A 72,089-nucleotide genomic window follows, 5' to 3' on the forward strand; every position below is an offset into this window, starting at 1 on the left:
GGATAAAACTTTAAATAAAATAAATTAAATAAATAAAATTTTCCTATTTTGATCAAAAATTTGTATTTTAATTGGGCTCTACCACCTTAATTAATTCATCGAAATTGATTTTCTTTCATTTTATCAACATTACTAGATAATATTGCCAGAGAATTCAACAAAACTTGAGACATAACAACTCGATTTTTTAACCAACTTTAACTTTGTAAAGGATCTTTTTTCTGAGCAGTTAGTGGACATTAGACAAACAAAAAATTTTTTAAATATTTGAATATTTAGAAATACAATTTCCAATTTTTTTCTCCTTGATGATTTCATAAACTTCCTGGTAATTAAAATTGTAATTTTCGATGGAGGCTTTCACGAACAAAAATAGATGTTTGACTTCTTCAAATAAATTGTCGATGTCTTCATTATACAATTTAACGATTTTGATAACTTTAGCTTTCAAATTTTTCTTGTTAACTTCAATGTCAATCAGGAAATCAAATTTAAGTGATAAAACTTTGTAAATTTTAGATATCTGCTCAAAATTTTCGAACACACTTTTTATTAAAGTTAATTATATTTTTTCTTTGAAATTCTCTCTAGGAGAAGATAAAAACTTTTTCTCTGGTCTTTTCTTAGTAACTTTGAAATCGACATCTGGAAGAATTTTTCGCTTCTTCCTCAATTTGATCAAACTAATCTCTAAAAATTTTAAAACAATTCATCAAAGATGTTAACTTAGAATTTTGTAAAGATTGAGAAACGCTGTTAATAATCCAAGATTTTGTCCCACATTACGGTTTGAAAAACGAATTTAAATTCCCCCATTTTTTCTAACATATTTTGAACCTCTGCCGTGTTCTCAGTATCAAAATTGAATTTTCGGCGATCTCTTCCAAAGACTCGAGAATTTGAGAAAAATTATTTGAAATCACCTTTACTGAGTTTGCATTAGCATTCCATTAAGTTTTAGACAGAGTTTTGAGTGATCTTTTGGTTAAGTATTCAAAGAAGTTATAAATTTTCTGGATGATTGCAAAAAAACTCACATATTCTACGGAGGAGTTCACACTTGCAGCTTCTATGGAGGAGTTCACACTTGCAGCTCCTACAAAATTCAAAGAATGCCCTGAGCATGGAAGGAGTTGAGCAAATTTATTTTTCTCTAAAATATTCGCCTGCATTCCTATGTATTTTCCTACCATGTTTGCCGCATTAAGATTGGCTTCTGATGCCTGAAAAATCGGTTCCACAGCCTGAAGTTAAAAAATTGTGTACAGTTTCACCTAGATAGTTACCACTGAGAGCTTCAGTTTCAAGAAATTTTAGTCTTTCCATTCGCTTTGTCTTGCCTGGTGGTAGATATCGTATAATTATACTCTTGATAAATTATAGAGTTGATAAGTATGGGACAAGTCTGGCGTTGAGTCTACAAAAAGACCAAAATATTTAGATTGCTTGACATCATCATTTATCGACAATAAAACCCATAAATTGTATGATTTCTTCATGAATTATTTTTGATAGATACGATGAACAACCAGATCCTTAATTCCCATACTTTTGAATGTGTTCTGAGAGAAAAGGGTCAAATTTAGCAATTAGGTCAAGTAGTCCCATAAAGTTCCCGTTGGTTTTTATTTTGCAAAAATCTCATTAGAACCTCTAAATGCTAAACTTCTTCCAGCCAATGTACAACTTACCACAACAACTCTTTCCAAAATTTTTCGCCACTAAGCTTGTTCTATCAAAATCTAATTATCCAAGTTAGATTTCAACGTATTTTTAGTTTTTCTAGTTAAGTATGATAAAAGAACATTTATGTGATCAACAAAATTTTCATGCCCTTTAATCAATGTTGAAGCATTTCTCCACTCTTTCAATCAAGATGTAGTGAGAGCAACGGTAGACAACTTTAAGAATTTGTATACAAAACAAAATAGTCTAGCAGTGAGCAGATAATACACTAACCAATCTCTCTACAGTAGGTTTCTCCATTGACCCTAATCCCATAAAAAGATTTTTGGTACAATAACAATCCTAATCTTCATACGATTACGTAGAGGCCTAAAAGTTCTCATTGATATGTTGATATTCTGCAGTTCCTGTGGCTATTAGTTTGGTTATGTGGCTGTGGCTATTAGCTTCATTTTTTAATTCTTCTTATGTCCCAACATCATTCCTATGATTATCGTGAGTTTCTTCAGACTGTTCCTAGTTCAGTTCCTCACTCTCAATCTCAGATTTTTTGTCAGTTTCTAATTCAAATATCTCTGGGCAATCTCCTTCACGTTCATTTCTTATTAATTGCTTTTCATCATTTTTCATGCTAAAAACATTTTCCTGTGCCACAATTTATGGACCAGAAATTTTGTTGTCCTGATCATTGGTAGAAGTTGAGAAATTTATTAACTTTTCAGACATTGTCTCCGACTTGAGAATTTTTTTAGCTAACTCATTTTTAAAAAACTTACTCTTGCGTTTGGCAGCTCCACTTTCATTATTTCTTTTCATTTTGATTTTTTCTGCAAAAACAATGTTATAAAAATGTTTAAGTTGTAAAAATGTTATTTGATTTTTTCTTACTTAGTTTTACTATTTTACTTCCTGATTTTGCTACTTTCCATCAAATTTATCAAGTTTATGAACGATTTTGCCAAATTTACTGCAATTTTACTCGAAATTTAAAAAAGGTTGATCAACGGAACAATTCAAATACACTCAAAAAACAATTGAGATGTCATTGCAAATGATTTACTAAACACCCTAAAAAACTTTTGTTTTAAAAGTCACCAGTACGGTTAAAGCAAAAGTATTTTATCTTAATTTTATAGTTAACTGCTACAATTGTGTTTATGTAAAAATAAAGTTTATCGTTTTGGATCAGAAATAGAATATTTTCTTATTAATGCAACGTTGGGGGCCCTAAATCAATGAAATCATAAAACATTTATTAGAATTTTTTCAAAAAAACCTTCATTTTTTTAATTGTAAGCCATAAAACTTGATCAAATTTGAGGATTTGGAGCCTAGGCTGCAGACTAGTTAACCTATGCCTAAATCCGGCACTGGTATTTGGCAAAAACGATCTTTTGGTAATGTGAAAATTTTCGGTAATTTATAATTCGTTCAAAACAGTAAATAATCGGTTTTAAAGTGGCTTTGTTATATTATTTCGGTTTCTAGCAAGAATTGCCCTTCAGAAAATGGCAACACTTGGTCTAAAACTTTTAGGGTTGAACAAAAGCATTTATTCAAAACTCTTAAAATCTGGATACTTGGTAATTAATTTTTTATCACTTTTTGACCTTCTAAAGAAATCTATTTTTGAATTCCTAAATAAATAAATAAAACTATTTGTCATAATTAGAAATTAATGTTAAGAATCTTATATGAAATATCAGTGAACAAAAAAACCACTTGTTTTTGCCAATCCTTAATAAGATATTGGCTAAAAGAAGTAGTTTTTTATTATTCATTATTGTACACAAGGTATTTTCAGCATCTAATTATTAATTTTCATCTTCCTTTGCTCACTTTGACCTAAGATGCTAAAAATGACCAAAATTTTTAAAAATGCTTTAGACTTCATATGAAATGATATTTGTTAGATGTATAATTGATTTAGTTTTGGAACAAAAGATCACTTTAGTAGCCTAATTGAGAATAAAATGAAGAAATTTTATTGTTTATCAAATAAAAAGAGCATTTCAATATTTTGTAGTATTTTTATATTACCTTTTTGTAATCTGATCAATGTAACTGTAATAAATTTTTCATTGTTTTAAATTTTTGAAACTAAGTGATATATCTGGTATGCTAGCAGATAAATAATTAAACAGAAACAATATGATTTATTAAAAAAAAAATAACACAAGTACTGGAAAATTAAGATGGATAACTTAAAATCTTATCAACTTAAGAACATAGCATAATATTAAAGATTAAATTCTATGAAACTTTTTAGCTAAGAAATATCTGCTTAAAAACATACTCTAATAGATTACAATCTATTAACATTCTTTTTTTGTGTATTTTTTCCTGCTTTAAGGGATATGAAATGTTTATATAAATATTCCAAAGTATCAAAAAGTGAAAGTTATAAATTTTGTTGTTTGTTGCAAATAATGGTCACAAAATTTTTAAATTTAAAACAGACTTTTATTTATGATATTTTTCATTGTATGTGTGACTGACATGTTTAATTTACATTCATATACATGTGGATTTAGGCTTTTTCTACAAATTCTACTAAATACACACGCATCTATGAATCACCTGTAGAAGCTGTTCATGATATACCAAGTGGTTCAAGGCTATTAGTTGGAGGTTAGTTTATAAGACCATCAGAGTTTCAGTTTACTCTAATTTTTTTGGTTTAATTATTACTATTGGGTTTAGTAAAATGTTTCAAAAAAGTTTTCAAAATAACTTTTAAAATTCAACAATTTAGATTTAATGAATTAAAATGTTTATAAAAGTTATGTTGTTTTATGATCAGATCATCTATTTAACCTCCCCCCCCCCCCAAGTACCTAAGTTTTATGATATTGCACATACCAGTGCACTTAAATCAACAAAAATTAAATGTTTTCATCATAAAGAAATTTTTCCTTAAATTTAAAAGGTTTCAAAATACAGAATCCAGAACATTCTGTAATGTTCTAAACAGATTTCCAAAATGCTCTGGAAGGCATTCAAAATACAATGGAACCCATTACTTCGCATAAGGTTTTAAAAAATTCATATTCAAGCCTTCCTGAGAAAAAAAAAATGTTGTCAAAAAAATAATATACCTAAATATTTTACTGTTTTTGTTTTCTTATTTTTAGGGCGTTTGTTATTTTTCATTACCAAAATTGATACAAGTTGAGGAAAAAAGCAGATAAGAATATAACAAAAATAAAAACATTTTTTGATATACAGTTTTTTTGCAAAAGTCAGTATATTAAGGAAATTAAGGAAACATTTATGCAGAAACAATTTTTTAATTTGTTTTTCAAATGTTTTTGCTAAACTTTACTGATTTTATCAATGCACAGGAAAGCAAGAAAAATAATTGCTTTTTAAATGTAAAAAAAAAAAAATTTTAACAAATATTTTATGTAAACAAATTAAAAGTCTTCAACACTTATATTTAAATATAAAATGTTTGGTTTTTTCACTACCCCCATTGAAATAGTCTTGAAAATGCACAATATGGATAATCTACTTTTGTTGGATTATCCAAATTGTGCATTTAAACCCAATAGTATATTTCCTGATGAACTAATGTTATTGATGATACTCCAAAAACTTGTGGGCATTGTTAATTTACTGAATTTTTTAAAAAAAGTTTTAAGAGTCTATTTAAAACTTTTTTAAGTTTTTAAATACATTTTTTCAAACAGCAATCGTTATGTTTATTATCTCTAGTAATTCGTATTAATGTAGGAAATTGGACAGTATAAAAGAAACAATTTCAAACATGCATCAAATGCAGTAAATGCATTTATAAAAGAAACCTTGTTGTTCTTTTATTTAATTTATTCCGTCATAACAAAATTTATTAATCAAATAATTTGTTTTTACAAATAAATAGCAATTTATTTTCTTTTTATATAAGTACCAAAAAAAATCATCAAATATAGCAAAAACATTTTTAAAAGCAAAAAGACGTCAAAACAAATAAACATAAGAAGAAAAAAACTAACAAAATTTCTCATAGTTCTAGTGTACATAGAAAATTAGTTTCTTATATAATTAAGAAACTAATTTTCTGATAAAAATGGTGAATAAATTACATATCAAAACTTTCAATTGTTGTTAAATTTTCATAAAAGATCATATGTTTTTTTTCATCAACTTGTATCGAATTCGGTAGCTAAAAACAACAACCAATCTAAAAAAATGAATACAAAAGTTGTATAAAAGTTTAAAAAAAAAAAAATTTTTTAATTATCAAATTTTTTAGTTTATTTAATTAAAACTTGATATTTCGTTACAATTTTGTTTCCTTTTTTTAAGATTATTTTTTTTTTCTCAGTAGATAAGTTTAGCTTTGGTACTGACATACTTTTTTAGACATACTGCGATGGTCAGTATGTCTAAAAAAATTACTTTAAACATGGATGAACAAGGTGTGCAACCACACACGCTTTCCGGGAAGACTTGCACTTTTTTTATACAAAGAAGTTCAAATTTGTGATAATTATAAAACATCCTGAAACCTACCAAAACATTCAGAGAGAAAAAATGGTTAAGTTCTATGACTTTTCCTAATTAAACAAATTAAATCTGCTGCCTCAAAGAACGAAGGTATTGACTTTTTACAATGTGCAAGAAAACTTATTTATGTCAATGTTAGAACCTATATATCTCCTCAGATTGAGAAGCTGTTTAACTAGTCCTCAAATTTTTTTGATGTAAAAACAGAGTCATTCATTTCAGAGAAAGAAGAGATAAGTTGCAGTATGGTATTAGCAAAAGATGCTACTGATATAATTTTTTGTATGATTAACAAAAGAGGTTTGAATTTTTATTGCACTTTGTTAGGATCTCAATTGATGGCAAACAGAGTTTTCTTAAATGGATTGTAAATGTTTTTGATCCATTATGCAATATATATGGGTCATTCCAGCTCAGTTCAATTTATGCTCGGCACCATGCCATTTCAGATTTTGATAATTTTCGCAATACAAGCTCATATTAATGAAAGCAAACTTCACTCCAAATTTTAGTGTCTGGCTCCTTACAGTTTCAGATATTTTGACATTAAGGCCCAATCTCTTTGTTAATTTTTTTTTCAGCGCCATTTATTTTTATGCTAATTACATAACACAATTAGCTTTAACTTATGAAGTACTTGATCAATAGTGTTGAAAATTTGTACCTAACTATTTTTTAGAGAGAAGAACTCAAAAATGATACCTAAAACACTAAAAAATTAAAGCTTCACTATGAAAATTCAATTTCAAAATGGTGTAACACTTTTTATAAGTTTTTTGATGTCCCGTACAAAAAAAAGTATATCTTGAGATGCCTAAAAGATATGGTTCTGAAATTTTTCCTATGGTTCTTTATATAACAGAACTCCTTATTACAAAAAAACTGCAGGGGTTTTCTTTTTTGAATCTGATTTATTTGCATTGAAGGTTTTATAAAAAAGATAAGAAAAATTGTTAATTAATAATGAAAAAAAAAATTATATGCATTAATTTTTGCATTTTTTCAAAAAGAATTTAGAATCTCAGGTACAGTTCTAATATATAAACCTGTTTGCATTTCACATTAACGATCTTCACTTTGCACAACCTTCATGTTTAATTAAGGATTTTCTATTTATGAATCTTCAAATAATTATTTAAAAAATATTTCTTACAAAACTAAAAAATAATATAAAAATATTAATGATAAAGAAAGTTGTTCAATTGGATTAATAAATAAAGAAAATTGCATAATAAAGAAAAGATATGTCCATAGTGTACAATTAAATTGATGTTATTTAAGAATGATGGACCAGGAGAACCAACTAGCAGCCAGATTTTTGAAGATGAAGATAATGAACTTCTTAAATCTCAATTCTTTTTTGACAGCTATGAACATAAGTTCTCTCAAAACGCGTGCTGTGAATAAGTCACTCAAAAGTTGCTCTCGGCAAAAAGAAATGTTCAAAAAACAGTAAAGTTAGGTATTGCAAGGACTTTAAATTAAGATTCTGATCAGTTAAGCCAAGAAGATTCCTTCAATAAACTATATGAGGAAGTTAAATGAAAAGCAAATGATATGGATATACTTTTAGGAAAAATTAAAGAAAAAATCTTAACTTTCAAATGGAATCAGAAAATTTAATTATTACTGGCTCCAATACCTTGGTCTAACAAATGTATAGAAAAAGAATTTAGTGTTACTAATTATATGGTGCAGATATCACGCAAACTGCTGCTGAAAAATGATGTTTTATCTTTCCTTGAAAAAAAAAAAGGAAAGGAAATGTCTCATTTGTACTTATGTGCATTTACTGTATGCTAAGTTTAAAATCAGTTATCCTGATATAAAAACTTGTTTTTCTCACTGTTGCTCAAATCATCCAAAATGGTGCATTACAGTGTGAGCATCTGGTTAATGATTAGCAGGGCTTGTGATGAAGAAAATCGTCAAGCGTGTTATATCGCGCTCGTAAAATTAGAATATGTTTTCATCGGGCGTGAGTATGTGCGCTCGAGATAATGTTGGTGAGCGCGATTATGAAAATTGCTAAAGGCGATTCTCATAAAAAGCTTTTTCTTTTTTATATCTTTTTTTATTTGTTACATAATTTTTTCTTCAAAAAATGTTTGAATTAGTATCACACTTATGAAACTACTTCAACGAAAGAGATTTTTATACTTCCAAACTTCTTGTATATTTTCAGATCGCGATTTTATTTTTAACTATTTATGTTATAAAAAAATAATATCAAACAAAAACGCAACTTCTTATTGATTTAGTATTGAAGTATAATTTAGTGACTTAGTTTTGCTTCGTTGTTTTGATATATGTATTTTAAAATGTTACTCTGTAAACTTAATTAACGGTTAATGGTTTTTATATTTCTTGATATTTTTTATTCAAATTAATTATTTAATTTTTTTCTAAAATTTATTTTTTAAATTACGTTTTTTATCTTAAAAATATAACACAAGAATAATTTGAAATAATAGTAAATAAGAATAATAACTTTCCATTTAATAAATATTGACATCATTACTTAGTTTTCTTTTCGAATGTCCTTAATTGCGAACATTCTAAACAACAGAATCGTTTTAAATTTGAGTTAAAATAAATAATAGTTAATAAAAAATCTATACTATGAACAAAAACTAATTTTAAAAATTACTCTATTATTAATATTTATTTTTATCATAAACGATGTGTGGAATATTACAAACAATAAATCAAATAAATTTTACTTGATATTTTCACAAGATTAAAAATACTCCGCAGTTTTAATTTTCTTACAATGGTTTTCTAATTTTCTATTCTTATTTTATTTGCGCATTTTTGTATTCACATTGTGTTTCGATGTGCACATTCCATTATTGAAATTAGTGATGATTAACAACTTTAAACTGCTCATTCATTCATTACGTTAGTGCAAAAGAGAACAACGTTGTGCTTTTTATATTTTATATCAGTTGTTTGATAACAGAATATCTTTAATAAAAAATCTTTTTTAAATATTTTATGAAAATAAAAAAATAATCTTGAACTATCGGACGAGCGTTATTTTATACGCTCGTTATAAGCTGACCAAGCGTTGTTTATCGCGTCTAGAACGTTTGAAAATACCATTTACGGGCGCGTTTTACGAGCGGAGCACGATCGCGCTCGCTTCATCACAAGCCCTGTTTAGTGCAGTTGAATTATCCGAGGTTTATCATGAACTTATTGATTTATTTCTAGTAGGGCTAACAAGAATTGCATGTTACATTGTTGCCCTTTGTGTCCAGAAGATTCTATATTAAGACATGAAAATAAAATCTACTCTTAAGAAGATATTGATGAATATCATGGTTATTGTATAGATTACAAACAATGGAAGACAACAGACCGATCTGTGCTAGTAAGTCTAACAGAAATCAAGTAGCTTAGTTAATACTTTAATAAATAAGTTACAAAAACTTATTGTTCATTCTTACATTACAAAACAATCATACATTGCTGATTTTTTATAGAAATTAAAAAATGAGTTAAGTAGTACTGAGGTCATTGCCCTTTGTGATTTTTCAGAAAATTATGAGTTAGTTGTACAAGATGAAGTACAAATTTTTCGCTGGAACAAAATTCAAGCAATATTGCATCCTATAGTAGTTTATTGTAAAGTAAATTATGTCCTTAAATATGATTCAATATGTTTTATCTCAAATGATTTACTGCATGATATATATATGGTATATCATGCGATGAAGTTATCAATGGAACATATTAAAAGCAATATTACTTTTCAGATGGGTGTGCTGACCAGTACAAAATTGCAAACATTAGAAATATAAAACTTTAAATGCAAATAGATCTGATTTAAAAAAGATTACCCTTGCAGTTTTTTTGTTTTATGGCATTTGTTATATATAGAACATTAGAAAAAAAATTTATAATCATGTCTTTCAGCCATCTCAAGATAAACATATTTTGTACGGGGCATCAAAAAACTTTACATTATTTTGAAACTGAATACAGAAGCTTTAATTTTGTGGTGTTTTAGCCATCGTTTTCTAGTTCCTCTTCTAATTTCTAAAATCTTTTTAAAACAATGCAAAAATTAATGTATATAATTTTTTTTCATTATTAAATAACAATTTTTTTAAATTTTTTTACAAAACTTTTAATGCAAATAAATCAGAATCAAAAAAGAAAACCCCTGCAGTTTTTTTGTAATAAGGAGTTTGTTATATCTAGAACCATAGGAAAAATTTCAGAATCATGTCTTTTAGGCATCTCAAGATATACTTTCTTTTGTACAGGACATCAAAAAACTTATAAAAAGTGTTGCACCATTTTAAAATTGAATTTTCATTGCGGAGCTTTAATTTTTTAGTGTTTTAGGTATCATTTTTGAGTTCTTCTCTCTAAAAAATAGTTAGGTACAAATTTTCAACACTATTGAGCAAGTACTTCATAAGTTAAAGCTAATTGTATTACGTAATTAGCTTAAAAAGAAAACAGCGCTGAAAAATATAATCAAAAAAGAGATTGGGACTGAGTATGGATATCTCTGAAACCGTAAGGAGTCAGACACTAAAATTTGGAGTGAAGTTTTCTTTCATTAATATGAGCTTGTATTGCAAAACTCATCAAAATCTGAAATAGCATAGTGCCAAAAAAATTTTTTGGAGGTTGATTTGACATGGAATGACCCATATTACAGTTATACAGTTTCAGAAACTTAATGGTTCTTGTATAAAAAGGTTATTGGTTTTTGGTTTTAGATGAAGATGTTTTAGCATATAATAGAAATCTTATTCACTATTGAAGCTACTTGCTCAGTATTCAATTCAAAGTATTCATTAGCATTTGACTGTATTATGTTTAGAGGTTAAACATAAACAATGACAGAGACTTTTATGCATATTATCTAATCTAGAAATGAGCCTTTTAAGTCCAGCATGTTTACTAGCAAATATTATATTTGGCAACCTGTAGTTAGCTGCCCAAGAAAGTTCACAATCATTCAAAAAAAAGTCTTTAATTTGGTGAAAAGGGAATCTGCCGTCGATTATGTTTTAGATTTTAAAAAAGCTTTTAAATCTGCAGCTTCATCTTCTTAAAAGGTTTAACTACCAATTAAATATTAACTAGAAAGTTTTCTTTAGTTTTGATGTTATCTTGTTCTTTTTCTTCAATTGAGCCAAATTGGGTTTGGTGTCAAGCAGGCTGAAGAAAGTACTCATCACTAACATGATCACTGTTTGAAACAGTGGTTATGCAAAACATCTTTAAAACTGTGTTTTAGAGAAAAATATTGGTTGCGGTAAAATTAAGTAGTCATTTTCTTATTATTATTATTATTTATTTGAAGTCAAGCTGTTATTTTAAAAATATTATTGTAAAGAATTACAATTTTTATTTTTAATGTTAAACTTTAGTTACATTTATCGCAATAACGCTATATTGTAAACACTGTAATTTTTCATGTCAAAAATTAAAATTTTTAATGCTTATTTTAAAAAAATTATAATTTTTGACATTAAAAATTCCAGAGTTTACAATATAACATATAACAGCGATACAATATAGCATATAACAATATAACAGCAATAAATGTAACAAAAGTTTACCATTAAAAAAAAAAATTGTAATTGGGATATTTATTGGCATAAATATCCTAAAAATGTTCAAAAAATAACTTTTTTTTCATACCATAAAAAAGTTTGGAACTTTAAAGAATAAGATGATATTTTACCAGGCGATCTTTAGTCTAGAGTGGAATGTTTTGATGACCTCCCCCTCCTCTTTTTTTTTTTTTTTTTTGTTTCCTAAAAATTAATTTCAAACTACCAAACCCAATAATAATATTTAAATAAAAAATTTTAGTTGACCAAGATTTACCATGGTGGTCTCAGGAGAATATAGTTGTAAAAATGAGGTTTTCCAAAGTGCATTCAAGCTTTTACTTTAGCAGTTTCTCTCAATCAGAAAAAAAAAAAAAAATGTAAATGCATGCTCGAACTCCCTTATTCTTAGTTCTCAATGGCATTATAGAAATCTGTCGAAATCATAGATATTAAACTTAAAAAACATTTATCTGCTTTTCATTCTTTAATTTTGTTGTTATCCTTTTATAATAATACTTTATTTTTGTTTTAAATAATGAAATGCTGTAAAAACATCATTTTAGTTAAATGAACTTATTTATGCCTTATATACCTAGTATTTTGGTTTGTTCAATTTACAAATATTTGGATAAATTAATTAATAAATACGTTTAATAGTTTACATTTCATTAGGTCCTTTTCAGTACTTTTCAGACCTGAACTTTATCAAAAGTCTTTTAAGACCTTTCAAAATTTCTATTAATTACTGAGGAAAGCTCATCTTTACTAATGATCAAATTCAAAAAATTATTTATTTAAACTTGATTCAAAATTTGATGCAATTAAATTGGTAATGCATTACCAATTTGAGTCTGCATCTCATTAATGAGGTTATGTTGAAATAAAAAATAAAAGATGGCTCTGGTGTTTAGGTGTTAGTTTGGGTCTGTTTTTGTTACAGTCTACAAGATTTATTTAGAAATATTTATTTTGCCTACAAGATTATTTAAACTTGTAAACAAAATAATAACTAAATTGTATCATATATAGTAGAATTAACTATAGTAAATCAGGCCTTGTTACGAGATTTCGCTGCGAAAACGCGTAACGCATTTTTAAGTAACTCAACTCAGCAAATATATTTTGCATCGTTAGAAGTTATATTGCGTCACTAGCGTCTTTACAAGTACCACATTGTAATTAAAGTTATTTTATCAACGCGTTAAAAATCATACAAACAGTTTTTTTTTTTCTCACTATAACAAAAGTTACAAATAAAATCTAAGTTCTTATTAAAAAAATCATTTTTATTATTTTTTTCAAATATAAACTAAATTTTATTTTGAGAAAAATATTTTTTCATGAAACTTAAAATATTTGTTTATTTTCTTATGATTTTACATTTGGTTTTTGGTTATTTTATTAACTGTTAATAAATTTTTTCTTATTTAATTTGTGAACTCTTTTTAATAATGTTTTTAAACAATAGAGTTTTTTTTTTTGTTATTTATCAGTTACCGATAACATATTCGTAATTTTTTTTCATAAATTAAACGAACGTCATTAAAACTTTACATTATTGAATTAACAATAAACAATATATCTTATTAATAAAATATTTACATCAAAATAAATCGTGCATTTTTTAAACTATTATGACTAAAAATAATTTTTATATTTAAAAGGAATTTATATATTTAATTCCTTAAGATTAAACTTAAAACACTTTATTTTTTTAATAACAAAAAAAAATTATGAAAAAACTGTTTCTTTAACAAAAAAATTTATTAGTTTACAATTGCGGTTAAATGCTTACGACTTTATTTCTTCTGAATAAACGTCACGTTAACGATAATCAAAAGATAATTTAAATATTCTAAAAGATATAAGTTTTTGCGTAGCGCAAAACTGCTGAATGCGTAGGCAAATCGCCTTTTCGCAAGCAAAATGCGAGCTGCGTAACGCTTCTTAACAAGGCCTGGTATATATATATATATGTATATATATATGCATTATTTAAATCAGGTTTTATCTGCAAATTCACCTACCATTCAAATAAAAAACAGATCCCATTCAAAAATAACAAGCAAAACATAATCTGGTACAACCCATCTTTCAGTACCAATGTTGCAACAAAAATAGGAAGTCGTTTTTTTAAACATGGTAGACCTGCACTTTCCGGTTGGTCACAAACTTCGTAAGATATTTAATCGAAATACCATTAAAATAAGCTACTCATGTATGCCAAACATCAAGTCCATCATTAATTTGCACAATCACAGGATATTATATAGCCATGGTAAAGATGAGGGAAAAATATGCAACTGTGTCAATAAATCCATCTGTCTCATGAACAATCAGTGCTTGTCGAAGAACATCGTTTATCAAGCGACCGTGTCGTCAAATGAACCTGACTACAAAGAAAAAGTATATTTTGGCTTATGTGAAACTCCATTTAAATTTCGGTATGCTAACCATCTAAAATCTTTTAACATTAATAAATATAAAAATGATACCGAATTGTCTAAAAAAATTTGGGACATAAAAGACAAAATGTTTACACCCTTAATTAAGTGGAAAATTGTAAAACGTTGCAATCCTTATAACACTTCGTCAAAAATTTGCAATCTTTGTTTATACGAAAAATTCCTTATTTTAACATATAAAGGTGATAACTTGTTAAATAAACGAAATGAGTTGATTTCAAAATGCAGACACAAAAATAAGTTCCTTTTATCTTTTTTTGACACTGGCTAATATTTTGTTTTTTCGTTGCCATCAAGTATGTCTTAGCTAATATTTTGTTATCATATACATAAATTATTAGCAGATTTTTTTATACAGCATGAATTTTTAACATGCCTTTCAATTGTACAGACTATGTACAATAACAGCTAAATAATGCAGTTATCTGCTAGTAAGAAAAATATTTTTTTTTTAGGATTTGGATTATGTGGCATTCCAGAAAATCTTATATCTGCACTTTTGAAGACTAAAGTCCATGGATTGACCGTCATTAGTAATAATGCTGGGTACGTAAGTTGATGTTAGATTAACTTGATAAATAAAGTAGTAGTAAAGTAAATTGATATTAAAATACAGTTGTGAGTGATTTTAGTTGTTTTAGTATCTAAAGAAGTTTTCGCATTCTTTTTTCTTTAGTGTTGATGATTTTGGGTTGGGTTTGTTACTTCATCAGGGACAGGTATGATTTTTTTTTCTAATTTGTTTGAAATATTTAAAATGGTTTTGATATTTAATCAAAAAGTAAAATTATTATATATATAGTCATTTTTTATATAACTATTTTTTATACAAATTTTTCTAATAATAATTATAATGTGTATATATATATATATATATATATATATTTACAATTATTGTTAAAAAAATAGTATAAAAAACAAATCATATCAAAAACTGTTTGAATTAAAACACTTATTTTGTTTTAGATTAAGCGAATGGTATCTTCTTATGTTGGTGAAAATAAAGAATTTGAACGTCAATATCTCTCTGGAAAGTTAGAAGTAGAATTAATACCACAGGTTGATGATTGTTAACACTCTTAAGATCTGTTGTTCAAAATAGCTTTTAGCAATTTAAAATATTCAAAATAGCTGCTATTTTGAACAATTAATTTTTATTAATAGTTAAAACTAAAATAAATATACATAAGCTGTTAAAGTTACATTAATTAATGTAAAATTAAATTAAAATAAAATTAAGAATTCAAGTTTTATGTTAAATGAACTTATGTGTTGTGTCCACTTGGGTTTTAAAAAAAAGCAAAATTGTATAAAAGTTTCAGTATTGCAATTGTTTTTTTAAAAAGTACCAAAAAAATCTCTGAAAAGTTGTAATTTTTTATTTTGCATAAAAAATGTATTAAGGATTTTATTTAAATTAGTTTTAAAAATTTGTTTATCTCCTGCGGTCACAAATGATGAACATTTGTGACCTGATTATATTATTATTAGAGCTAGTTCTAAAAAGAAGTTCCTGCACCAAGACACTTAATGACATGGTAGGTGTCATATTTTACTAAAACTGTTTCTCCCAAAGTATATCATGTTGGGCCTCAAAAGAAGTGAAATTTTATAGGAAAAATGTATATACATCTATTGCATAGGAAAAATTTACATACATCTAATGAGAGTGTGGTTTAGAGCTGGGTTAGGGTTAGGAATAAGGTTATATTTCTCATTAAATTTTTTTATATTTATGTTTGTATTAAATGTTAATTAAATGTATTAAATTCATTCCCAAGATAGCTGCAAGTTTAAGCGCCCTATAGCTAAAAAAATTTGCACAAGTTTTAACAAATTTAAGCATCCTAATCCATTTATTTAAATAATTGGCATATTCCATAAAAATTTCTTTGCAAAAAAAATGTTTTTTAAAACAACATAAATTAAATACATCGAATGCTTTTTTTAATAAGTTTTTTTTGTTGTTGCAGCCTTTGCATTCTGAAAATCTTTGAATAGTTCCATTAACATCTACATAGTTTATTATATCACATTCTATAGATAAATCAGTAGCTTAGCGACAAAAGATGGACTCCCCTGCAAATATTAATTTGGGATCCTAAATTACTTATTTAACTGCTCTTCCTCCCCTCCCACCTCTTTGACACAAAATTATTTAAAATAATTTCTAGAGTTTTGAATGGTTTTTCCTAACTCTCTGTTTTAAGTCTTGTGATGCAATTCTGTACTGTATTGTTTTATATATCGTTTAGTACATTTTATTCAATAACTCATACCCAACAACTAAAGCATTCACCGAATCTGCAGATCATTGAGTGTTGCTCAATGTTTTTAGGAGTTTTTATTTGTCGTTTAGATGGCTCTTTAATATTTGCTAATAGCAAGTTGTAGCTGCAAAGAAATTTTATACATTTTGAACAAAGCAGAATAGTTTCATGGCAACTTTCTGCAGCGCATTTACCAATCAAGTTCAAAGAATTTGCAGTGCATGGTTCATATGCAGTTGAATTATTTTTTGATTTTTTTGTTGCCTGAAGTCAACTATAAATTAATGACATATTTAATGGATTGCCATATGATTGACCTCTCCAATCTTGAAGATTAGTTTCGAAGTTACTCAACACTTCATATTTCTCCAATTCTTCTGCCTCATGTTTTACATTTCTCACAAAATATAAGAATCTCTCTACTGGAATCCCTGCAGTGTTAATATATCAAACTGCCACTATTACCTGATCACAATGTAAAATATAAGGTGTAAAATTATGATGGAATACATTGTAGTCTTCTATAATTCAGAAATTATAAAATTTCGACCATAGTTTCCTAAAATAAATTGGTCACAAACTCCACTTGACCAATATAAAACTGTTCTTTTGCATTTATTTGCATAATCATGCAGATATTGTTGTTTTGTTGGATTTTGCTAATAGTTCAATGCATCTTAAATAATTCCCATTGCTTTTATTCCCAATAATTTTATTATTGCCAAGCTAATCCTCTGCCAAAAACTTTACTACTTCAACAATTTGTAGCAAAATTTTTTTCCAAAAATCGTTATTTTTATTGTCTTTCTTAACAAGGCCTAATATAATATATATAATATAATATATTAGGAAAGGTGGCAAAAGCACATAAAAGAATAGTATGTGGATTCAAATTTGATTTCATGACAAATAAGTGAATTTATACACAAGTATATCCCCAGGCCAAGCATGTTACTATTGGAGTCTTTGCAAATCAATGGATTATAGCCATCAACTTTAAGATTTGAAGATGAATCAGCCAAATTTAATCGCAAAAAGATTAGTAGGTCTGGTTAATTTTGCGAAAGGTAAGATTCAACAAATGAAAAGGTCACAAATATTTGTAAAATACAGGTTGAAACAACTTAATTATGTTTTAATAGGTTTAATTATGCTTATTTTTTAATTAATGTTTTTAGCTACTTTATTCATATGAGTAGAGTCAAGAAAGTCCAGTAATCACTATCCTAGGCAGGGGATAATGTAACACAGTTTATGCCAGTTTAGAAGGAGATGTAACACAGTTGATGCCATTAGAAGGAGTGTGAGGCTGGTCAGCAGATTTTTTACTTATCCAATAAGTCTTTTTCTAGGATTAAAAAATAGTAGCCAGACACAGTAAACATTTTCCCAAATTAAGTATTTTTATTGAGACATCATCTCTAGTTTTTATTCAACCTCCATCCAACTTTATTTAATCTCCATTCAAGAGCTCAAATGCAAGGGGTATTTTAATTCACACAAGAATATGTCCCAAAGCCCACAACATTCTGCTATATGCATTGGCTTGACCATAAATAAAATGAAATGATACTTTAAACAATTATGGTTCATATATACTTCTCATATAGAGTCTCTCAGTCACACAAAATCTCAGCCTTCTAAGCTGAATTAAAGTTTCTTCGAGTTTGCAAAAAATGATTTCAAGTAATTTATTTATTTGTTTACTTAGACATTCTAGTGTCATTGAAGTGCTTAGGTATTGCTTTTATCAAGGTTTACGTGATCCAGTCAAAGTTATTCTAAGAGAACAGCTGTTTTGTTCAAAACAAATGTACAAAACAAACTTTGTTCATACTTGGTAATTATTTATTGCTTAGTTTTTTAGTACTAATTACTGATAACTAAATTTTATTATTAACATGAAATACTAACTTGTAAAGTTTTGAACTTTATGACAAGCCTCTTCTTGGTCACCTGTTATTAAAATTTTAGCCTGCAACCTTAAAACTAATTTTTACAAGTAAGCTCAAGGGGGTTTATTTAATGACATATAAAGGAAATTAAGTAGTTGATTTGACTATTTTTAGAATTTATCTCAGTATATTTGTTTTTTATATTTATTATTATTAATTATGTTATTCATTACTATGGCTATAAATATGTAGCTATATAATTAGTAATTAAAAAAATACAAGATAATAAAAAGAATTAAAATATTAAATTTTATGAGTAGTGAATTAAAAGTTTACATAAATAATTTATGGTAATAATATATTTATAATTAAATGATAATTATATATTTATTAAATTTAATAAAAATATAATTAAAATTTTATTTAGGGCACATTGGCAGAACGAATCAGAGCCGGTGGTGCTGGAATTCCAGCTTTTTTTACTCCAACAGGCTATGAAACTCTTATTCATAAAGGAGGAACACCTATTAAATATAACCCTGATGGAAGTATAGCCATTGCTAGTAAACCTCGGGAGGTAAACAAAACAATTTAATACACTTTTATACTTTTTTGCCATATATATTTTCAGATTTAATTTTACTATAGCATCGTGTGTTTAACGGTCAAAACTACATTATGGAGGAAGCCATCTTTGGTGATTATGCACTGATTAAGGCATGGAAGGCTGACACTTATGGAAATTTAATCTTTAGGTATGAGATTAGAATACCATGTTTACTTTTAAAATTTGTAAATATAAGTAATATAAAAACATTTAACTAAAGTAATCTATGATTTAATAATTTGTTTATTATTGTATATAATATAATTATATTGTATATAATTTTTATGCAAAAGAAGTAAATAAAACAATTTCTACTTTTTATAAATATTTTAAACTTTAGAAAAACTGCACGCAATTTTAATGCACCAATGGCAAGAGCTGCAAAAGTAACAATTGCTGAAGTAATTTTATTTAAGTTTTATATAAATTTGCATATATATATATATATATATATATATATATATATATACACACACACAGTACTGTGAATAAGTTTTAGATCACTTGTATAATTAGATGTATTTACAATTTTTTTCCTATGTAATTTTTTTAAAGCGTACTTAAGTTTAATAATATACTAGCAGAAAGCAACCCGTAATACGGGTTACGGTTGGTCTGTTACTTAATTTATAGTGGTTGTTTTCCACAATTTAAAGTTGTGAAACCTTAACTAATACCCTGTAAGAAAAACGCCTTCAAATTGAAAAAATTAAACCATCTGTAAAATTAAAATAAATTAATTTACCAATTATTTAACGTTATTTGAGTAATTTACAACTGACATAGGTCATGTCAGAACCATTTTCCTAGACATTACTAAGTTCAACACAATACGTTTTTAGTTACTGACACAGAATAATAACACTTCATCATGCCTTAAATTGACGAAAAATTAAAGCTAAATTCTTGTTATATTTTTTATAACATGAACCTAAATTAATAAGATTAATATGAAGTGAACGTAAATTATTTATGAGTTATTAATTTTTTGGTATCCCCTTGATACATGTTTCTTTAGAAAAGGAAATTGTCTTTAAAACAATAAATGCACACAACTAAATAAATTTATTATAAATAACTAAGCAATTGAGTATAAATACGTTTCAAACAAAAAAAAGTCAATTTACAATCAAACATGTGTATAACAAATTGTAAAAAATATGTAAACTTTGATCTTTTATATTGCATTAATGCGTCATATGACAAACCTAAAATAAAAATTGTAACAGATAAGTAGACATAAAAGAAAAACAAAACAAAAAAAAAAACAACTGGAATACAATTTACCTGCTTTTCGGTAGCCTGTTGTCATACTTAAACTGCTGTCATGATGCAACTTGTCGATGTTGTTTTATGACATTATTTCACCTTGGCTTTTAGTCAACTTTAGTTAAATTTAAAAGACATTACAATAGATTTAAAATATTTTAATTAAAAAGCAAAAAAACAAATGCTTCAAGGAGCCATACTAAAAACATTAAAGATAAAAAATCAAATAAAATATAAATAAATTGCATTTATATAGCTAAATAGTCTTGGCTTATAGTAAATTTTAAAAGCAGTGTTTTCAATAAATTAAACTACAATTAATTATTTTTTACAAATAGAATGTAGCATCATATTATGATGATTGGGTAGTGAATCAATTTAACTATATTTAAGTTAAATTGGTGAAAAACAAATAAAATTTCAATTAAAAAAGACAAAAACAAACCAAATATATAACAGTATATTATAAAAAAATACAAATTAAAAAAAAAATTAAAAAATTAAAAAAAAATTAAAATAAGTCACCGAAGAAAGTGCGGCAACAAAAAAGTTATAAATATCTTCAATGATAGAAGACATTTACAACCTTTTGGTTGCTGTTTTTTCTTCGGTGTCTCCCAACACCCCGGTATGGATGATGGCAGCGATATCTTTGATATTCCTCAAATGTTAACGACTCTAAAATTACAAATAGAAGGATATAATAAAATTTAAAAATATTTACAATTTTTTTTAATCAAAATATAAAGCATAACCTCACCATTTTCGCAGGATGAAGAGGATGCTAAAAATAAATTAAAAAAAAGTAAATTAAAAAGAGTTAAACTTGGGAGAAATTTAATTTTAATAAAAATATGAGTAAAATGCAAACAGTTTAAAAATGTCATATTTATATTATATAATTCTTTCACCTATTGCACATATTTCTCCGTAAAAAGTAAATAAAATTTAAAACACAGCCCTACCAGTTATGCTTCTACCAGACACTAAAGACAAAAAATATATCTCAGAATAATTGATAGAATTATATTTACATATAAATAAATATATAACTATAATTTTTTTTACCTATTCCTCTTATTTCTTCCATGAAGTTGTCTAAAGTAAGAAAAAAGATAACTGAAGCTAAAACTAATAAAAACTAATTTAAAGTTAACTATAAACTAAACCAAAACTAAAAAACTAAAATAAACTTTAAATTTTAATATCTGTACCTCAGAAGACAAAGGTCGGTTATCCAGTTTTTTGTGAAAATGAGTTATGTATGAGACCTTTTTAGTTTTTTCAGTATCTACATAGGTATAAAGACTGTTTTCCTGCAACAATGTGAAACAAAGTTTGGTCAATTTAAAGGGTCTGGTGTCCCCACAATGTTCAAAGGAAAAACTTCTGTAGTTCAGAAATGACTTTTCACTTTTTTTATTTAACTTTTTATTTTTGTCAAAATTATATTTCATGTGCCTCAAGACAAATTAAATAAAACATAAATTTAACCATCAAGAATAAAAAAGCCAATGAAGACTAATTATTTTACTATTTACTCTCTCCTGGACAATTTCTAAAATGTGACAACTGACTTGGACTACTGAGTGTACAGATATAAATGCTTTATTTAACTATACTAATCACATAATTTATACTTAGTTTTTTTTCCAACTCTCCTAAAAGAAAAAAGAAAATAAAGCTTAAGTACTTGAAGTTTTAAAATTCCAGTTACAGTACAAATAAACAAATTCCTATTAACAATTATCTAATAGCAAAAACACTGACTTATTTCAGTCTTCAATTCTGTGTCTAAACAATAAAAGCACTTAAATGTATAGATGTTAAAATATCTACTTAACTTTTTAAAAATAAATTCACTTAACTAATGTAACTAATACCTTTATTAGCTCTCTCTTGATCAACTAAAGAAAATAAGTTTTAATTAAACTAACTTGATGTAAAGTAATAAGAAGCTGTCTTACTGAGAATTTTAAATTTCTTCTCTATTATTGACAATATAATTTTAAGTATTACCTAAGTTCTTGAGCTTATTGTATAAAATTATAAAAACCTACTGTTTTACTTTAAAGTCAACAACAATATTTTAAAAAACATTTTAGTTACTTTATAAAAAAATAAAAATCCTTTTAAACATACTACCTCTCTCTTCATTGTTGTCAACTAAACAGAAAAACAAACAAACAACTAACAACTTTTAAATCTACAAAAATTTCCAACTTACATTTTTTTATTTACATTTATCTATAATAAAATATGAATTAATGAGTTACCATTATTTAAAGTTGATCCAGAAGCAACTAAAATAAATTATCAAATAAAAAGTTTATTTATATAATCTTAATGATAATGTTGAAATGAACAATATTTATTGCTTGAAAAGTTTAGTAACAAATGTAACTCAAGTATGTTAAAATAAATGTACTAAGTTACCTGTTGTGGCTGGTGCAACTGAAGTTATAACTAAATAAAAAAATATTAAAAAAGCTATTTTATCTATCTTATCTATTTTATCCTGATGATTATGTTTAAATAAACAATATTTACTGATTCTTTTTAAAATAAAATAAAAGACATTACTATTTGCTGTAAAATAAAATAAAAGACATTACTATTTGCACCAACTGATGATGCTACCACACCTAAATGACAAAATTTATTAAAATATATAAAACATATTCAATGCTTTAAAAGAATATTCAAAAGAAGTTTTTAAATCTACAAAATCTAAGTTCTTACTGAGTTCTACCTGTCTGTCTGAAAATAAAAATTGATAAAATTATATACAATAAAATTGCTAATGCTACATTTGTACTCAAATAAAATCTAAATGATAAAACTTACTTAAGTCGCTGTCAGCTTGCCTGTCTAAAAAAAAATTTGTGTTCTCATTAATCCTAATCTATAAATAAACTTACTAATATAAACAATAAATAAACTTGAACTAATATAAACTATAAATAAACTTACTAATATAAACTATAAATAAACTACTATATACTATATAAACTAATATAACTATGTTACTAATATAAACTATAAGTAAACTACTATACACTATATACTTACTAAAAAGGCCTTCAGTTCCTTTTAACTGCTCTAAAAAATGAAAAATACTTGCTTAAAATGCTCTAAAAAGACTGAAGACAAAACTGAAACACTTTACTAAAAAAGAAACATTGTACTAAAAAAAATTTTTTTACCAGTCATTTTAGTTTTAACTTCTAAAAAAAAAACAGAAAAATAAAAACAACGAACAACAAACAAAATTTTAGTTTTTAAACAATGAACAACATTAGTTCCACTTGAAACTAAAAATTTATCAGCTCTAATCGGCTGGAAGACCTTGCTTGAAAGACCACGTGGAGTAAAGAAACGCTTTTAGAAAAGCCTTGAAAGTTCTTTATTAAAAAAGAAAGTGAAACGACACTAACACTATTAAATTACAGTATTCATATTTTGAAGATTAGATAAATTACAGCATTCATGTTTAGATTGTACTAAAAAAACTATTTTACCAGACATTTTATTTCTAACTTCTTCTAAAAAATGAAAACAGGCTGTAAAAATTAGAAAAATAAAAACAACCAACAACAAACAAACGATTATTTAAATTTTTGTTTTAAACAATGAACAACATCAATTCTTCTTGAGAATAAAAGTACATCATCTTTAATTCGCCAGCTGACTTTACTCGAAAGACCCCATGGAAAATGTAACCGCGCATAAGAAAAGTTTAGAAACTACTTAAAAACTAAGAAATAGTATATTTTACAGAATACAGAACTGTAAGTAACAATACGAACAACTATGCGTAACTATGCGCACTATTCATTAGCGTATTAATATTTAGATAAGAAAAGTTAAAAGAATATATTGTTTTGAATAAATAAACAAAATTGATGAGGAAACATGGGGGATTTGTTGGTTTATTTATTAAAACGATGTGTCATAACAACTACATCCAAAACAGGATATTAGAAGAATGCTGTTACAGAAATCAGAGAATCTGGCTCCCTTGAAGATAGAAAGAAAATTGGTAGACCTCCTAAGCTAACAAAAGATGACAATAAATATTTAAAAACCCTATCTTTAAGAAATACAAAAAAAGCATCAACCGAGCTGGCAAAACACACTAACACAGCAACTGGGGAAAATGTAATCTCTTCTTTTATTCAACGGCACCTACTTAAATCAGGATTAAAAGGGGGTGTTGCAATTCGAAAACCATTATTATGGTGAGGCAATAAAGAAAAACGACTTAAATATGCAAAACAACACAGGAAATGTTTAATCGGGTTCTGTACACAGATGAGTTCAAATTCAAAATTTTTGGAACAAAAGGACACCATTATGTTTGAAGAAGAATTGAAGAAGCCTATCAGCCTGAGTGTTTAAACCCTACTATTAAACACAGAGGAGGCTCTTTACAAGTTTGGGGCTGTTTATCTCATCTGGAGTAGGTGATTTGATCAAAATAGGGGGCGACTCACCGGGGAGCGTTATGTGGATATCCTAAGGCACCATGCTGTATCATCCAGAATAAGACTAATAGGTCATAATTTTATTTTGCAGCAGGAGAATGACCCAAAGCATTGTTTCCGAGTGGCAAAAAATTATTTAAATGAAATGGCAAAGGAAGGAGTACTGGAATTGATGACCTGGCCTCCCCAGAGTCCAGTTTTGAATATAGTTGAGCATATTTTGATTACCTGGACAGAAAGAAGGTCGAACATGCTCCCCGAAATGCTGAAGAATGTTTTGAAGTACTTTACAGAGAATTGCACAACATACCCCAGGATTTTATAACTAATTTGTATGAATCTATTTCCCAGCGAGTATTGGCTGGGATTGAGGCAAAAGGAGGACATAGTAAATATTAAGAGTTTTTTATGAAGTTTGACATTAAAAAGTTTGTAATTGTACCATATTGTGTGAAATACATGTGTTTTAATAAGTTTATAATTTAGAACTACAAACTTAAATATTAGAGAATACTCTAGGATTTTTTGAAAAAATGTAAGTGGTCTAAAACTTATTCACAGTACTGTATATATATATATATATATATATATATATATATATATATATATATATATATATATATATATATATATATATATATATATATATATATATATATATATATATATATTCAATTCATTTTATGAGAACTATTGGAGAACATAGAAAATTTACTTTTTTTAAAAAAGAGAATTTGAAAAACTAGCTTTAGAGTATTTAAAAGTCATACAAAATTGTAATATAAGTTTTGCTCATTTATTTTTAAATACAAAACACTGATGTTATTCTTCTTACCACCATTTTTTCCAGTTTAAAAAATTATTTTTAAACAGTATATTATTTTTTAACTTATTCTGCACTTATTATGTGTTATATGGTGAAGAAAAAAGATATATGAGACTTGTACATATTAAATCCTTTTAATAATTAAATATGTAGGTTGAAGAAATTGTGGAAGTTGGCAGTATTTCACCAGAAGAAATTGATATTCCAGGGATTTATGTTGATAGAATTGTTCAAGGAAAAGATTATGTTAAACGAATTGAGGTTTAAAAATAACTAATAAAATTAAATTGAAATATTACTAGTTATTAAAAATATAAACTTTATATTTTTAATAATTATTAATGTTTTAAAATAATATATATATTGTTAATAAAATTATTATTATAAACAATTTTATAATATTTAATTTCTTTTAGTTATAATTTATTTAAAAATTGATATTTAATTATTGGAGAAAAATAACGAAGAAATTTATGTTGGCTGTTTTTTTCTACCAAATTAAAAAGAAAAAAAACTATTTAAATATTACCAAGAAAAAAAACTATTTAAAAAAAAATGTAAATAAATTTTACTTTGCCTAAACCTATAAAATTCTAGGGTACATCTTGGCCTGGGAATTATTTTTCATGCATTGGTATCAAGTTTGGTTTATTAGTTATGCTTAAAAAATTTAACATTAAACTAAATAGTATCTAAAAATTATCGAAGTTTTTATAAAGTATTATATCACCAAAAAAATAGTTGGAATGAAATCCTTGAATGTTTATGTCTATAGGTGTGTTGGCGAATGATCAAGCATTAGTTTGATATTTCTGGTAATCTGGTATAGACTCGTGTTTTTACTTTCAAATCAAACCAAAGAAAGTTGTTTTATACAGACTGCTTGTTTCAGTTAAATAACTCAGCTATTCATTTTTAGGCTATTTCGTAAAAAAAGTCTAAGTATTTTAAGTATTTGAATTTCAATAATGAAAGATTATTAAATTTATTGATTCTAGGTCCAAGTAATATGGCAACTCAAGCCAACATTCCTTAAGATATATATTCAGGAAATGTTGCTTTAATGGCAACTGTTAATATCTCTTATGATTCTGTAGAGAGTTACAACTGCTGTTGTTCAAGATGCAGTTATGGAATCCATCAAATCAAGCCTCTCAACTGCCGCTAGAAGAATGAAAAAAGAAAACAAAGAAATAGCAAGTATTGCAAAAGTAGATATTATAAAAAAAGTCCATTTATCTACATTCCTGTGTATAATTCATTTTGATGCAAAAATTATATTTGATACAATTAAAGGAAAAAAATTAAAATGTAAGCGACTAGCTTTACTATTAAACATCATGGCGAATTGTACTTGTTGAGTGTGCCTTCTTTACCTAATCTTTAGGTGACGATCAATATAAAAGAGTAATGAAGTTGCTTGATGATTATGATATTAAATTACATGTTGGTTAATTGTGCTTTGACACAACATCAACAAATACAACATCAACAAATACTGGCATTGAATACATTCTCCAACTTTCTTGCAGACACCATGTGGCAAAGCTAAGAATATGCCATTTTCATAAAAATGTTACTACTGAAGAAAAAGTAGGAACAGAAAATCTTTTTTTTTTAAAGATTGAGAAACAAGTTCAAAGATCAAGAGTTTCAGTCCTGAATACATATTAAGGTTTTATACAGTCCTGAAAAGGTGTTAAGGTTTAATTGTTCATTAAATGCAGATTCTGTTGTGAAGAAGCAGCAACAGATAAAGTTGAGCAATGCAAAAAAGTTAGAAAGAAAAACATTGTTAGAAGACAGAAAAGAACTAGCAGAGCTTGTTATTATTTATCTATCAAAGTTTATAATACTTTAATATGCTAAGTTACAGCTACCATCTAAACAACTAGTTTTTTTAATAGAAGACTAAGTAGTGAAGACTTGAGTAAAACAAAATGTTGAGTTTGTTTGTTGTTTTTATGCACCATGGAATTTGCAAAGCTACAATCCTATTAAAACACCATCATGATGTTGCTCTACATCAAATGGCTCTTTGTAAAGATGTTTGACCAGCCAAAAAAGCTGTAGAGAAAGTCATTGCGTCAATATTAAAGCACTCTTGGTACTCAACTTTGATACCTCTTTCACTCCTAGATTATAACATTCTAGATAAAGATAAAGCGCTATTTGCAAAATCAATTTTCTTTTACAAAATGCCATCTTTATATGCATCTGATGACAAATTAGAAAATAAGAAAGGGTGGATATTAAAGAAAAAATTATTCTAGACAAAGTCAAAGCTAGTAATCCACCAAATTTAGCAGTTGACAAGTATTCATACTTTATGTTTGCAATAAATGGCTTTACAAAATAGATCATTCAAAATTGGTTATCCCTTCCTCCATGCTATTAGCAAACTTAATCATATTACAAATAGTTTTTAACTTATGCAAAAACTTGTTGTATTTGTATAAAGCTAAAAAAAAGGGTCCTGGTAGAAGTGTGTGTGTGAATGGGGGGAGAGTAAATATCTTAACATAACCCTCACTTACGTAACTAATTAAAGCAATAAGCAAGTCACCAAATACTCGGATAAATATATATTTCAAAAGATTTTGTATTAAGTACAAAACACAAAATCAGAAAATACTCAGTACTAAGCTAATAAAAAATGAATATGGTTTTAAATGCCAACTATATAAAGTTTAGATCCATTTTTTTTTTAATTTTAATAATACAGATTTTCATTTGACTCTCCCTCAACATCATAGAAAACTGGTCTTTCACCAAAAATTCGGTCTATTTTTTTTGTTGCAAAAAAAGCATTACGGAGGGCCTAAAGTAATTAAAAAATGCTGGGTAAGTTTTTTGAGTGTGTGTGTGTGTATATTTTTATGTATATATAAATAAACACACACAAACACGCACATATATATATATATATATATATATATATATATATATATATATATATATATATATATATATATATATATATATATATATATATATATATATATAACACACACACATAAAATATGTCAAATGTGTCTGTAATTTATTTTGATAGGGATTTTCTGTTTTCTATTTTTTTTTTCTTTTTTTTTTCTTTTTTCTTTTTTTTTTAATCTCATGATTTATTAAGAAAAAAGTCCATGTATAAATAGAAGTGAAAAATAAAATGATAAAAAATGTCATAAAAGAAAATTTAGTTTTTCAGATATTATTTGATCATTTATTTGATATAAACTAGAAACTTTGATAAATTCAATGTTCAGTAGCATTGAACTTAAATATTTTAGCTTTGAGATTTTTGTTTCTTAGTTATACCTAATTTTTCATTATTTGTTTTTAGAGACTTAAAATAAGAGAGGATAAGTCATCTACAAAACCTAAATCTGATGGTGACTTGGTTCGTGAAAGAATCATTAAACGTGCTGCTTTAGAATTTAAAGACAATATGTATGGTATCTTTTCTATTTGTGTCGAATAAATCTAAAGGATAATAAAAAAAAAAATTTAATAAATATATAATAAATTATATATTAATTTATTTACTTTGGTTTGAGTTGCATCCTAAATGTAGAACTAATAATCTTTTGACAATATTGTTATTAAATATGTCGGAATGTTGTTATATGAATGTTGAAACATTAATGTTTAAATGTTGCTAACGTTTTACAATAGTAAAACCTTAGCAACAAACATAAAAAGAATTGTAATTTATTGATGTAGTTTATTTATTGATGTAGTTTATTGATGTAGTTTACTTATTGATGTAGTTTAGTGTTATTTATGAATTGTTAGTTGTTATTTCATAAATAATTATGGAGTTATATTTGGTTGTTTTTCTGTTGTGCAGTGTTCTTTTATTTTTTTATGTAAATAGTTACTTAAAGGAAACTGCTCCCTTTACTGCAAACTTCATGAACTATTTTGTATTTCTTAAAGTTCAATAATTGTACAGTTTTAAAATAAAACCAAACAGGGCAATGTTGTAAACAAGGATTCTTGAAATCTTAAAAATTTTAGAGAATTAGTTTGTTTACTGTTTAATAATATACTTTTTTGGCTTTTCACAAAATACTTTGACAAATATTTGACTAATAAATTTAGTTGTTTTAAATAAAAGTTGAAAATATTCCTTTTTAAGCAAAGTCAAAAATCATTTACTTAAGTAGAAGTGAAGTTTAACACTTGTACGAAAAATTATCAAATAAGTAATACCTCACTATTATGCGTTATTAGATAATTAGGTGTTATTAAATAATTTGTTTTGGTTAGATGATTAGGTGTTATTAGATTATTGGGTCTTATTAGATAATTAGGTGTTGTTAGATAATTTGTTGTGGTTAGATAATTAGGTGTTGTTAGATAATTAGGTGTTGTTAGATAATTAGGTGTTGTTAGATAATTAGGTGTTGTTAGATAATTAGGTGTTGTTAGATAATTAGGTGTTGTTAGATAATTTGTTGTGGTTAGATAATTAGGTGTTGTTAGATAATTAGGTGTTATTAGATAATTTAAGTATTTTTGATGCTTCAAATAAAATAATAGATATATTTTGAAAATTTTTGTACCAAATTATCTCTTAGCTTAAAAATCTGGAAGAAAAAAAAAGTTTCAAAACAAAAAAATGAATCGTGAAAATAAAAAACTATTTTATTTTGAATACTTAAAGAAATCTTTATGAAGTTGTTTTGTATCTATTTATTTTTGACTATTACATATAACATGTATTAAAAATATATTAAATGAATAAGTAATATTTTTTAAATTTTTTATGTCACAAAAGATTTTACGTAAAATTATTGTTTCATCTATTTATGTTATGATGTTACAAAAGACTTTAAAAGTCTTTTGTAACATCAAAAATTTTTAAAATATTCCTTTTTCATTTAATACATTTGTTGTAAACTTTTTCTTTAATAAAGCTTCTAGCTAACCTTGGTATTGGAATGCCAATGCTAGCAAGTAATTACATCAGTCCAAATATAACAGTACATTTGCAGAGTGAAAATGGTATTTTAGGCTTGGTGAGGCTTTGTTTTGTTTTGTTTACAGCCTTATTTCTTATTATTTGATTCTTAATTTTGTTTCTGTTTGTATTTCAAGATATTCACTAAATTAAGAGATGTCTAGGTTATGTATAGACCAATACAAGACCTAGACATCTCTTGATTTAGAAAATATCTTGTTCTAGTGACCAACACAAGACCTAGACACCTCTTGATTTAAAGAATATCTTGATTTAGAGACCAATTAGCAATTGTATTTATCACATAAAAAAGGGCATGAGCGTTATGCTGCATTATTGTGCCCACATTTTAGTTTTTCAGTGTTGTGTTTTTGACTGATAGTTTCTTACAAACCAAAACAAATTAAAAAGCCTTTAGAATAATACATTATAATATTTGGTCAACATCTTACATAAAATTTTTAAATAATCATTGAAAAAAAAAATTAAAAATGCTAACGCTGTATGTTAAATTACTTTTATTCATTACTTTTTAATATTATTCCTCAACAATCCATTTAAACAAACAGTTAACTCCTGGTTATTAAAACTTCCTTGGGTAAGAACTTACTTAAAAAAAGAAAAATGTTGCTTACGTCTTTTTCTTGTAAAAAAACATATTCTTTACATTTTTTTAAAATCATTAGTTTTTAATTGCTTTTTCGTTTCTAAGGAGTGTTTGTCAAATATCTTTGATTTTGTTTCCTAAGGAGTGTATGTCAAATATCTTTGATTTTGTTTCTAAGGAGTGTTTGTCAAATATCTTTGATTTTGACAAACACTCAAACTGAAAAGTAAACTTTGACACCTTTGAAATATTGTGGTTTTCGTCTTTCCAATTATCAACATGGGCAGCTTTTCACCAACCCCATTTCCTTCTTTTGCTGGCCTTTAGAATTAACTTTGTTAAAACTTCTTCCTGCACATCGTACATCATTTAGATGAAAGGATTTCATTAGAAGCTGTTGATAAAATAAACCCAACTCATCAGCTTTGAAAATATCCCTTAGTTCATTTCTTGAGAGGATCATGGGTAAATGTTTCTGCTCCCAACTTGCTGTCATTTCCTCTTGTAATACAGTTAATCACCAGATATAGTTTGAAAAACAACTTTATGTTTGTTTTTACACCGATCTAACCACCTTTAAGCCTTAAAATGCGTTATGTTGAGTTCTTTTGCAAAATCTAAAGCTTTTTCCTTAATGATTTGTCCACCAATTGAAACATTTTGTTTGCGTGCATTCATAAACCATTTATATATCATTCTTTTCAAAACTTAACTTTTGTCTCTTTGCTCCAAATTGGCCAGACTCATACTTGCTGATTATGTTTTCTTTATGGCTAATCCAGTTCAAGTTAAAAGTTTTTTAAGTAAAAGTGTTTTAAAGAACACTAAACTTTTTAACAACATTCTTTTTATTTAGACCATTAACCAATTCTTTAAATGCAAGATATTCTTTATTTGATTGTCAGGACCGTCTTCTTTTGTGCAGACGTCATGTTTAAATTTCTGCTGCACTATGTTGAAATATTTTTGATTTTTGGTTATATTTTGAAATGCAATGCAATGTTATCTTCAATTGAAAAAAACTTAGAAAAAGCAGGGTTTTTATCAAGGAAAGCAAAAAATCATTTTGAATAAACAAAGTTAGGATTAACGGCAAGTTTGTATAACTGATGAATATTTGTATGAGTTTGTTAAGGAAAATTCATGGGGAATAAAAGTTGCTTCAAATAAGTGGGAAATTCAAATGAGTGCCAGTTTAAATAACCAAAAGTTTACTGTATATAAAATGAAAAAAACGATTGCTGCCCCCAATTCTTAGTTGATGTATCAGTACTCCCTTGCATTTCTATTTAGATAGATTTATCAATACTTTATGTATTATTAGAAAAAAAATCACATAATGCCAATGACAGCTTCTTGTTTGTTTTAAACTATTTTGTTGTGACAAGCGTTCCAGGTGTAACTTAATCAAAAATTATTCTAAATAAAAGTAATAAAAATTATAAGTTAAAAAACTTATTCAAAATTTTCCCTATTTCTCCATCTATATAACTAGAGCCATTTATTCAATGGTATTTAAAAGGTTCCATCTTTCTACCCAGCTCCTCACCCCTGTTGTTAAAAATGTTGTATCACTGTCAAACATTGTTTTTCTTTAAGGGACCATTTCCCAGGGAAGGTCAACAAGATCCAGACTTGATAAACGCAGGTAAATGAAAAAATTTTCAAAAACTATAATTTTTTAATTTTTTTTTTAAATTTAACTAAATAAATTTAATAAAATTTAATTATTTAAAAAGTTATAATTTTTTAAAGCATTTTTATTGTTGTTAAAAAATTTGAAATATATTTTTATATTGCTAAATATAAATTTTTTTTAAGGGAAGGAAACTGTTACAGTGCTCCCTGGTGCTGTATATTTTGGAAGTGATGACTCTTTTGCAATGATACGAGGGTAAAAACTTTTTAATATCTTAGTTTTTACTTTTTGCTCTATTTTTTTACGATTATGATAAATATAAAAATTTAATCAATTTTTATCAACAATTGTAAAAATAATATTTTAATTTATAGTGGCCATGTAAACATGACAATGTTAGGAGCAATGCAAGTTTCACAGTTTGGCGATCTGGCCAATTGGATGATTCCGGTTAGTTTTATTTTTTACTATTTGTTAATAATTTTTTAATAAAATAATATAATAGATACAGATAATGACAATTATCTTCAACTATAAGTTAATAATTTATAGTTACAGATAATTACCATTATCTCTATAGTTTTATATTAATGATCCTATTTTTACTTTTGAAAAAAAATTATTTTATAATTTTATTTAAAATTTATTTTAAATTAATTGTTGTTTATTTTTATTTCTTGATTCTAAATAAGTAGCAATAAAAAGATAAGGAGAGAGAAAATTTATTTAAAAAATATTATATAAAAAAATTTTATAAAATTATTATTAAAAAATTACGCCTAAAAACTGAATTTAACCACTTTACAATTTACAAGTTACTTGATAGAATAAGGAGTTTGTCACAGTTACAATTTGTTTTTGTTTTGTTTTTTAATCTTAAGTTTTTTACATTTTAAATAAAATCAGATGAGTACAAATAAAAGAAAAGTTAAATTAAATTTTAGTTTTTAATTTATATATTTTTACATATGTATTTTATTTATGTATTGTAAGTCATATATTGATTTGTTATTTCAGGGCAAAATGGTTAAAGGTATGGGTGGAGCAATGGATTTAGTTTCAAGTCCTGGAACTAAAGTTGTTGTTACAATGGAGCATACTGCCAAGGTTAGTTTTTAATTTGTTTTAAGGAGCTTTGAAATTATTTTAATTCTAGGATATAATATGCAGTTTTTTATTTTTTACTGTCTGACAATTTCATTAGAAAATAAAATACAAACTTGAAATGCGTTTTATTGGAAATCATCTTGCGATGCATTTTTCAACGGAAATCACCTTGCAATGTAATTGGAAATCATCTTGCAATGTGCTTTCTTTGAAATCACCATGCAAAGCACTTTCGTTTGAAATTATCTTGCGATGCGTTTTCTTTTGTTGATATTTGTCGAGATTGTTTTTGAACTGGTTTAAGAATTGACCACCTCGCCCAGTAAATCATTACATGCGGTTGCGGATTGATTAAGGAAATAGTTTTATCTAGAAGCAATTTTATCAAATTTTGCTGAGTATCTAAATTTGTGTTTACGTGTTTAAATCTGATTTTTTTGAATATTTAATTGCTCTAAGAATCTGTAATCATTAAAGGTTAGATTTATATTATTTATTTTATTGATTTTTTTTTAATTTTGTATCAAGGTCTAATTGTCAAGTTGAAGGTTGTGTTAAATTGAAAGTCTTTTTTCATATGTCATGTTTTTAAGAGAGGAAATAATCTTAGTTGCCTGTCTCTTTACTCATTCCAATATAGATATATCTTCTTTTAGATAAGGAGACCATACAACTATACCGTATTCAAGATGAAGACAGGCAAATAGTATAAAGAACCTTAAACATCTCTTTATCAATGTAACTAAAGGTTTGCTTTAGCATAACTTGATTTGTTTTATACACAGAGCTAATTGCGTGTTATTTCTACATAACATTAGTCAAGAATCTGATGCCTAGATCTTTTTCATACATAGATGCCTAGATCTTTTTCATACATACCTTTCCAAAGTTATTATATTGTCATTATTCGAATTGGGTATGAACCTTTAAGCTTAAGAAGCCATTTTTGGGCCATTCAAATGCTCCTATAAGGTCATCTTGAAAAGCTAGTATAGAGTTTTTTTTGAATACCACTAAAATGTCTTCTCAATCTGACTCTAGTTTGCTACTCTTTGTTTCCTATGTTCATAACAATGATGTAATCCACTAGACAAGACAATTATTGATACGATATAATTATTGATACATAATTATTATCTATATAAATATTTTAGTTTAACGTTCCTTAATAATTGTGCCTTGTATCATTAATATTGTGCTACATCTGCTTTGTATCGTAGACCCAGATCAAGGGTGCCGCAAGTTAAAAATTATGGATATTGAGTTATGAATGTCATTTGATAATATGTTATGTGTTGTACATGGTGACAAAATGCCACAAGTCTAAAACGAATGTTTACAAAATGACAGATACCAATGGCACTCTTAGTTGGAAAAAATATTAAAAACTTAAAACTTCAACTCTGATTTTCTCAGTTTGAAATTTTTGATTTGTGGCACCCTGGATCTGGGTGTTCGGTATCATTAGTACATCAGATATGATGGCAGATACGTTATTTTTAGCTATTTTAACTTTTATGTTATTTTTAGCAATTCAATCATTTCACTGCATAAAAAAAAAGTTTTGATTTCAAAAAACAAATGTTTTCTTGTTATTTTTAATACTGTTAATCATTGAATATTTAAGGGGGTGATGATAAAATTTAATTAATATTATAAAAATATTTAGGGGGGTGAACATAAAATTCTAGAAGAATGCAATCTTCCGTTAACTGGTAAAAAATGTGTTGATATGATCATTACTGAAAAGGTGCGTAGTTTTTTTCACTTTTTTAATTTACCAATCGAAAATCGCGTTAATTTTATTAATAAACTGAAATGATACTCTTTCTTATTTTAGTGTGTTTTTAATGTTGACCCAGATGAAGGACTGATTCTTTCCGAAATATGGCCGACAGTTGGAATACCTGAAGTTCAAGTATCAACAGGCTGTCAATTTAAAATTGCTGATGATCTTAAAGAAATGATGCAAATAGAATAGAGCTTTTTCAGATTAAATAAGCTTAGTTATGCAAATTTATGTTATTTAAATGATTTGTTGCGTCATTTAAATGATTGTGACACGTCATTTAAATGATTTGGTAATAACAAAATTGATTATGACACGTCATTATAAGACATGATTATGACACAAACATGATTATAACACGTCATTTAAATGATTTTATAATAACTAAACTTTTGTAATAAATGACTTTTTAGGTCAAGGTGCTTTAAGACCTTTTTTAAATGTTTTATACGTTTTGGGAACACTCATATATTGAATCGTTTTATACAATTTACTGTAAACATTTATGTAGAGAATAACTAATTTAAATATTTTGTAGTATACATAAGGCATCCAGCATTTAACAGAAGATTTCCAAAGGACCGAGTTAAATTAGTTTGAGACCAAAAAGTCATTAATTTTGGGTTCCTTTGATTTTTTTTTAATTATAAACCATAATTAACCATACCTTATGGAGCTAAGTCAAGTTTTCTTAAAGTTTGTTTGAAAATTTTAGTCCTGACGCTGTTTTTCGATAGCAACTGGCTATTATTTGATCGTTGACAAGGTTATCAAAAATTATTAATCACGAAACGATCAGCAGTTAATCTTACAAATTCTTTTGATAACGATTATTTACAACACATGAGAAATGTTTAATTAAACTATTCATAAATAATTATTTAGATATTAGTTTGAAAATTTTATTGACTAAACTTTTGTCATTAAAATTAATTTACCCTTTAGCCTATAACAGACAGTTTTTAACTTTTTAAAGTCGTACATTATAATGACTCTGATTTCCCACCGACAACTTTTGCATTTTCATAATAGTATATCGAATTATAACATGAACTACTATTATTTTGTATGTTTCAACTTGTGGAAACTGATTGACTAAATGTTTCAGCTTATTGTATTTACGATTGACTTAATTTACAATCTACTACACTTTTGATCGACTTTTTGATGAATTACGTCCACTCCAGTTTGTACTTTGCAAAATATCCAGTTGCGTATTTTTTTAAATTTAAAGGTATAACGTTTATAATAACGAATAAGAGTTTTCTTTAAAGTGTGCTTGCCCTGACCAAAACCCTTAGTCGATATATGTACACGCAGCTACGCCTATAGAGCAAATATTTTTTTAAACGCTTAAAATACAGACTTGTCGGTTGAAATGAATATCATTTATAATCGGTTAAAAATAGTTTAATCGATAATTATTTATAATCGGTTAAAATTATTTTAAAATGAAAATAATCAACAATTATTGTTTAAAAATGAAAAACAAATCAGTCAAAAATTGATGACTATAATGGGTTGAAAATAATTTAGGACTTATAGGACATAAATTATTTTCAACCCATTATAGTCATTAATTTTTTTTTTCGAATAAATCTTTTCTTTCTAGAATTTTACATTAGTAGGTTCAAGATTTACTTTTCTATTATCAAAATTTGATCAAATAAGAAAAATTCAGTTTTTATCAACAATAGATTTAAGCATATATCCACAATAAAAAATTAAATGTTTAAAAGTTAAAACTCATGTAAAGTTTGTTAATTTTTTTTACATAAACAAATAATAATTTTTTTTAATTCTATATATGATAAAACAATGCAAAAAGTTTGTTAAATTCAAAATTAAAACTATAGTTATAACTGCCCTCAACAAACAACTAACTTTGATCTTTTTGAAAAATATCTGAAACAAATGTTACCTAAATTCATAAAAAAAGAGATACATTAGGATTGTGACTGAAAATATCTTTTCAAAATTTTGTTTCTCCTGTGGTCACAAATAATGAACTTTTGTGAATTAAATATTTAAACTGCTAACTGTAGAAATGAATGAAGTCCAAAAAATTCAAAAGTTCACTTTTAACATAAATCAGTTCTAAATGGGTAGACGCACCATTTACTGCTAAAAGGGATAAACCTGTCATCATTTTTATAACCATGGCATCAGGTTGAATTTGACGTTTACCGCAGAAAGGAAACAGTCCAGGACTTGTTCCCTTTCTGCGGTAACCATTAGTAACCTAAAATAATAATATTTTGCGTTTACTGCAGAAAGAAAACACGTCCGGGACTTGTTTCCTTCCTGCGGTCAACATTAGTAACATAAAATAGTAACATTTTACTTGTGGCTTACAAATTTCATTGTTAAAAATGAGTTGTTCAGTTGAAGATGACAATCCTTTAAAGAGAAGAAAAAAAGGAGTTAATTCAGACAGATATAAAATGAATGTAATTAAGAAGGCTAAAGTGGCAAGAACCTATAAACATGGTTGGAAAAAAATACCAGCCAAGAAACCATCTAATATTTCTAGATAAGCTTTTTTAGATTTATTTGTATTAATTGTTATAATATTTCAGTTAAGTTCATCTCACGACTATCTAAAACACAGGCCTATTAATCGTGCAAACCGTAAAAATAACTGGAGGCCGATTAGTAAAAATTTAATTTAGGCTTTATTTTGATTTATAAAATTATTTTAACAAATTACAATTGTTATCTAATTTGTCAACTAAAGGCACACTTATTTCATATTTATTGAAGAAAAAATATTACCAAATTTCAATGAAACATAATTTATTCAAAAGAGTTTTATATAAGTCAAACAACAAAAACAACACAAGTTTTAATTTAATCACTCAGTTTTAAAATTTTTTGAGCTGGCTCCTTGTAAGAGCGTAGAGTGTTTAGCTTTGAATAATTATTTAAAAAAATATTTGACAAAATTTTACAACTTTTCATACACTTATTATTCTTAAAATAACCGAAAAAGAATTGTTGATTGATTGAAAGTAGTATGATAAGAAATGCAAACAAACTGGCAAAGTCATATCCAGTGCAATAAAAAGTATATAACAAAAGAAAGTAAATTGACTTAAAATATCAGTTGGCTTTGTTAAACCACCTCTATCTAAGTCTAAGAGATAAGCACCATACTCATTACAATATGAATATGTATCAGTGTCAAGATCTTCATAACCAATCTTAAGATGAAGGTAACCAGCAATGTATATATATTTTAACAGAGTCAGTTAAACTAGACTCTAATATTTTCAAAGAATCTAATATTTCACTTTCCTTTTGTGTTAGTTGCCTCTGACAGTTCATGCAAGTATGACCAACATGAAGCTCACGAAAGTCTGAATCATATTGTAAAAGTAGTTTTGAGTGCTCAATTTTAGTTTTTTCTAAAACTTGTTGAACCGAAATAAAATAAGCACCACCAGCACCTTGACGTAACTTACTAAATGCCTTTCAATAGGGTCAGATGTAAAGTCACCAATTTTTACAAATTCGTGTGATGTACTTAACAAATATTTTGCTAACTCAACTAGTCCTTTTAAGGTATGGACTATCGCTTTAGATGTTTCAACAGTCAATGTTTTAATTCTATTTTTTCCATTATGGCAATCCATATCTTCACAGATTTATGATAATGAAAGTATCTGTTGCAGACGAAGATCATCAGTCGAATTTATGACAGAGCGCAATGGGTCTCTTAACCTTTTATCATCACCCAGTTTGTGAACATTAATAATTTTCCATGCGTCTATAAACATTTTTAGAAATACAACAGTTCCTTTAACATTGGTAACATAATTTTTTCATCGCATTTGTAATAAATCTTTTGGGATTTTTTTTTGGTAATGAATAATCGCATCATTGAAATTCAACGAGTCCATCGCTTTAAAAGTTTCAAGTTGATCAGCTTGTACACTTCTTGCACCAGAAGTTGATGAAGTTGTACCGTCAACCGGGGTGACTTCGGACGATTTTCAAAGAAAATATTAAACTGTTTCATTAAAATCAATACAAAATGGAAATATTTTTGTGGATCGTACCACTTTAATTATAAAGAACATGAAGAAATTTTGGCTTTCAGTTTCCCAATATGATATTAGCATAAATAAACGGTCTGAAAATCAAAAAATCAAAATCAGGAAATGGGGTGACTGAATTTATATTAGAAATAGGAGGGGTCATAATATGAATCCTTAAGGAACTCCACATGAAATATTTAACAAATTAGATGATATGAAATCATCCGCATAAACATATTGTTTCCGATTATTTAAGTAACTTTTTTGCCAAATTAATATTTTCTCAGTAATTCCGTACCACTCCAACTTTTTAAAAAGAATTTCGTGATCAATAGTATCAAAAGCTTTTGCCAAGTCAATGAAAACACCTAAAGTAAATTGAGAATTTTCAAATGAGTCAGATATATTTCTTGTAAATTGTAAAATGAAATGTTTAGTGGAATTTTTGGAATCTATATTTATTGCTGTGTGTATATATATATATATATATATATGTATATATATATATATATATATATATATATATATATATATATATATATATATATATATATATATATATATATATATATATATATATATATATATATATATATATATATATATATATAGGGAGAAGGGGGGAGTCTCCCCCACTCAGAATCTTGGTAAAAGAAAAGTTGGGAATTTCTTTGCCACGAGTTGGGACAGTTGGGAAATTGGTGATAAAATGAAAAAATATTTTTTAATTAAATAAAATTAAATTTTTGCGAAAATTCATCAAAGATGGAGTTTTTTTACTTAGACAAATAAACTTTACGTTTATTAAACGACTTAAGGCCGTTTTTCACAAGACGAAATAAAGTGATGAAGATTTTAAGTCATCAAGAAAACCAGTTAAGACAATTGAACCATGTTTTAAAATTAAAGGATATACTGAAACAAGCCCATAAACTATGCATTTTTGTAATCACATCCGCTTATGGTGTGGCATCAAATGAACGTTCTTTTAGTCAACTCAAGATTGTAAAATCACATTTGAAAACAACAATGAGTGCAAGAGATTGGATAGTCTCATGCTACTAAAGTGCGAAAAAGAAATTTGTAAAGGAATTAAACCGGAACATCTTTTTAAAGGATGGGTTCAATTGAAGAAACGTCATATTAAAATCAAACAGTAGACAAAAAATCATACACTGAAGATAAAATATTGTGTGTAACATTTCAACCTTTCGTTATATGTCAAATTCCTCAAGAAAGGACGATTCTAGTAGAGCGATGTTGCACTCTTTCTAAAGCTTTAATTTCAATAACATTTTCCATATTACTTTGTACTATTATATCCCTAAAATTTTAAATTGCTATATCTGCTGTCCTAATGGTTTATAAAGTTTATTGGATTTGTAACATTTTTTTGGGCTAATACAATTTCCCTATGAATTGGTGGGAATTTTAGACGTTTTTTGAATTGAATATTTTGTATATAATGTAAAGCAAGCTATGTTTTGTTAATACAAGTTAATAAATTTGAGCAGCTGTGGCGCAGTGGTTAGAGATCAGGCTCAGAACCCAGAAGTCCGTGGTTCGACGCCAGCTCTAGCCCAATAATCAACTTTGGTAAGGAAGGAGGCGTGAACTTCTAGTTAAATGGTCTCCCGCGGTGCTCTGTGGTTAGACCGCTTGGACTTCTGGGAGCACCTTAAAATACTGATAATTGACAATTATTGAGTGTAAGTGTAGTGTAGTATAATTATTAGTATATTTTATAAATAGAACAGATATTGATTTCTTAAAATAAAAAAAACATTTGGGAAATCTATGTTTAGCAGTTGGGAAAATTAAGGTCTCCCCCCTCCCTGGATTTTTCCCACGCAACGCCACTGATATATATATATATATATATATATATATATATATATATATATATATATATATATATATATATATATATATATATATATATATATACAGAGCCGTACCAAGGGTGGGGCCGGCCGGGCCGCGGCCTGAGGCGCCAAAATTGGGAGGGCGCAAACTTTAATAAGTTAAAAAAACAATAATCAGTTTATTAAACTAATTTTTACGGCGTCGTTGCTGTTGATAAGAAAACTAATTAAAATTCCGCCTCTTGATTCAAACTCTTAAATATTAAAGCTCGTATACTGAATAAAAAAGCGCTCTGTAACACTAATATACCTTTGATAACTTTTGAGCATTATAATTCTATTATGAGTCGAACCCAAAAGTTATCTGGCGCTGAATTTAAGAAGAAAAGAAAACAGCGCCAAGAAAGTGACGAGAAACTACAAAACTGTTTCAAAAAGTGGTTGGTAACAAACTCAGTGGAGAAACAAATTATTTCAGAGGATATTTGTATTGAAATTAATGACAATTCAACAGATCCTATAATTGACTTTAATTGAGTTCAGATCATCATTTGGAATTAATTGAAGAGGAGATTTTCATCAGCCAACACTTCAGCTCAAAATGGTATGAAAAAATTCATCCCAATAGTAAAAAATTTGTTCGCACTTGGCTGCAGTACAGCAATAAAAAAGATTCTTTATTTTGTTTTTGCTGTTTGTTACTTTTAACAACAAAAACCAACAATTTCTCAGAAATTTCTAAAGGGTTTTGTGACTGGAAAAAACTAAACCCAAGAATTCTGAGCATGAAAACAACAATGAACACCAAAGATGCTATTCTGATCGGAAAACTCTTGAAAAAAACCTCAAGGAAGGAAAGACCCTGAATTCTGATCTGTAGAGAGTTATTAGTGGAGAGATGAAAAAGCGGAGAGATATCTTAAAAGTAATTGTTGATGCAATTTTGTTCTGTGCCAAGAACAATCTTGCCCTTCGGGGAACAACAGAAGACATCGGTCAACAAAAAAGTGGCATTTTTCTGAGCTTAATTGAGTTGATTAGCCATTATTATCCTTTAGTGGCTGAACACATTGCGTCCGTTAAAGCAAAAATAACCACAACATCCTACTTTTCTCCTTGAATTCAAAATGAGCTGATTGAGTCACTTGGGCAGAAAGTCAGGAAAGAAAATTTGTCAAACGTCAAAGAAGCTAAATACTACTCTGTTCTGTTTGACTGCACTCCAGATACCTCCCACAAAGAGCAGATGACTCAGATCATCAGGTATGTCCGCATCAGTGATGAAACCTGCACAATTAAGGAAAGCTTTGTGGACTTCATTGAATCTCACCAAAAAACCGGAAAAAGTCTTGCAACAGAGATAAGTGAAAAATTGGAGAAGGATGGTCTAAGCATTTTCGATTACCGGGGCCAAGGCTATGACAATGGAGCCAATATGTCTGGAAAATACAATGGCGTCAAAGCTCACATCCATTCTCTTAATGAGTCAGCAAGATTTGTTCCATGCGCAGCTCACACTTTAAATCTTGTTGGTGTTCATGCTGCTGAGGTTTCCCCACTCATGATTACGTTTTTTGGAAAGGTTCAAGCCATCTTTAACTTTTTTCAAGCTTCATGCCAAGATGGGAAAAACTAATGAAAACGTTGACCATCTCATTAAAGGGAAATAGTGACACAACATGGTCTACCAAAAAAGAAGCAATTAGACCATTGCACAGACAAATCAAAGATGTTCTTCAGGTTTTGGAATCCATTATCCACAATCCCATGACAAATGCTGTCACAGTTAGCAGTGCAAAAGAACTTCTCATTCATATTGATTTCAGTTTTTTGTGTTTGTTGGATTTCTGGTGTCAAATTCTTTCTCTAATTGACCAGGAAAACAAACTGCTTCAGTCAAAAACCATTTCAATTACGGCAATTGACATTGCCGTAAAAAAAATGAAATGGTTGAAGGCTTTCATTCAGAATTTTTGAGATGTTGGGGTGGACAATATTATCCACAGAAAAAGCTAACCAGAGGGGAATTGATGGTGGCTTTCCAATTAAGAGGAAGCGCAAAGTGAAGCGAATAGCACTTTATGAAGCTGAAGATGACTCTCACCTTCTCACAGCAGAAACAGAATTCGGATCTCAGTGCAACCTTGTGTTTGACAGCATTATTACACAAATAGAGTGGCGGTTTAAGACTGATGTCTGCTGTATCCTCTGATTTTGGCTACCTCAGTGGGCATTCACTCTCTAAAAGTTCAGTGGATGAACTCAAGAAAAAAGCTGCAAATTTATCTCAAATTGACAAGGCAGATTTAGATTCTTCCGATTTCCAGTCAGAAATGGCAAGCTTTAAATACCAAGCTGCCGCAATGATGGACAACTTTGAAAAATCTAGCCCGATCGACATTTTGCAGCTCATTCATAAATGTTCTTTGACCGATGCTCATCCCAACACAACAATTGCTATTCGCATCTTCTTCACCATACCAGTCACAGTTGCTACGTGTGAGAGAAGTTTCAGTAAACTTAAGCTCATAAAACACTATATGAGGTCAACAATTGGCCAAGAACGTTTGTCTAGTTTGGCTATAATTTCAATTGAAAATGAAGTGGCAAACAACATTGATTTTGATGATGTCATTAGTGAATTTGCCTCAAGAAAAGCCAGTAAAGTGGCATTGAACTAAAGTTTGTGCAACCTTAATGACAAATTTTACTTATAACTTGATGTGATAAATTTTGTGATCAATAAATCATTTTTTTCGTTTAAATTTCTTCTTTTTTTTTTTTTTTTAAGGAGAGGGAGGGGGAAGGGAGTGGAAGAGGGGGCGCAATTTTCTTTTCTTGCCCGAAGTGCAAAATTGGCTCGGTACGGCCCTGTATATATATATATATATATATATATATATATATATATATATATATATATATATATATATATATATATATATATATATATATGCATATATATGTATGTATATGTATATATATGTTTATATATGTATATATGTGTGTATATATATATATATATATATATATATATATATATATATATATATATATATATATATATATATATATATATAAATTATAAATTATGTTAGTGTATTCTACAAATTGAGTGCTCAATGTTCTAAAAGAACAGAGCAATAAAAAATATATATATATATATAAAGAGAGAGAAAATGTTTTTTTAAGTTTAAAAAAGAACTGAAATGATGGTTGCTAAAACGTGATGATAAACGTAGGGATGATCTATTTTTACTGCTATATACTAAAATGAAACTAGATCAAATTTCATATTAATTTTTAGATTTTAGAGAACTTTTTTCAATGGTGCAGGAATAATTGTAAAATAAAAAAATCTTAAAATTGATTTTTTTCAAAAACCCTTCTTATTTTCAGATACAGCGCCGTCTTACGTTTTGATTCAGCCTTTTAATTATTCCAAAGTGTAATTTGTAACAAAGTCTAGTTTTTTTTATTCAAAATATAAAAATATTTCGAATAATAAGTCTACAATATTGAATTTGGTAAAAACTTACTTTAAGATTGGTTGGAGGAACGAAAAACTATTTTCCAAAAAACTTTTCAGAGAATAAGTTTTTCGTTGGATAATTATGATAAACTTCTTTAAAATAAGTTTGAAATGCTAGCGGATGTAACCCACGCTTTGCTTTAAACATAAATATTATCACTCTAAGAAATTTTAACTTGTACATAAAACCCGAAACTCGCGTATAAGAGGTTTGCAATAAATATTAATGTTTGTAGCAAATATTATCCTGCACGCATCTTTTTGTTTACTATATATATATTTTTTTTTTAGTTTAGAGAGATAAAACGCTTCCCCAGGCAATGTTACAGTAAAAGAGCTGTTTATAAAACAACAAATCGTCGCGTTGGTTTGACAAGGTTCTAACTGAAATTTTTTATGTTAGGAGAATTTAGAAAAAATCTTTTAGCTTTTTTTTTAATGTTTAATTAAAATTATTTATACTATTGTCTTTTTATTTGTCTATGTACTCTTTTTTTGGTTAATATATAAAAATACATAAATAAAAAAAAAACTGTTATATAAATATTTTTATTTAGACAATAAAAAAAAAAGAAAAAACAATTTATTTGCTATTCTTCTAATAATAATAAAAAAAATCAGTTAAAACCTTGTCACACCAAAATTTGTTTTTTAACTTTACCCATGATGCATTATTAAGAAGATATTTTGATAACACGGAAATTTTTTGAGATCTTTCAATATATTTAATATGAGAATTCCAAGACAAATTTTTATATAAAATTACTATCCGGGAATTTTGTGAATTATTAAAAATTTTATTGATTAAAAGATTCGGTAATTAAAAAGGAATATTATTGACTTCAATAATATTCCTTTTTAATTACCGAAACAAAACTTAATACCTTTTATTTCACTTCAAACAAACAAAAAAAATAATTGTCACCAATTTTATCATTTCTTAGTATAGACAGCATAATTATCGAAAGAACCCAATCATCTAAATTTTTAACGTGCTTACCGCCAAAAATTCATTTTGGAATCTTCGCATAAATGTGCTTTCAATACAAAAGTTTCGAAAAACGTAGATCTACTTGTTAAAGCAAGACCCTTCCTATCATACCAAAATTTAAACTCCTTGATTTTTCATTCATTCAAACCTACCTGTCATACGCCAATATAGCATGGGCAAGCAACCATAAAACTAAGCTCACTCCACCGACAGCAGAAATTCGATTCTAGAATTGTATTTTATAAAGACAAGTTGCAGACATGCAACTTTTATAAAGACAACTTTTATAAAGACAAGTTGCAAGACATGCAGACCCGTTACTAAAAAAGATAAATTCTTTAAGCAATTACCAAATCAATATATATCAAAATGTAATGGTTATGTTCAAACATAGATTCGGAATTAGCCCGAGTTATGTCATTAATAGTTTCTTCAAATTTTAAAACTTCTTAGGAATCACAAGAAGTTAATTTTTTTGAATAATCATAATATGATTAATTTAAAAAAATTAAATATACAATAACAACTTTTACATATATGCACGTGAGCATATATGTTATCTTCTGTTATGCGTTAGCAAATTAAATATACAAAAACAACTTTTACATATATGCACGCGAACATATATGTTATCTTCTGTTATGCGTCAGCAAATAAAGAAAGTTTTTACTCCTCATTACATGACTAACAATATCAAAAAATTATTATTAAGTCATGAATTAAAAACAATGAATTAATGAATATAGAAATTAATAAGTAGAGTTTTCAATGACCTCACACTGTTTTCTACGAGTTCCCCACGACCACGTAACTAAAGCTTTTTTATTTTTATTCTGTTTTTTCATGATATAAGTTATATAAATATAAATTTAAATTTTATTTTTTGAGTTTAATTAAACTTGATTCAGTAAGTTTTTTTTTGATGGTGGTAAAACTGACATAATGATCACTTGAAAAGTTTATTAAGCTTCATATCAAGGCCGTTTTATTTGTTTTTAATTGATATCAACCAATCAAATAAATCTTCTTGATCACTTGTAAAGTTTATTAAGCTTCATATCAAGGCCGTTTTATTTGTTTTTAATTGATATCAACCAATCAATAAAATCTTCTAATTGATATTTGGAATAAAATTTTTACCAAATTTTAAAGTACTTTTTGCCTTTTTAAAAATAAACTAAAAAACCTCATTCTTTCATTAATATATATTGAGTTATTATTAGTAGTAAAAATATTTTGGTCTACTTTTTATTGTTTATATACTTGTCTACTTGGATAAACTATGAACACATAGTTTAACCATGATTTTACCTCATTTTTACCCGTGTGACACAAATATAATATATAATAAATAAACATTGGAATGTTCTCAACACATTTAAAAAAATCTCCTTAAATAATTTACCTCTGATATATAAGAAATTGGAATGAAAATATCATCATTAAGAAATATAAGCATTAGCTTTTTACTAATGAAAATAAACACTTTAAAAACACTTTTTTAAATCTTAAGTCTGCCTATTGGAATTAATTGAATTACTATTATGGGTTTGTGTATTATATTAAATGTATTATTATTTATATAAAAAAGTTCCTTATTTTTATAATATAAAAACGGATTAAGTTGTCCGGAACCACTCTCCAAACATGTATCCGATACCAACATACCTCATTTACAAATATTAGTTTTAAAAATTGGAATATTTTTTTAAATAAATATTGTAAATAAAAATGTATCTTTAATCAATAAAAGGTTATTAGTTCACATAAAAATTACGTATACAAATATGTGAATCAAATATGATAGCACATTGCTCTTCTGGTGTTGGGAAACAATATCTTGCACTCCCAGCCAATCGCTTCGGCATAATATGTTAGATATTTTGCATATGTCATACTTTTACTTAAATAATGTTTTTATAGTATTTAAAATCAAATAGCTCCTTTAGTTTAAGCTGTACATCAAGTGTACGGACTTATATATATATAAATATATATATATATATATATATATATATATATATATATATATATATATATATATATATATATATATATATATATATATATATATATATATATATATATATGTATAGGGTAGAGCGGGGTATATAGGGACACTTAAGAAACGAATGCAAGTTCCGGATAAACTAATCATAGTTAACACTGTTTTTTATAAAATTTCTAAAAAACATTGATATAAGAAAATGAAAAAACTAAAAAATAAATTCTTAAAATAAGTTACGACAACCAAAGTAACGAAACTCTAGACTAGCAAAACCTTAATTTTTTGTAAGTGGGTGTAAGTGGGTGTAAGTAGGTGGGGCAAAGTGGGACAGTTAAAAAGTAGCAGTTATTCGTCAATTGTAAAGCTTTAAAAAAGATGAAAAATGAAAGCTATCTCTCGTCTAAATATTTTCCGACATTAAACTCTCAAAAAAGTAACATACCCATAGAAATTACATGCCCTTATACCCATACACCACAAAAAAGAAATAACAGCTAAATAAAATAAATTTTTTTGTGTGTTTTATTATAAAATACCTCCACTCTACTCTAACCTATATATTATTAAATTGGTAACTACTACTATATTTGAAGTTGAACAAAAAATTTTATGGATCACATAAATCAAACAAGAAACATCCTGAAACTATTTGGCAACATTTTTGATGAGCTGGCTTATTAGTAATATGCCAAATAAAGTCAACTTAAATATGCCATATGAATCAGCAGCTTTTCTAGTTCTAAGTTCCTTTTTACTCACAGCTAAAACTGCATTTTATCCCATTTTGGATGATTTATCTTTCTTATATAATTTCTTACCTTCATTGTTTACATTAAACACTATTAATAATCAAAGTTACGTTATAAAAATAAGGGTTACTTTGAATTTATACTAAAACTGCTTTTCTAAATAAGAAAATTTTCAGATTAAAAAAAAAATTCATCAAACTGTAAACAGCATCACGAAATGGTTGTAATATATTCAATTATAATAATATAAATAATTTGCTGTCCCGATATGCCCCAGTTACTTTACTGAAATTAAAACTATTCAAAAAGTTCAATTCCAATTATTTTTTTAAAACCAAATTCTAAAAGAGGATAAAAAGTACTGTCTGAAAAATATAAACTTTTTATAAATAAACCAAATTTGCAATAGTTTAAGATAAATCTTTTGTAGTTGTCTCGCTTAAGAAAATACGCAAATTTTGTTTTTCGCAAACTTACTGATTCATTTTGGTACTTTAAATGCATTTCGGTAATTCTAAAATTAAATTTCTTTTTCACAATAATAAAGCGCAATAGTTTAAAACGTTTTATCAAAAATAATTTTCGAAAAAATAATTTTTAGCTGAGATATAAGGCTTCAGGCATAACTGTCTCGTTATGCCCCACTGTCCCAGTATGCCCCGCTCTTTTTTTTCGTTGTGCCCCACTGTCCCAGTATGCCCCGCATTTTTTCAAATGCAAAAATTGCTATTATTTTGCATATCTTTTGTCGTGGCGCTTTTCTAATGATTGTCCGTCATAATTGTTACATCATTTTATGGTGCTTTTCTTATGAATCAAAGAAAAAATTTTTTTTTTTTTTAATGAAGAACTGTTAAGAAAAGGTGGTTTTATAATGCAAGGTCTTTTCCTATATAAAATGACATTTAGGATGTGTAAGGTCAATTCCCTTTTATTAACTATTTTAGTAATTAAAAAATCAATTAGTTTAAAAAGTATTAGTTTTGAAATAATGCATATTTAATTTTCTCTACATTCACTGAAAAACTTTTCTCTAAATCCCCGTTAAATCTTTTAATAGGCCCAAGACGGACACTTTGTAAAGCGTTTCGACAAATTAAGATGAAAATATTTAAACTCCAAAAAGCTAATATAATTCCATTTTACAATACATCAGTAAGTTTGTACATTGTACATTTGTAATAAATTTGTACATAGTACATTTGTAATAAGTTTGTACGTAGTACATTTGTAATAAGTTACAGCCAATAATTTAGTCGCCTTTACTAATTTTAATTAACTGTTGAATTATGTAAAAAACAATTAGAAGATTAATTTCTTAGCCGTTTATTCTTCTAATGACGAACATTTTTAAATAATCTACATTACTCAAAAACGAACAAACATGTTACATAAAAGAAAAAAAAACTGCTTGTCAACTACAGTATGACGATTCGTCACCAATGTAATACATGTTTTGAGTTTCAAATAGATTTCATTTATTGTTTATTGTTACTAATTCAGCTTTTTCAGACGTCACTGTCGTCATATGTTTGATATATAACGCTTCAAGTACATTCTTTTTCAAAGTGTACATTTTTCTGCTTCGAGTACATTCTTTTGCAAAGTAACCGATAATCTTATTGTTGGAAAATCTTTTGTTTAATCGCTCCAATAAAACTCAATAAGCTACTTTATACTGTAAACGCTTCCATAACATAATTAAAAAAAAATCCATTTAAAACTAATTAGCCAATTAATGTGTTTAATTTTTTATTATAATCTGTTTACTGAACCCCTACAGTTTTTATTTTAAGTTTGTGCGTATGTATATACTCCTGCTGCGGTTTAACAAAAAGTATATTTAGATGCGCTTCTTTTTATTATTTGAAAAGCTGACGCATTGAGTGAATTTTCATTTGTCCGTTTTTCTATGGAAACGGGAAAAGGACAAGAAAAATAATATATTGAGCCAGTGTAATTTAAAATTAATTTTTTTTTTTCTACAGCAAAGCGCACAGGTAAAACCAATCATAAACTGCTGACCAGATTTTTTTTGTCACTTAAATGCCAGTAACTAGTTAAGCATCAAAAAAGGTATCGATGTTTTAAACAATGCCTTATTGCTGCTTTTAAGATATACAAGAGCTCTTAGCAGCTTCAACTTGAACTATAATTTTGATCATCAAAACTAATTTTTTTTTCTTTTAAAACATTTCTTAAAAAAAAATTCGACTCAACTTGCCTAATACTTTGCTTTCGTTTAAGCACCCACTGTAATAATTTATCAAAACATTATTTTTAAAACTGTGGAAGAAAGAAAAAACGACAAAACTGTCGATGTAACTACATTTTGTCGTTTACTTTTTCGAGTAAAAAATAATATAGCGCGAATAGCAAATTATTTCTTTTCTTTTTTCTCTTTATCGGTGAATAGTTCTTGTTCTTTTAATTATTTATTTTAATTTAAATTATCTTAAATTAAAAATATTCGACAACATAATAAAATAATTCTAATTGTTAGTATTGCTATTAATTATTATTGTTATTAATAATATAGATCTTGCGCTTTTTAATTAGAAAGGTTTTTTTTATTATCAGTTCAAACCATGATACCTATTTATTTCCATAAAATTGTCGTTTTATTGATGGCAACTCCTCTATTTGTGTAATTTTTAAATCAAAAGTAATAGAAGAATGCGAATGATTATTTTTGTTTTAAAAAAGAAATAAAATGGTAGAACCGTAAAATTTATTATATTTTAACAAATACATAATTAAATTAAAAAAATTTTTAATTTTTTAAATTTTACATGTTAAATTTTAACAAATATATACTGATAATATCCTAGATAATATCTTAGAGAAACAATTATTAAAAACGTTAAAAACTTTAAAAAAAAACTTTAAAACTTTTCAATGCTAAATAAAATGCTAAATCTATTTTTAATTCTCTACAAAAGTATTTATAATGATTAGTGTAATTATTAACCAGCCCCCGAGTCACAGAATCCTTTTGGTGGTAAACCTATAAACTGATTTATTGGAAAAATGGACTATTTGACCTAACTTGGAAATTTTATAAAACTAATGCCTTGACATGCTGAAACATTTTTTCTTACAAAAGGACAAAAATGGGAGTTGGACACTAACACTTTTAACCTATTCTTTTGCAACCTCAATCACTTCACAAATACAATTTATGTACAATTGAATACTCATGGCCAACGACACAATTTTCGAAGTGGAGGAGCACAATCGTCAAATTTTAAAAAAAAAGTCCTCGATATCTAGCATTTTTTTAAAAAAAAAAGATCCATTAGAAAAAAAGTGGGTGGGGAGGGGGTGGGGTGAGGGGCACGTGTTCCCCGTGTTGTTGGCCCTGATACTAATTTCAGAGAAAAATTACTTGTTGTACCTCTATAATATAGTGTTATCACTCTGTTATATCGCATACTATGTTACGCAAAAAAGCCTTAACCAAAAAAACCATAGAGATTTTGTAAATATTGTTTTATTTCAGCTATTATTAAACTCCGGCAAGTGTTTAAGTTTTATTCCTAAAAATGCCTCGGGACACTTTTGAGTGAAAACTTTTTATTACGCTTAATAGAAAAAAAAAGGACAATGACTTTTTCAGTACTGTCATATTTATTCACAGTTAACCGGCATAGTTGACGCGCCCATTTTTAAATTTTTTTTTTTTTTTATTGGTCCATTATTCTCGTTATTACTATTTTATTGTTAATGTTTTCATTATTATTATTATTATTATTAATATTGCTTTATTATTATTGTTAGTATTATTATTAATATTATTATTATAAAACTGCATTTTATTAAATTAATAAAGATTAAAATATTTTTATATTTAATTAGAACTGTGTTCCATATAAAATTCGAGACTTAAACATTGTGGCGCCAATTCAGTTGAATCATTTAAGTAATCTTGATGGAGCCAGAATTCGAAGAAATTTATTTAAAAAAAAGTATTATTAACTGTTTTATAAATTTTATTATCATACAAACAATTTTGTTTTTTTCTGAGCAACCTAAACGTGGTTAACTAAAAAAATGAAGTAAAAGATTTTTTTGTAAAGCACGTGATATTTACAACGTGGTCCACGTTTGAAAATTGTTATCTGAGCGTCATTTTTGAATCCATTCTTACAAGCTATTGTTGTCGATGGCATTATTGTCTATGCATTGTTTTTACTCGTTACTTTTAAAACAAAGGTGAATTGTAAAAAAAGTTTTTGAATAAGAATAATTTCAAACGATTTCGCATGTGTTCTCTAATCTTATGTTTAATTTTCTCAGCTTTATTAAATAACGTTTCTTGTCAATTACCAGAATTGTGAAAGTGACGCCACGGAGATTTCTTTGTTTTCCACAATAGCATAAATCTATTTTTTTTTTTTTTTTTACATTTGTGACTATATTACATATAATAAACTAAACGTAAAAAAAATTAAATGTTGCGGTTTATAAATAATGAATATACAATTATAATAAATGTTTAAACGTTTGTTTGATGCCTTTTATATATTTAGAAATTCTTTTATAACTTCCCACCCAAATGAATAAAAATTTTAAGAAGATTAGCCATCATCAAGCATAAAAAAATACACCGAAATACTTCTAAAAAGCTTCAATAGATGCTCCAGCAGAGAGCGACTCCACATGACGTGATAATTTTCGAAAAACCTAATGTCTTCAATGTTGTAATCTTAACGCAAACAATCCCACAGGGAAAATTGGCTGAAAAAACTTTGATCAAATTATTACAAAGAATGAGTTCGACTACAAACTCAAATATTATAGTTTAGCTTTATGGCTTTGAGTTTGCACAAACAAAGACGGATTTAAGAAATAACAAATGGTGTTAACCTTACATCATCATAAACGTTCAACATTGGTTTAGTTATGGATGTTTTGCGAATAAAATTAACAATAATTATAAGTTGTAAGTAACAAAAAAATGTTGTTTTTTTTCTAAGTGTCTTTAACTATTTATTTAAATTTAAAGTGTTTGCATGTTGTGTTGTTAATGTTATGCATCTCAACGACAACGTTGAATAAGGCGTTTTATGTAACTAAAGAAATTATGGTTTCAAAAACAAGAATATGTTTTGATTCTATTTTTAAGCGCAGGATGTAAAAAGCACGCGCATAAAGTTTTATTAAATATATGTTGTGCATTTGCATATTTTATTCAAATATTTTAAATATTATTGACGAGTTTACAGACCAGAATATTCCGGTAAATGTCACAAGAAAGAAATAAGAGTTTTATGTTTAAAAAAATATTCGAAAACAGAATAATTAATAAAATAAAAAAACGGTTGAATTTACATCTACTTATCTTTCTTCTATTTTTAAAAACATTTTTTGTTGTTATTATTTTAACTATTTCTACTTACAATAATAATAATAAAACAGGAATATATTAATATTATTTGTAATAATAATAACAACAATAACAATATTAATGATAATAATAACCATTAAAATAATATTACTTATAACAGTAACACCAATGATAATGAATAACTCTGAAAATATTAACAGCGATAATAATAATGAATGTAATTATTTTTATTGTTATTATTGTTAATATTATTATTATAGTTATTATTGTTACTGCTATTGTCATTGTTGTTGTTGTTTTTTTCTTTATCAATTAAATATAAAGTCAAATATGTTGTTATATATATATATATATATATATATATATATATATATATATATATATATATATATATATATATATATATATATATATATATATATATATATGGTAATACTGTTATTAAAATAAATTACTGCTTTAATTTTTTATAATATTTAGCTTAATCTTTAAAGTTTATAATTTATTTGTCATTGTAGACTATTTTTAATTATTAAGATTTAATAATTAATTTTTTTTTAAAAACAAAAAAACATTTTCTATTTATAGTGGTTTTGTCTCTTGTTTAAATTTTTAAAAATTTGAACAAACAGAGTTCAAAACGAAGACGGATACCATCAAAAAGAGTTAGACTTTAACAAGTACACGCAAAAATATTATACAAAACAGTATTTGAATATCGTCGGTTTTTTGAAATGACCGCGTGAATAAAATTCCTTTTCTTTGTTTACATAGTTATTTAAAAGAGTTGATTGTTTAAAATTTCTATATTTATTGAGCTAGCTGTTTTTGTTTACCGTATTCGTCGAGCGAAAAGTTTTTCTTTATTATCTAAAAGTTCTTTCGTAGAATATCCAAGCACACTAGTTATTTAAGGCTTTATCTAATCTTATTTCTTTTTGTTTTTATAAACTTTATATTTACCTAGAAAAGCCACGCCTATATATATTTACGTTTTATATATATGTATTGTATATGTATGCATATTGGCATGAATGCAAGAAAGATGAATTTTCAGTAATAAAGAGACTTAACTCCGTGTTAATTGAAGATGCTATTTTAAAAAAAATAGGTAATCGAAGCTTGGAAGCGAAAACGCCATACAATGCCTCTTCAAAATTGAGTGGTTGTATTCTAGAAAATTTTAGAGAATTGTAATATTATAGAGAACTTACAGCCTGACCGTAAAATAAAATTTAAAAACAAAGAAATCCAGAATAAGCTTAATAAGGAGAGCCTTCACAATTAAATACATGTAAAAGGAAAAAGTCTTTTTAATTTTTTTTTACCCTAACATAAAATCCGAACCGGCAAAAAACTATGGCCATTTTTGTTTTCAATCTTATTGTGACTTTTCTATAAAAAGCATTTAAAACCAGTATTAACATAAAAATGTAAAAAGCAACATGCGCCTAGTAATTATTTATGTTGAACGTTCTAGGTACCTGGTATATGAAGACTAAATATTTACAAAAGTAAAAAAAGCTGCTACAACCGACAAAAGCATCTTCAACAACTAACGAAACCAAAAAAAACCGGCTTATAAATATTTAACTCTTACGTACGCACATGCAACGACTTTATTATTTCCTTTATTATTAATTAACGAAACACAAACGTTTAGAAAAAAAAAAGACGCCATAATTTAAAAATATTCAACTTTTTTACCAGCTGCTAAGGTCGACGTCATTAAACTAAATAGAACATCAAAAAAACTAGTATAATTAAAACGTTAAACGTGGGGACTTGTTTATGTTCTGATTTCCTTAATATATTTATCAAATAAAATTTGAAGGAAGTTACATAAGAAGTTCTCCCCGTTCCCGCATTTCTTTTAGGTTTCATAGTAGAGGTCTATCAGACATTTTTTCTTAATTAGAATGTTTTCATGGTTTATTCATAATGGGTAAATAAATAAAAAAGTGCGAAATAAAAAAAGCAACCATTTTTAAAGTACTATGATTGAAAATTATTTCTATTAAATGTTAAGAGGTATTTTTATTTTTTATTACTTTTATTTTATTAATACTCGTTTTGTTTCAAACAATTTTTTTTATGTTTTTATAACAGATTTTAAATTCAACAGTCAAATTGAGTTTATTCAATTTCCAATTTCTAGAAAACTTCCAACTGTTGCGAATAACCTTTTTGCACTACCTCTGCCACATAGTACATCCACACTACATCCGCTAAGACATTTTTTAAAAGCACAAACCTTGCTTGCAAAAAAAAAAAAAAGAAATAAAATACATATCCTACAAATTAATGAAACTTTCGAAAATCCAAATTTAGTATTCAGGATAGTCTCCGTTGCGCTTTGACTTCTTGTCTGTGCTAATGATATTACCTTAGCGCATGACATACACTGTAAAATACACCTTTTGCACGTTTACAGCGGCAGACTGATGCGAATGTAACCTTTGCTTTCCAATTTTTAATATTATTTTTTTGAATGATAAAAAGTTATTTCAAAATTTCTGTATTAATAACATATAGCATATTGATCATATTGTTTTGCGTTTTTTTACTTTTAGTATTATTTCAGTTAAACAGAGCTGAAGATAAAGATGACTTCTACACAAAATTATCAAAGTAAGGTTATTTTTTTTACGCAAATAAGTAGTAGCGAGTAGTTTAGAGAAAGAAAAAAAGCAGAGGGGGGGGGGGACAAAGGAAATGAACCTGAAAGGGGCAATTGACAAATCAAATATCTTGCTTATTCATATTTTAGTCTAGTTAAAAAATGTAGATTAATAGCGTAATTATTTAGAAATGCTGGAATGTGTCATATTTATAATGGCGAGGAGTGCAACGAATATTTGTTTAACAAACATGTATATGTGACCAATGACGGATCCATAGCTTTGCTGGAAAAAAAACTCAAACGTTGGTTTCAACAGAGTAAGTTTTTATTATAAGGTATTGATTTTATATTTAAAATATATTGAAATTATGTTTCTATATTTTGTTTCTATGTTAAGCTGTTTTGTTTTTCTTTGTTTTTGTTTTTATTAAAATTTTAAAAAACATTTTATTATTACTACTTTTTATTCATGTAAAAAAAATATATATAAGTAATTTTTTTCAGCACAAGAAGCAGCTATAATTAATACAGAATGTTGGGAACATGCAAAGGCTTATACTTGTTCTACATGGTTTCCAGAATGCAATCCAATAACTAACAAACCCACTCAGCGACCTCTTTGCTCAGAACACTGTGATTTTATGCAGACACATGTGTGCAAAGGCGAGTTTAAAAGAGTGCGCCACTCACCCTACTATCAGCTTTTTTTACCACTTTGTGAAAAAGTTTCTTTAGTTGACGATTCGGACGGTTCAAGCTGTTACTTTCTTCCAACAGTTGACTTACGGAAAGGTAACTTAATACTTAATTTTTTCAACTGGTGATAATTTTTGGAATTAAAACTGATTATTTTTTCAAGGATAATTACGCCAGTAAAATCAATTTTTGAGTTTAAATCAAGGTTAATGCTCTTACTCGGTGCTCTGCAATAAAATCGTAAGGACTTCTGGGAGCACCTAAATTAAAAAAAAAGTTAGTTAATTTTTTTAAACTCTGAACTATTTGAATAATCTTTTAACTTTTCTAAAATATTCCCTGCAGTGTCTTGTCTCTATTTTTCTATTTTAAAATTATAACCTTTATATTTATGTGTAGTTTTTTTTCTATTATCATTATTTCTTTATTTATACATTACTATCAATTTCTAATTATAAAGCTTTTTGAAAATCATTTTATTTATTTTGGTTATTTTAATCGTTACAACGCTTAAATAAAACACCGAAAAAAAAAACTTTGTAATTAATCGCGCTAACTAAACAACTGTTTAAAGGAATTAATGATATCGTGACTAAACGATTAAATTTTTGTTGCGGTAGTTAAATTTTTTTTTACGTTTAAATTTTCATTTAAATTCAATTAATTTTGATTGATTAAACACTTTTAAAAAAGATTAAATTTGTTATTATTTTTCTAAAATATCTTTAAAAATGTAATTGGTATTTTTAGATTTGATATTGTTTTTTCAGGTCCTATACCTTTTGCCGAAACACAAAAACCTGTAAGACGTGAATTAGGAAAATCTGTAACTCTGAAATGTAAGTTTGGAATTCGAAATTTTGTATGGAATAAAGAAAACTCAGCAATGATAACAGAAGGAACGTGGTATAGAGATCGTCGAAGAGTTGTTGGGAACGAAAGAGTACAAATGAAAACAAAGCAAAAAGGCGCCTCTCGGTAATTTAGGAAACTTTGTTAACATAATAGAGTATGATTTTATAAATAATTTTACATTTATATTTAATTTTATCTTAATAAATGTAACCTTTAATTATATTGCTAATTATTCGTTATTTTAAAATTAATTATAATTAATAACTTTTTTGCATGACTATTGAAATTAGGCTTTTTATGATGCTTAAAATTAAGCACCTTATTCTACGAGATCAAGGACGTTATACCTGCATTATTCGATTTGGAAATATCACTGTCACATCTGTAGCTAATTTAAAGATAAATTATTCAAAGGTTCCCATAGTAATACCACATCCAGAAAATGTATCTCCGACTCCAGATGTCTCTTCGGTAACAAAGAATGATGTTGGACAATGTGTATCGTACAAAGAAGGGATTTGCGCAAGTTATTTAAATCAAGGAAAAACTTTTGTTGCTTTCGAATCAAATGATCAATCGATCGAATCGTTGAATGAGCGTTTAAAATCTCTTATAACGAAACTTCGTCAAAAGTCTTTAATTTCAAAAAAGTAAGCTTAATTGTTTTATGTACATACAAACATACTCATGCACAAAGATAAAATTTTATTTTTCTTACATTATATTGTATAAAAGGTTGTTTTTTTTCACTTTTTTCAGGTGTGAAGAATATAGCCTCGCTGTAATCTGTTATAACATGTTTTCACAGTGTCATAATGCTACAAAACCTGTTCCAACATTATGTAAACAAGACTGTAATTCATTCAAAAAGTTTCATTGCAAAAGAGAGCTTGAAATAATAGCGGAAGAGGCGGCGTTTATATCATTGTATTTACCAGATTGCGACACACTGCCTGAAAAAAATCCATATTGCATTCAAGCATATTTTACAAAAAAAAATGGTAAAATAAATATATCTACTTTGCATATTTTTTGACACTTATAAATTTACATTTCAGTTTATACTTCCAAAGATAAAAAAAACCCGTAAAATACTTATAAATATTGCGGCTGTGCCAATTTATCTTAGCATTTATAGATAAATTACTATATATATCTATATCTATATATCTCTCTCTCTCTCTTTCTCTCTCTCTCTCTCTCTCTCTCTCTCTCTCTCTCTCTTTTATATAATAATTATAAGTCTTTCTTTTTCAGAAGATACAGGAAAGTCATTGAGAAAGAATGCTATTCATAATCAAGTTCAAGGTAATGTACCCGAAATCTTCATTAAATGTTAAATGATCATAATCTTTATTGATTAATTGTCCTACCAAAGTTTGATTATATAGATTTTCGGTTTCAAATTTTATTTCTAATTACTTAAAAATGTCTCTGCACACGTGTACGACAAATTTGTCATTTGATATCTTACCATTATAAGTCAATGAATTGATCTGGTCTGTCAAGAATGATTAGTAAGTAACGATAGTATTTTGCCTTCGCTGCCGCAATGTCCTTTTTTATCTCAAACATTAATAAGGACTTTAGAATCCGCCTACTGTTTTCTAACCAAGTTTCCAGTGAACGCAAACAGTCGTTACAACTAAACACTTTTTAATGATAAAAATATTATAGAAATTGATATCATCAGGAAAGTAAGACCAGAAAATTTGTTCAAATTCATCTAATAGTTTATAACTTTAATCATATATTTTTTTATTTTATTTTCTAGAAATGCGTTGTTACGATGAGGAATCTACGGATAATTACTTAGGAACTCTCTCAATAACTGAGTCTGGAAAACTTTGCGACATATGGAACAAAAATCCCAAGTACACTAATATCTCGCATGATTACTGTAGAAACTTTGGAGAAAGTCAACCATGGTGCTTTGTTCAAAGTAAGAAACATTACTGCAGCATAAAGCGATGCAAAGCAGAAGAATGGCTTGACCCAGTTTGTTATAAAAGCAAAGAAGTAGGCTACTACGGTAAAGTTTCTAAAACAAAATCAGGAAGAAAATGCTTAGAATGGAATTCCATTGCTTCTCTGCGTTATAGCAATGTGGAACATTCATATTGCCGAATGTATGAAGACATGGAAGTACCTTGGTGTTATATTGATCAACATACCAAAGAAATTTGTGACATACCTCAATGCACTGACACAGGTTGAAAATTATAATTAAAAAAAATGAAATTAAAAATAAATTAAACTTTTTTCCGAAAAAATGTTAATTTACTTTATATATATATATATATATATATATATATATATATATATATATATATATATATATATATATATATATATATATATATATATATATATATATATATATATATATATATATATATATATATATATATATATATTTATATATATAAAAAGAGAGAGACAAAAGATATTATATAAAAGACCCCACATCCAGATTTCTATTAAAATACAATTTTTTAGATACCAATACGTATTCTAGCATTGTTTATATCATACCAATATTGGTAGGAATTTCAGCTATTATATTCTTTGTCATTCTCGTTTTGTTTTATTTACGCAATAAAAAAATTGTTCGTGATCGTGGCGTTCTAACGCAAATTGCCGAAAAAGAACCGCAGAATGGGACTTTGTCTTCAACCACTAGCTTTCTCGATGAACAAAAGACTGCCATTGAAAGCCCCAATCCTGCTTCCTTTAAAAAATCATCAATTTCAAATACTGATGGCATAAAGAAAAGTAAGGTGTGTAGTTAACTAACCGCACGTATTTTTCGATTAATACAGGAGGTAAACTATATCATGATGATTAAAAGTTGAGTTAGTTAAGTGGTAATGTTTGCCAGTTATGCTTTATTTACTGATGCATTATCAATTTGATTGTCCAGGGAGGGGATTGTGATTGGTCATTTTAGACACGTGTGCTTGAAACGATTATTCAATATATTTATGGTTTACCTCCGTTTTCAGATTTGTAACAACTAATCTAAATAACCTTAACACTATTAAAACTTTTTATGGATTCAATAATTGCAATTGATTACTCTCAAAAATCAGTTATAAATAACATAGCTGACTTAGCGAGTATTTTTACCTTGGTTTTCATTGTTCTATTTTGTTTTATCTTTTTTGAGTTTTAGCTTGCTTATTCTTTATTTTATCTCGCTAATTTTAAGTCAGTTTTTTATTTAAGATAGATTGTTTTATATGTCATAGTAATATTTATTGTTTATAAAAAAAATATGACTTTTAATGTGAAACTATTTTTTTAAGGCGGCAATAGTAAAAGAAGGAAGCTTACATAAGTGTAAAAAACTTGGCGAGGGAAGATTCGGTCAATTATGGTATGGGGAATATGCTATCCGCCGAAACAATACAATACCCGTACTTATCAGACAGTTAGCTCCAGAAACTCGATCATGTATTATAAGTGAGTTTCGAAAAGAAATGACGTTGCTACGAGATTTAAAACACGAGCATGTGCAATCTGTTGTCTGTGTGTCGGCAATGAGTGAGCTGCCGTTCATGGCATTTGAATATAAAAACCAAACAGACTTAAAAGAGTTCTTAAAACTTAATAAACTGATAGATATCTCGATTAAATCGAATTTAATAAACCAGCTTGCTTCTGGTGTCGAATTTCTACATTCTAATAAAATAGTTCATAAAGACTTAGCAGCTCGTAATTGCCTAATATCGACAGATGAACTTGTTCAGATATCAAATTCAGGACTAGGTATCTATCGATATCCTGACGAATATAATATTTTACCAGGCTTAGGCTTAGCACCAATGCGATGGCTTTCTCCAGAAACATTACTTACAGGAACATATAATGCAAACACGGATGTATATATGTTTGGTATTCTTATGTGGGAAATATTTTCTTTAGGGGAAATTCCATACGAAGAATTTACTAACGATCATGTACTTTCATTACTGTCACAAGGGGGTAGTTTACTAAACCGTCCAAAAAACTGCCCAAACCACTTTTGGTCAGCAATGACAAACTGTTGGACAACATCTAATATTCATTTTGAAACTAACTAGATGGGATAGAGACTTGTTTTAACTTTTTAAATATATATTTTTTTTAAGGGCGATTTTAAGCCATAATTAAAATAGCGATTTTCTGCTGCAGTTTTTAAAATATAAATAAATTATCTGTTTTTTCAGCAAAACAAAAACTAAATATTTATGTATATGTATATATATAGGTACAATTATTTTTTAAGAAAAATATGATTTATCAATTTTTACTTTTTATAAAAGAATTTTATGATGGGTTTGTGAGCATAGTGTAAAAAAAAACTGTTTAAGATAAAATATCTTGGGAAGAATGTATGAACAGGCTAGTATGCATGAGTCAAAATGTTCCCGTTCAAAATATTTTAGACTGCAGATTTAACATTATTACTATTTTCCACAAGCAAACGCTCAAGCGAGGGTTTTGAAAGTCAATATTCCTTATTGCGTAGCAACTATTATGCTTAACAAATAACCATAATTATTAAGGTAAACGATCTTGTCGCTTTTTCAAATAGAAAAGTTTCATAAGTTTTAATTATCGGATTAAAAGCTTTCAAATTTTTGCAGATGGTAGAACAGAGTATAGTTCTTTTGTTTTAATATTTATTTTATGCAGATTCAATAAAATATCTCACTTTACGACGGTATTTAATTTTAAATTGTATTTAAAATTAAATACCGTCATTAAGTGAGATATTTTTAATTTAATGTATGTATTGTTTAAAATAAACGTTTTACTTTATCGTAAACAAATAAAATAATATTTTTTATATAATGAACTTTTATTAAGGATTTAAATATATTTAACTAAAATTTAATAAAGATTTTACCATGACAACTATATATCATGAATTATTAAGGTTATTACATTATATTATATTCATATATTAACAAACCATATATTATAATTTATTGAGTTTATTATGTTATAACCTTATATTAACAAACCATATATTATAATTTATTAAGGATATTACATTATATTATAATCATATATTAACAAACCGCATATTATAATTTATTAAGGATACTACTTTATATTATAATAATATATTAACAAACCATGTATTATAATTTATTAAGGTTATTAAATGATTCACTTAACACCTAAGATCTCCATTTTAATTTTTTACTTTGTAAGCGCGACGGAATTTGCAAATATCAGCTAAAAAAACTAATTTCGAAGGTTGAACTAATGTTACAACCAAAAAGTACATTTTTTATTGCCGTAAGATAAATATAAAAATAAGACTAATCCGCCTAATAGTACTGATTTGTTTATCCAATTTATTGGCTATTGTATTTATCGCTTGTTGTATTTTCAAGAGATTTAAAATTAAAGCCTAATATATGTAAACATGTGCTTTAAAGGATATTTATAAAAAAAAATTTTGTTAGGAAAACATTCCTGATTAGTTCATTTAGAAATGTTTTCCTTTAAAATAAAGTTATGGAAATGTAAAAAGGAAAGCATAGGTTAACAATCCTATTTCGGATTTCACTTGAAGAAACTTTTCATTTTAATTTTAGAATAAATATTATGAAAACGATTATTTTTGTATAATATATAATTAAATTCTACCACATATTAAAACTAATATTAATAATACTGTTATTAATAAATATTATCTAAATTATTATATTAATTTATTATTTATAAATCTACATCTAGACAATGGGTTTTATTATAAATAAATTTAATCATAACACCGAACAGTCTCATAACTAAATTCTATCAGCTGACAAAAACGTTGCGTTGCAACAATAAAAAGCAAAATGTGGACATGTTTTTACAGGTTTTTACAGGTGTTCCAAATAATACTTTGAAAATATTTGAAACTTTGAAAATATTTATTAATAATAACATTATAGATAATAGTTTTAATATGCGGCAGAAATTAATAATATATAACAACAATAGTTTTCATAACATTTATTCTAAAATTAAAATTAAAAGTGAATTGAATAATTTATGCCTAGATGTAGAATTATTTAAAGAACAATTATTGTTTATTGGAAGCGCTCAGACGTAAGCAACAACGCAAACATCATTTTAAAAAAAATTTCAAAAAATTCTTTTTTATTTACAATGCTTTCGGATTTGTGATAAAACTGAGTCAAAAGAACATAAGTTCTCCTTGGATGGAATTTAAAAAATCATCACAAATAAATTAGAAACTTTAAGTACGCGATAATCGTCGTTTTACGGAACCGATTTTTCCGCTAAAATTCTGTGCCACGTTTTTTGAAATCTGCATTTAGTCAGTGAGATAGAAGCGTGTTTTCTTGTGTTTCTTTTTAGAATTATACATTAACATAGATATTTTTTAAAAACTAGAATGAATAAACTTTAATGTGATGTGCCTTTTAATTACAGTTTTTAATTTTTTATGTAGATTTATTGACTTTTAAAGCTTAGTTGTACTTCTTGCACTTAGTACATATTAAAGATATGCTCTTTTTTTTTCTAACCTATTCTTTATTTTAAGTTTACACCTTTTCTATGCACATGCCAAATTTCATTGATTTAATTTTTAAAGCACTATCCCTATTTTTTGCAGAACTTTTGGCACCTAAATTTCATTTTTCCGTCTTGAATTTGGCAGACAGGGGGAGGGGAGTGGTATGGAACGAAAGCAAATGTGTTTGGATAAAAATAACATTTTATTACAAATTATAATTATATTAAGTCGAACAAACTTTATTATAAAATGAATAAAAAGTTTTAACAAAAGAAGAAAGGTAATGCTGGTTATTATAAAATGAATAAAAAGTTTTCACCATAGAAGAAAGGTAATATCAGCTGGCTAGTTTGTCTATAACTTTTAGTACTTTAATATTTATTAAGTGATCTATAATATTTTTTAAGTCTTTATATCAATTTGTTTGTTCAAATGCAAAAATGGTTCAAAGGATAAGTCAGTATTCTTATGTTTAGTTATTTTTTTAGTATTTCAGCATTTTGTTATATTTTTAGACCTTTTTAAAAAATATAGATTATAGTATAGCTATTTTTATATGCAATTTTTATACACTGTCAATTTTTCTTATATTTCTTTACTGTTTTCTATTTCAATATTTACTTTATGTATCTTTTATTTCTGTTTTTTACTGACAATAGTTTTTTTTAATGACTTCATATTGTTGCGAACAAGGTTAAGGCGCGGGTATAGCTTTTTAAAGAAGTTAGTCAAGAAATGTTAGCACTTCTTGCCCCCTCGTTTGTTTATCTGCCAAGCTTTAGTCTGTCCCATTGTCGTAAAGCTGTTGTAAAAAAGTCACTTTTTGTTTTCTACAAATACTATCACGATCACTACTCAAAGAAGCTATTATCTCTAGTTCCATTAACTAAAACTCATTCTCGCTATTTAGCAAAGTCTAAAGCACTAACTATTTCAGACACCCCTTTTTATGAATTCAAAAAAGAAGCGTAGGGTTACACTAATTTAGATCGATTAGAGAAAAAAAATATAACACACTAATTAAAAGCATTACCATAATACTTCAAATTTAATACACAGTATAATTAATTCATGACAAAACTGTCACAACAATCTTTCTACTTTTAGCTACTTTCTAAGCTCAGTTTTTAATTGATTGTTAATACCTTAAACGTTAATACCGGTACCTTGAAACAAGTTTCTAATTTTACTTTAACTAGTCTCACAAGTTAAACCTGTTATATTTTGGTAATTTATAGAATTTATTTTGTAGGAATAAATTTTTTCGACAAATTAAACCAATCGCCTTAAAAAACAGCGTATTAAAAAAGTTGTTACGAAAAGTGTGTTATGGTGCCCCACTCTCCCTTACATTATTTCCGAAACAATGCTAAAATAATTAAAATCTAAATAGGCACATAACATATTGTAACCATTTATATAAAAAAATTATTATTATTAACATGAAAAATACAATATAGTAACAATATAATCATATGCAATATATTAGTAAAACAAAATAGTATTAACATGAATATTAATCGTAAATATCGGTAAACAATGTAAACAAATTTGCGATGCTGCCGGTGAACAGTTATCACTTACCTTAACTGTATTGAAGTCATTTTTTTTCCTAAACTGCTGGCTAATCATCTATAAAGTAAATTTCAATTCATGAAAGTTTACTAAATTAAAATCATATTTTAACAGTTAAGCAAGGTAAACTAAAATTATGACGCTGAGTAGAACGTTTAAAAAGGTAGAACTAAAAAATAGAAAAAATATATATTTACTAAAATAAATCATGTTTAAATTTGTATAAAACATAATGCTCTTAATTAAAATATAAAAAATACAGTACATCAAAAAGTAAAATCATATATATTCTTTAAATATAAAAACTGATAAAATCCCATTTACCAATTGAAGGTGTTAAGGTTAGTAAGGAGAAAAAAAATATTAGAATCAAAATTTTGAAATATTATTTTATATTAAAAAATCTAATTAAAATAATTTTACTTTCATAATTTTAATTTGTTTTACTTCATGTGTTTTAAAAAAATCTAAAATATGAAAAAATTCATTTTAAACTAAAAAAATATTTTTAAAAAAGTAATACTAACATTTCACTTTTTTTTCAATCAAATTAATTCGACTGATATGTTGGAAATTAATTCAATTAAACTGATATGTTGGAAGAACAACTTGTAATATTTATACTTATTCTTAGTCTTGTATTTATTACATAGTCAACCCTGTTCATTGCTTGTTTAAAATTTAAGAAGGACTGACCTCTTGAATTTTAACAATACACTTTGTTCAGAAAAAAAGATACCTGTATTGTATTTCAAAAAAAAAACGATTTCGTTAATAATATGGCCCAGACACTAAGTATTATGTAAACTAATTATATATAGAGTAATTTTAATTAAAAATTTAAAACAACTTAAAGAGCATTAAACATAAAATATTAAAAGTTAACTTACAAATTAACAAATAAAAAAAAACTTGTGAAAGAAAATGAATTAAAAAAAAAAAATTATGGTTAACAGTTTGTATCTGTAAAATTTATTCTACGATTTTTAAGTGTAAATAAGTCTATAACTTTTTCAATATTAGGTTCTATCTCTTCGTGAATATGCAATGAAGCAAGACTGTTTATTCTCCCATGACCCTGTTATCCTAGGTAACAAAACAGCCCCAACTGAATGTATTAAAACTTTGGTTAAATTACCAAGAGAAACAAGATACTTTTTATTAAAAGTGCCAAGCTCCTATGTAAATTGTTCCATGTTTAGATTTATTAGAGTAGACCTTGTAAAGGATCAATGATGTAGCTTTAAAGGGATAGTGAAGACTTTCTACCAATTGCTCAAAATAAATTCCAAGAGCTTTTTTTTTGTTCGGCAGAATTTATCAGTGGCGTAACTAAAGGAAGCACAACCAAGCAAAGCTAAAAGCTCTAAAACTAAGAGAAAAATGTCAAACTTTGAATTTGTTTTTATTTGCGTAGTTCTGTATCACATATTGACAAATATAAACTATTTAATCAAGTCTTAAATCCAAACAAAGCGGCCACGTTATTAAGTAATCTGAAATTCAATTTTGAGATTAAATTACGATTTTTTTAAATTAAAGGTTGTTTCTATTTGTAATTCCATTTGAATGAAGGGTAAAAAACTTAATTATCCTGTCACCGCCTCAAAACTTCTGAAGCCTATAAAAGATGATATTATGTTGGAGTCAACAAGTTTATATCAAACTACTACAAACTACTGTTGAGCCACATTAGTTCGTTTTATCTCGAAGTTACTCTTCTAAAAGTTAAGGCAAAATTCATTTTATTTAAATTCGTTTATGCAAAACCTCTGCCTTGCATAAAGAAGAAAGATAAAGGTAGTTTAAGAAGCGTAATAAGTTATTAAGAAACTTGTAACTGCCCTGAATGTCCCTGAGTCCGATCTTGTTTTTGCACCAAGCATCATTGAAGTTGTAAAGTAGATTTAAACCAAAATAGACAACCTAGATTTCCTTTTGAATGCCTTATCAGAAAATTATCTTTTTGCCTATCAGAAAATTAGTGAAATGGTTTACAGTTTCCAAAAGCTAAATTCCAAAAAATAATTACACAACCAAAAAGGCATCATAGTATACTCTGATATGGTTGAACGGCATCAAATCAACAAGGGTATCTTAAAACTTGTAAAACTTTTTTACTTTTATAAGGAGTATCTAGGCAAGTGCCAAAAAAAAAACAGAATACGTTAGTGTTAAAAAAAAAAAATCGATTCTCTGTAAATTTAAGGAGCTCTATGCAACATATAAGATAAAGTAACCAATCATAAAATTAAATCTTTGGCATTCTTTGGCATTAAATCTTTTTTCAAAGATTGACACTTTTGTTGTACAAGACAATATATAAAGTTACAGTTGGAGCATTGAGCAGTGCCTATTTTTTCCAAAATTAATATATTACATAAAAAAGAAATTGGAAGTATATTATCTTTTAAAATTTCATTGGATTTAAACCATTGTTGAACTTATCAATAAAGTTATGCATAAATCTCTTATTCATATAAAACTAATCTTTGCCCATAATTACAAAATTCTTTATTCTTCTGATGGCTGTGCAGACCAGTATAAAAACTGCAAACATATTTACAACTTATGTCACTATGCTAAAGATTTTTTTGTTTGTTGCATTTAGAATTTCTATTCAACAACCCGAGACAAATCACAGAATTTTCAGAGTTCATCCACAGATCTTATAATTTCTAATGGAGCAATGTTTAAATTCTGCCAAAAGTCAATCAAGAATAAATGTATGGTATTTGATGGGTGTCAAGAGTGAATGTCATTTATTTTATTAAAACATCGTTAAAATCTTTTAAATGTCAAACTGGTTAATGTACTTTCTGCTTAAAGAAAATTTTAGAAGGTGAGTAACTGTCCTTCTTTTACATGTAATTGATAACTTATCAAATACTAGATAACTATTATTGAAAATATATGGTTAAGCGAGGCATATAGGGACAGTTAAGAAACTAATGCTAGTTGTAGATAAACTAATCTTAATTAACACTATCTTATTGGTCATAAGCTATATAAGTATATATATTTCTAGTTATATAAGTTAGTTATATAAGTATTTATATATGTATACCTTTAAGTTTCTCAGAGTTTAATAATATAAGAAAACAAAAAAATCAAAAAATTAAAACTCTAAAAGCAAGCTACGCAGCGAAGTAATAAAACACTAAACTAGCACACTTTTTACATTTTGCAAGTGGATGGGACATATTTTTTAAAAGTGGGTAGGGTGGCATAACTTTTAAAAATGGGTGGGGCATAACGCGACAGCTAAAGAGCAAAAGCTATTCGTTGATTGTTAAAATTTAAAAATGATAACAAAATGTATGCTATCTACCATTTAAACATGCTCATACATAAAGCTCTCAAAAAAGTAGCATACAAATATCAACTTCACGCAAAAATACATACACCACAAAAAAGAAATAACAACTATAATAAAAAAACTTTTTGTGTTTTTTTATAAATTCCTCTTAAACTAACAAACTTAAGAAAATACTTTCAAATTTAAGTAGGGCAAAACTAGTATATATTGTTAAATTGGTAACCACTAATTAATTTAAAATTAAACAAAAAACACTACGGATCACATAAATTACACAAAAAATGCCCTGAAACTATTTGGTAAAACTTTTTATAAACTGGCTTATTAGCAATATGCCAATATAAAGGAGGTTTAGATGTACCATATGTATCAACAGGTTTTCTAATTCCAAGTTCCTTTTTACTCACAGCTAAAGCGGCATTTCATCCCATTTGCGAAGATTGGTCTTACTTATATCGATTCTAAATCATTTAACTGTCCAATTTAGACAGTTGTGAGAAAAACGATTTTAAAATTTTAAACTCGTATACAAATTCAAATATTTAAAAACATACTATAATTGTCTAAGTAATTAATTCTATAATTGACTTTCCCTATATTTAAGAGATAATAAGGAGGTTAAGAGAATCTGATTGAATTTTGTTGATTCTTAGGGACCGTTTATTTCCAATTAAGTTTGCAGTACGTATAAGTTGGCATATGTTGGACCCATTTTCGTTAAACATTTGCATAAGTAATTAAACAAAATTTAATCAGATTCTCTTAACCTCCCTACTGTATCGTTACCGTGGATACCATCACTATCCTCGAAACTAAGGAAAATATTTTGGAAAGCTGGCCATCGAGTAGTTTTTAAATCAAGTCCAAATTTATCAACATTACTAACATCAAAAAATTAAATGGACACATAATAGTCAACCCGGAACTTATTTAATTGAATGCAAATGCTCAAAGAGATACTTAGGCGAAATAAAACTTCAAGTTAGTACGCGAACTCAACGACATCTTAAAATTTTTAATGAGAGGAAACATTATCAGTCTGATATTCGCCACCCATAACAAGTTTTTCTCACAAGAAATAAAATGAGAAAACGTTAAAACGATTGAAGTGAAAACAAAAAAATTTGATCGAAAAGTGCACGAAGCTCCTGAAATACAGATTTATTAATATATAAATGGTGGAATTAATTTAGATAACGGGCAGTTTGTGAAACTAAATTTTAGTTTTAATAAACTTAGTTTCACAAACTGCCCGTTTCTGAAACTAATTTTATTAAAACTAAAATTTATTAAATACTAAATTCAAACTATTTCAAACGTTACAAAGAAATTTTTTGTATAATTTTACGAACTGATGATAATGGTAACCATAATCCAACTAAAATTTCTAATAACAAGTTATTCATTATATTAAGAGAATTCGTATTTTTCGATGTTTTCATACTAATATAACATGAACTCTTATACACGATGTCTACACTAAAGCTATGGTCTTATCATCAAGCTTTACATTGGCGTAAATGTAAAAACATATTTATAAAATTTTTACTTAAAATCATTGCATTATAATGGTATTAAAATGTCAGATAACAAGTATGCAAATATATTTTTACAAATATTGTTTTTTTTTTTCATTATTATTTACACTTTTACTACTAATGCAATGTTGAAAATATATTTATATATAATAAAAAAAAAGAAAATATTTAAGTAGCATGAAGGCTCTAACAGGGTGCTACTTGTACGCAATAAATATTTGTGCTCTGGTTTTTGTTTATAAAGACTATAGAAAATTGAAGGACTTATATGCATTTTGCTATTATACTTTTATAGATTTAGTTCAAGCAATGTTAATAAAGACATTTGTTTAAAAAGAGGCATTGAGTGTTCTTTTTTCTTTTTAATATTATTCACACGCATAGCATGCTTCTGTTTACAATAGAGTGGTTCTAGTTTCGTTTTATATGTACTATAAAACGAAAATTATATTGCTATATTGAGTTTGAGTTTATGTAATTCAAAAATCAATTATATATGCATATATTACACCAGGCACTTCCATGCTGAAAGAACAAACACTCGTGTTTCCGATCATTCATCTATGTTGAATTTCAATTTGTAAACACTAACTTTGAACGAATTGACTGATTCAACACTTATGGCGTCTTACGGAACCGTATTCCATACATTGACGATGCAATTAGTGAAGAAATTGAATCTTTCTTTGCAGTTTTTTACCCTTTGACGTTCAAGTCA

The 72,089-nt window shown here is 26.9% G+C and overlaps 3 protein-coding genes across 6 annotated transcripts; all 3 read left to right on the top strand.

Moving 5' to 3' along the window:
• The first annotated feature begins 3,067 nt into the window (after positions 1-3,067).
• On the top strand, positions 3,068-36,857 carry LOC100199253 (succinyl-CoA:3-ketoacid coenzyme A transferase 1, mitochondrial). The gene is made up of 17 exons (XM_065801409.1): positions 3,068-3,269; positions 4,221-4,317; positions 14,701-14,791; positions 14,922-14,964; positions 15,212-15,304; positions 18,838-18,987; positions 19,059-19,165; positions 19,358-19,418; positions 25,753-25,860; positions 28,940-29,051; positions 30,526-30,620; positions 32,769-32,817; positions 32,991-33,063; positions 33,183-33,258; positions 33,826-33,915; positions 35,585-35,665; positions 35,756-36,857. Exons 1-17 carry the CDS (start codon positions 3,195-3,197, stop codon positions 35,894-35,896), a joined length of 1,542 nt encoding a protein of 513 aa, XP_065657481.1. The 5' UTR covers positions 3,068-3,194; the 3' UTR covers positions 35,897-36,857.
• A 6,944-nt stretch (positions 36,858-43,801) lies between these two features.
• Positions 43,802-44,290, top strand: LOC136082645 (uncharacterized). The gene has a single exon (XM_065802059.1). The coding sequence runs from the start codon at positions 43,802-43,804 to the stop codon at positions 44,288-44,290; it is 489 nt and encodes a 162-aa protein (XP_065658131.1).
• Positions 44,291-53,294: 9,004 nt separating this feature from the next.
• On the top strand, positions 53,295-62,701 carry LOC100192250 (tyrosine-protein kinase transmembrane receptor Ror). Of its 4 annotated transcripts, none has more exons than XM_065801410.1 (11): positions 53,295-53,834; positions 56,813-56,870; positions 57,049-57,179; positions 57,367-57,654; positions 58,329-58,536; positions 58,704-59,063; positions 59,173-59,414; positions 59,671-59,721; positions 60,188-60,625; positions 60,913-61,193; positions 61,722-62,701. In XM_065801410.1, exons 1-11 carry the CDS (start codon positions 53,795-53,797, stop codon positions 62,496-62,498), a joined length of 2,874 nt encoding a protein of 957 aa, XP_065657482.1. In that variant the 5' UTR covers positions 53,295-53,794; the 3' UTR covers positions 62,499-62,701. The 4 variants fall into 4 exon arrangements, with proteins under 4 accessions (XP_065657482.1, XP_065657484.1, XP_065657483.1 ...); XM_065801412.1 differs by having other exon boundaries at positions 53,297-53,834; positions 60,913-61,188; XM_065801411.1 differs by lacking the exon at positions 53,295-53,834 and adding an exon at positions 54,828-56,270.
• The last annotated feature ends 9,388 nt before the right edge of the window (positions 62,702-72,089 follow it).

This window comes from Hydra vulgaris, chromosome 07 (genome assembly GCF_038396675.1).
Source record: "Hydra vulgaris chromosome 07, alternate assembly HydraT2T_AEP".
Lineage (NCBI taxonomy): Eukaryota > Metazoa > Cnidaria > Hydrozoa > Anthoathecata > Hydridae > Hydra > Hydra vulgaris.

What these genes read in the sequence shown, in the direction of transcription:
- LOC100199253 (XM_065801409.1), top strand. Translation starts at nt 3,195, where the DNA reads ATGGCAACACTTGGTCTAAAACTTTTAGGGTTGAACAAAAGCATTTAT. An exon ending in GTCATTAGTAATAATGCTGG is followed by an intron (nt 14,792 to 14,921) that starts GTACGTAAGTTG and finishes TTTTTTCTTTAG; the next exon opens with TGTTGATGATTTTGGGTTGG. An exon ending in AAGTAGAATTAATACCACAG is followed by an intron (nt 15,305 to 18,837) that starts GTTGATGATTGT and finishes AATTTTATTTAG; the next exon opens with GGCACATTGGCAGAACGAAT.
- LOC136082645 (XM_065802059.1), top strand. Translation starts at nt 43,802, where the DNA reads ATGTCTGCTGTATCCTCTGATTTTGGCTACCTCAGTGGGCATTCACTC.
- LOC100192250 (XM_065801410.1), top strand. Translation starts at nt 53,795, where the DNA reads ATGGATGTTTTGCGAATAAAATTAACAATAATTATAAGTT. An exon ending in ATTAACAATAATTATAAGTT is followed by an intron (nt 53,835 to 56,812) that starts GTAAGTAACAAA and finishes TTTTACTTTTAG; the next exon opens with TATTATTTCAGTTAAACAGA. An exon ending in AACAGTTGACTTACGGAAAG is followed by an intron (nt 57,655 to 58,328) that starts GTAACTTAATAC and finishes TTGTTTTTTCAG; the next exon opens with GTCCTATACCTTTTGCCGAA.